The sequence below is a fragment of the Chionomys nivalis genome, chromosome 16, assembly GCF_950005125.1.
Source record: "Chionomys nivalis chromosome 16, mChiNiv1.1, whole genome shotgun sequence".
Lineage (NCBI taxonomy): Eukaryota > Metazoa > Chordata > Mammalia > Rodentia > Cricetidae > Chionomys > Chionomys nivalis.
Window position 1 is genome coordinate 53,406,133 of NC_080101.1, and position 72,089 is coordinate 53,478,221.

The window sequence follows — 72,089 nt, forward strand, 5'->3', positions numbered from 1 at the left end:
TAGGGCCTCAACAGCGTTCTGACAGAGGACTAAGGTGTTCCACATACCAGCAGGTCTCCTGAGGGAAAAGAAGCTAGTTCCAGCTCACTTATCCCCTCCCTGCCTGTCTGGAGTGATACAGCAACAGCCCTTCTGCTAATTTCCTTCTCTCTTCTTGTAGCTTCAAGAATCTCTCATCTTAGTTAGCTGACAGTTGGTACACTCAGAAAAGCATCCAGGAATTCTTTATATTGTGCCCTTATTAACCATAACACTTCTAAGTTAAGCAACGTTAGACACATGGCAACTCTAAGTGTCCAGGTCTCAATTTCTAATTCCCAAATCTTCCCCTCCCCTGGCACTGTTTTTGCCCCACCCCAAGACAAGAGTTTCACTATGTAGCCCTGGTTGTCCTGGAACTATTGTAGATCAGGCTAACCTCAAACTCAGAGATCCGCCTGCCTCTGCCTTCAAAGTGCTGGGGTAGAAGGCATGCGGCACCATCCCTGGTATGCCCTGTCACTCCTTAATAAGATTTACGCTTTGTCAGTTTCAAGATTAGGGGCTGAGGCTAGGCAGGAGACAGTGCTGAGCTACATCTCCAGTCCTTCTAAGTGTGGGGTAGAAGGGCTTAGTAAGTTACCAGGCTGTCCTGAATTATAGATGATATCCTCCCAGCACAGGCACAGCACCTGACCAGGACTGGCTTCACCGAAACACAGAGTACCATACTGAGTAACGACCCCTGTGAATAAGCACCTCTAGGGATGCCCTTCATGCCATGCACTTGTTCTGGATAGATGCTATTTCTTTCCACTGCCTTTTAAAAAACAGGCTTTCATATAGGAGAACCACTATACAAATTAAACTTTACATTATAAACTTTAAGGAACTCTATCTTATCCAATTTAGTATTCAAGTGTACAGGGGTAGGGAGAGCAAATGACAATGCCTTTATTATCAAAGGTTACTAAGTTCCATAAAGCACACAAAGTAACCTATGTTCAACAAAAGGTTGGTACATGTATTGAAAAATATATAACAAATCTGTCTGTCTTAATATTTACATTCTATTTAAAAGTAGTTACTTTGCATATTTTTGCAATTTGATTTACAAAATATATATACCCACCCTATTCAAATCCTCAAGCATGAGCTTCCATTCCTAATCAAATGCGCAATCTATATTGTGAACCAAACGTATTATGGCAGCAACAACATGAACAAATTCAATTTGACCTGAACATGACTTAATTCGTGGCTACTAGGTAATTAGTTCCACTCAAATAATTCTTTACTGTGTGCCTGACAATTTGCATGTATCTGGGTTTGCTGTTATTATGAAGAGACTTGCATCTTCATGGCATCTGGTAAAAATATCACAACGCCTTCAGAGTCCTCTTGCAAGCTTTAAGACAGTGGAGGTTTTCAGTCTTTCTACAGACAGGGACTGTGACAAGTTACACGTCACACAAAGTCCAGAAAGAGTTTTCAGTATGCTTTGTCTTTGAGAAAACAACCTACATGATTGCATCAGCTAATCCTGAAAATCCAGGCGGTGTGCTCGCCAAAGGAGCAAGAACTCAGTCTCTGTCACAGCCAGCTCTTCACACGCGCACTAGAGAGCCCAGGCGTGGGGAGACTTGAGTCTACTCAGGCCTTCCTTCCACACAATCAAAGCAGCGCAACGTGACTTAACTAACAGAAGTTTTTAGGACAATCTTATAATCACTCAGAGGTGAAAAACCAAATGTTAAGTATCAACAACTCTGAGAACAGGGATAACAACTATTACCTCACTGACCAGGTCAATGCACTAGCAGAGAGCTAAGTCTGAAAAATTCAGATTCTCTGTGCCTCTAGAGAGAATCATGTCTAAAATTCTGTCTTTGGAGTTAATAATTTATGCTGGGGGAAAAAAGTCACCCATAAATAATTTCAGGAAAATAACACCATATCTAAATGTAAAAACAACTCAACGTGAGAAACAGTAGACTCTGGGAGAGTCCCTATCTAAAAGGAAACAAGTAAAACCCTCCATGTCACTACTGAGAAATTCAACCATAGCTCACAGCTTATTTCTGTCAATTACCCAATATATTTAACAACCTGCTGATGAAATGAAGTTAGGTACCAAAAATAATAATGTTATTTATAGAAAGTAGTTTTTCTTAAAATTTCCAGATTTAATTTTAACAATATTCCATCCTAGATTCCCTAACTTAAAACAAAAAACAAAACCAAACTTCAAAGTCAGAAAAGTAAATTGTGGAAGACACTGAGCATCTGTGAGCAGAGGGGGTAAGAAGGTAGCAGAAAGGGAGCCCTGGGAAGGAAAACAAGGGCTGGAGCAGCTGCTGCAACAGACACCTTTGCAGATCGCAACTATGCCAAAGCCTTAGAGATCCTGGCACAACACGCAAAGGGGGGGGGGGGGGGGCTGACTGCCGGGCTCTGTCATGGTGCAAATGGAGCTCAGGGCCTCTCCAAGGCAACTGCCACTGAGTGACACTCTCAGCCCTGCAGACTGAAAATGAATCTTCAGAAAGGTACTTTTTGAAAACCAATTTACATGCATATTCAATTAAACATAATTATAAATGTTAAGTTTTCAACTAAGATATATAAAAAACTAATAAAAATGAAAAATATAAGCAGCAGTATGAAAGGTAAGACCTAGTGACACTCAATTTTTTATTTTTAAAAAAGAGAAAACCAACCTTTGAATACACAGTACCTCCTCTTCTACTTCTAGGAAGTTTTAACAAGTTTTAAATATTGCAGTTCTCAAAAACAATAGGGTTTTTTAAAATATTTATTTATTTATTACGTATACAATATTCTGTCTGTGTGTATGCCTGCAGGCCAGAAGAGGGCACCAGACCTCTTTACAGATGGTTGTGAGCCACCATGTGGTTGCTGGGAATTGAACTCAGGACCTTTGGAAGAACAGGCAATGCTCTTAACCTCTGAGCCATCTCTCCAGCCAAAAAACAATAGGGTTTTTAAAAAAGATTCCATTACCAGAAATAACTTACTTACATGCAATTGTTGTATCACTAATCATTTCTATTACTGTCAATTTATCTTTAATGGAACAAACCAGTCACTAGGTATCTGCTTTAGAATCTCAAAAACTTACTAACCATTGCAGGTAACTAATGATATGTGTGTGTGTTTGCATATATTTAAAGTCAGAAGGAGAAACACTAAACCACCCTAGCTACTCCTATACACCTACTCCAAGTAACAAGGATCACTGCCCTTCTCCTGCTGGACTGCTGACCGCATACAAGTGCCATCCCTTTCTCCCGGGGCTTGAAAAATGCTCTTTCCCGCTGGCTACACAAATATTTACACATTATATGTTTTTAGCAGTAAACACTGACTTCTGAAGAAAACAACAAAATGCATCTTTATAAAATTTTCCCACAAAACTGAAAATAACTTTTCTCCATAAAAACTATAGCATTTGTCTTTATTCATAAGGGCACCAAGTTCATAACTGCAGAAACAAGGAGCTGCGTGGGTCACATGTGTTTAAAACGTTGGCGGGAGAGAAAGACAGACACAGCCTTTAAGTGTAAAATATAATGTTGCAGGTTAGTACTCAATGGTGGAAATTCAGGAAGGAGGGAATGAGCTCAGGGCACCTCATATAAATTTCTTGTAATCCTGGTTCTCTTTCAATAATGTTACAGCAAAATATTTGTTTTATTGAAGCCACAATTTTCCCTCACCTGAACAATGACCCAGATACACATCTTACATCTTTAATAATGTCAAACAATTAAATGCAAGTGAAAAAGAATTTTCAATGACTCCTAAATTCAAGGGAGTAATGTTAATCTGATTATTATTTATTAATAGTTGATGTTCCTATATTTTAGATATATATTCCTCGCTTCTTCACTTGGAACCAAAAGTGAACTAAAATTGTCTGGTTTCCACTCTTTCTGCCCATCTCGTTGAATCTGTGTTCTAGATCTGTACATACAGAGGTATTAAAAACACTGAGTCTGTGTTCTAGATCTGTACATACAGAGGTATATTAACACTGAGTCTGTGTTCTAGATCTGTACATACAGAGGTATATTAAAACACTGAGTCTGTGTTCTAGATCTGTACATACAGAGGTATATTAACACTGAGTCTGTGTTCTAGATCTGTACATACAGAGGTATATTAAAACACTGAATCTGTGTTCTAGATCTGTACATACAGAGGTATATTAACACTGAATCTGTGTTCTAGATCTGTACATACAGAGGTATATTAACACTGAGTCTGTGTTCTAGATCTGTACATACAGAGGTATATTAACACTGAGTCTGTGTTCTAGATCTGTACATACAGAGGTATATTAAAACACTGAATCTGTGTTCTAGATCTGTACATACAGAGGTATATTAACACTGAGTCTGTGTTCTAGATCTGTACATACAGAGGTATATTAAAACACTGAGTCTGTGTTCTAGATCTGTACATACAGAGGTATTAAAACACTGAATCCATGTTCTAGATCTGTACATACAGAAGTATATTAAAACACTGTCGTAAAGACAACTGGAGCTGGCACCTGACGCTACTGCACTCACTGCTAATGCCTGGCCTGGTGTATCGATTCCTTTGGTGAATAAACATCACAGGTCACTTCCCATGGGAGGATTTTAGTAAGAGGACTATGAACACAGAGCTCCCCGTGTTGCCCCACCCTACCCTGAAAAAAAAATCAAGCTATTTAGTTTTAGAGCAGCGACATACAACATGGGAACACCTAATTTAGAGCTATAATTCCATGTTAAAAGCAGTGGAAAACTAAGAATTTAAGGATTTTTTTGTCTTAAATAGGCCAACTAATAAAACTAACAATGATCACTGTGAGAACTTATGCACATCCAGTCGAGACAGAAGAAAATGATTACAATCTTTAACAAATGACCATTACTACCTAGCAGTATAAACAGGCTCCACAATTTGGTGGCTGGCCATAATTTTAATTTTTTTTTCAAGTTATTTCTACAGCAGACATATTTTTGAAGTCTACCCACCCCTGAGTTCAGCAGTTATCTTTTAGAGTGTAAAATTATATGCCCTTAATTAACAACATGTACAAAGCTACAAAATGTCATCTACACAGAGATTAAAAACAATTTTTAAAATATTCTTTCCCAATCATCAGCTGGATGATCTTAGGGGGTACATATGTCAGACCTTTCGGCCAACTGGCTTTAGTTTTTAAGCCCCAATCGATGAATAGATTCACTGCAGGATATTCGAAGAGTGCAACAGTAAGGCATTAGTAAAAATGACATTGTCATAGAAACAGAGCTTGCATATGTGAAAAGGTAATTTATAAAATACATTAATTGCTTCTTAAAAAGACCTAGTTGTAGCATCATTAACTTACATGGTACATGGTACTTAGAATGGAATCTTTCCAACAACCGTCTTATAGATTAGATATAGATAGATAGACAGGTACAGACAGACAGATAGAAAAACGTCATCTAGCAGTAAGCAAAATCTTTTCAACAAATAAAACAAATTCTTCCAAGAAAACCTGTATGGTTGTGTGAGACAAATATGCAAACATAGCATTTTATGGTGTTCTTTTGTCAAAATCTTAAAATAAAAATGTCCACACTCTTTTGTTAAAACATTAAGCCTCTGTCAAAAATGTATTTCTCATTTTAGGGTACAGGATTGAAGGACAAGATGATACAAGTAAAGAAAATTTACAAGAAAAAAACTTGACAAAAGTCTTTCAATTAAAGTATTGTAACATTCAAACAACTTAAAAATGTAACAAAAGAAACAAGATTACAAACAAAAATGTTTATGGATTTCCAAACATAAATAAATGAAATAGTGTTTAGGCAGTAGGGCTCATGCTGATGGCTAGCAGGAAGTAACAGAGTGTAATATACTTGGGGGGAAAAAAACAGGCCCAAATGATGGGTGGCAGTAATTTAAGCATCACTGCCAATTTTTTTACTTCCAAAATAAAGCCTTGGTTAAACCATTCACACCCTATATTATTCACACCTTCACTTCAGAGATTGAGGACTATATACAACAAATGAATTTATTTTCACCATAGGGATAACATATTGTACCTCTCTGCCAATGTTCCTTGAAAACTTTCCATGTCAAAACAATTTGACAGCAGATATAAACAATTAAATAAATACACAATGATCTTTCTTACGGTCCTTTAAAGATGCATGTTATTTCATGCTGTTAGCCTTAGGATCACAGTGCATAGAATCCAAATATAAAGAGTTGGGGTGACTTTCAATGTAATGTTGGATCCCTCACTTCCTTTCTAATCCCACGATAACCGATAAATTCATTTCATAGGCCCTATCATGCATTAATCACCAAGTGGCAGGAGTTAAGAAAATTCTTCCTGTTACAACGTCCATTGCCGGCAATGAACGTCCCCAGACCACCAAGGAAGTCACTGTTATTGCACAATACATGAGGACCTGGAACTTTTCCAAAAGCTTAAAAAAATAAAAATAAAAAATGGAATTATATTTGACATTTCCTGACACCTGCATTAATACTGTATGACTAATAAAGCATGTCAGTTGCCTGGACTGAGCCAGCGATCAACATGCGCCCAGAATGCACACGAGTAAAAATGCAGTAAAAGGAAGTAGTCTTCATTGCCTATAGGTCACTTCCAGTCAAAGGTTAAAGTTCAAAGACTGAATGATCAAAGTGCTCATTTTCTCAGTAGGACTATCTTCTGCTACGAGGATGATAACAGTGGCATCAACAAGTATCATCTTTAAAAAAAGAAGAAAAAAGATAATTAAAAAGTTAAGCATGTGTAAGTAATCTATAAGTTAATCTCATGTAGAAATAAAATCAAGTAGTAAGAACATGGCTGATCTGACTTGCCTCTCTCAATCGTTACAAATAAAAATGTGCGTTTAATTATATATATAGTGACAAACAAACCAACCTTTATTCTTTCAAGGAATGAGAGTTTGCAAGAACTTTAAAATATTTGATTAGTATATCAGTTTAATTTAAAACAAGATATTGCTATGCTAACGCAGTATGTATTTCAACACATCTTAAGAGTCTGTCTATAAGCAATACTAAAACAGTCATGCCATTTTACTCAAAATAACGCATCACGTGTTTGCAGTCTATGAGGCAACTCTTCAACAAGAAGATACAAGTTTCAAATCAATCAACAGGTATTCAATGCTGTTAATGTCCCTTCAGGAAACTAATTTTAAGAAGTATATATGCATGTGCAAGGTCATTTAAAACCCCAAAGAATGGTTCTGTAATCCCTTCCGGTGGCCTCAGCATAATAAACTTAGTACATAACTGTAGTGTCCATGACTTATTTTACAAAACTGTATCTGAGGAATTTGAGAAGGAGTTCCTTTCAGAAAGAGGCTGCCAGCTAGTGACACTCTAAGAGCTGTGAAAGAGAACTCAGAAAACACTGGCCAAATGTTTCCCAAATAATTCCATGTCAAGGCTGATGTAGTGAAAATAAAATTTCCACGGATAAACACCAAAAAGACCGTTATGTTAGGGGAATTTATGGATTGTATTCATGGTAAAATAAAGTAGATTTTCAAAATAAATCATGACTTGGTGATATAGGTCAGTGGCACAGTACTTTCCTAACCTTGGGCATAGTTTAATAATTTAAAAATAAAAAATAAGCAAGTATATAGCCCTAGGCCCAAATCCTAGCAACAACAATAGACAAAGAGCCCAAGAGATTTTGAGTATGCAGCCAGTCTGGGCTACATGGGGAGACTTTTTATCAAACCAGGACAAACTGGTTGGAGGGGCGGCTTGGAGGCTGAGTGCTCCTGTAGAGCACCACAGTTCCAGCCGCAGTACCCATGCTGGGCAGCTCACAACTCACGTTATTCGAGCCCTTTCTTACCTTTTAGAGCATAAACAACACACACACACACACACCAAAATATAACATTTTTTGAGACAGGGTTCATACAGCCCAAGCTGGTCTCAACTTTGCTGAGTAGCCAGGGCAGGTTTTGAAATCACCATCCTGCATCCAGATTCTAAGTGCTAAGACGAAAGACATGTGCTAGCTGGCATGACTACACTCTTCAATGAAAAAGAATACACTGAAGACAAAAAACAAATGAAGAATTTATATATCTTGTATGTTTCATATCAAAGTACCTATTTCTGTAGATTTGGAAGAACATATGTTCGTAATGAATGTAAACCAAACAGAAATATGAAGATGTTTCTCAGATAAACAATGTTTTAATTTTGTGTGTGTGCGTTTGGATTTTGGGTTGTTTTGTTTCTTAGTATTGGGGTGGGAGCTGTACTTTATGTGTGTATGTGTGCATGTTTGGGATTTGTGTGTGTGCATGTATATATGTATATTTTTTTTTGTTTTGTTTTGTTGGTGTGTATGAATGAGTGGGGTTTTTTAGACGGGTTCTTACTGAACTGTCCAGGAGAGCCTTAAGCTGACAATCTGCCCACAATGGCCCCTGAAGTAAATAAGATTATAGGAATGCCAGCTCAATAAATAAAGTATTTTATTGTGACAAACACCACAACTCATCAAACTTAAAACTCTAAGTCACAGTGTGGCCCTAAATTCTACCTAATATACCACAGCACTGAGACAAACTTTAGATTGATACAAACAACAATATATACAGTAAGAAAGTAAACTGAATCAAGCATGCTTTTTATTACAGTAGAAACAAGCTTGTATCTCTCAAGACATACCACATGTTTTAGATGGCAGCACAAATTTACCTTTATTAAAGGTTGTTTGTTCTGGAAGGTTCTCAACATAGTAGACTTCTGTAGAATGGGCTACTAAAATGATTATAAAATCCCCAAAGCTATTCTCTATATCCGAATTCCCATCTTATATCAAATATTAAAATAATTTAGGTCTGATATGGTTCTACCTGCCTTTGTGGAAATGAACTAAGTTCTTAAGCTGGAACTGAATGATCTTCTAATAGCAGGACTCACAGGGACTTAAAAGGTTCTAATTCCCCAATAAATACTTGTAATAGGGTCTGCAAATAAACTGGCATCAACATGGGGATGAGTCAAAACTAACTCTGCTTTCCCTAACTAAGAGGTGAAACCAAACAAGAAAACAAAATACCTTCAAGGAATATAGCACATAATTTTTAATTATATGCAAAGATTATTGACAAGGTCTTAAGACAGACATACACATGGGAACAAAGGCATAAAACTTATTTTGGGTCAAGACAAATATAAAAAAATATAGAAAGTTGTGAAAAACCATTAACAGTCTTTAACCTCACAACTAAAATACCTGTGGCCATATAATACCTTCACAAAAGAAAAATCTCATAATGATGATTTCAGTCTTCTTTGGAAGGAACTACCAAAGCCTCTACTAAAATCCCATTCTCCAATACAACACAAACTGTTGGCTCCAGAGGTCCATAGCTGACTTCACTGGCTGATGGAGACGTGAGAACCAGAGAAGGGCATCCCATCCATCCCACAAGGATGAAAGCCACTACACTGGAAACTCATCTCCCCGAACAGCACTAAGGACACAAGACTTGGAAAAAAAAAAACCACATCAACACAGGCAAATAATATGAAGTAAAAGGCTAACAGCAAAACAGAAAAAATATTTAAGTTTTATCTCCTAAGAGTTTAAGGAATTAGTTTTCCTTTGACAAACGGATTCAAGAGAGATCTTAGCAGGTAACTGAACTGTCACCATGAGGAGGACTAGGGGACTGTTAAACCATTCAAGTTCTAGATTCTGGGGTTTAGTTATTTTGTAACCTTAAAAGGTAAAACAAAGGCTGGAGAAATGATTTAGTGGTTAAAGAGCACTGGCTGCTCTTCCAGAGGTCCTGAATTCAAGTCCCAGCAAGCATATGGTGGCTCACAACCAACTATAGTAGGACCTGATGCCCTCTTCTGAAATAAAGGTGTACATGCAGATAGAGTACTCATCTACAGAAAATAAATTTTAAAAAGGTAAAACAAAATTTTTAAAAAAGTTTACAATTAGTGTAAATTTGTGATCTATGGACAAAGGCTATAAAATAGAAAAAAAAAGAGGATTTTATTTTTTTGAGGCATGGTCTCAAAGTATTCCAAATCAGCTTTGAACTGGAGATGTAGAAGATAAAGAACTGATCTGCCTCCACTTCCTGAAGGCTGGATGACATGTGTGTGCCACCACTCCCACATACGGAATACTGCGGACGGACCTCAGCGCTTCTCACATGCTAGGCAAGCATTCTACTAAAAGAGCTACAGCCCCAGCCCCAGAGAGCTGAACACTAATAATTAAGACTTTATGTTCCCCTCTCCTAGAATCTTCACAGTGCTACAAGGAATGCTTCAGCTGGACAGAAGCAGAATGAAGCCCAGTTCTAAAGAAAACATTCTTCACCTTCCTATATTAGACCCACCCATTTGTTAAGTATGCTATCTAAATACTATGCTGACACACTCATTGACTGTAAACCTAGGCCTCTGATGTGAACACTCAAGTGTAAGCTTACCCTAATGCCTGAGCACATCATTGTATGAGGACTTCAACAATGAACGCTCTGTACTCCCTTGTAGAAAACTACTGCCTATGGAAGATGAATATTTTCAATACTGATTCCAGTAAACAAATCCTATTATTAATGGATTCTGGTTGCCTACTTCGTTTTAATTCTTTTATAGTATTGTAGGATTTTTATAGCACAAATTATACTCTGTACCTTTGCCATGGATAATGGGGTCTGGTTGGCAGTAGACTCTGGAGGCTACTGGTGCTGTCATGAGCGTACAACAGCTGTGGCTGTGGCTGTCTGCACATATCTGCACAAATCAAGTCAGCTACCGTTCTGCTCAGAAACTCTCACCCCTACCTAAGGAACTATTGACAACTGATAGTTTCTACGGGAGAGACTCTGTCTTTTTAATAGTGTGGCCCCTGACAGGTCTAGCAAGCTCCAGAAGCTAACCTCACCATGAGAATGTGGGTATCCCAAACTGGACTCAATAGAGTACCTTAAAAGGCGTGGGGGAGGCATGAAGTTGGGAGGGGTAAGATGAAGAAATGGGGGTGAATCTGGGAGGAGTCAGGGGGAGGAGTGGGATGTGAATGTGATCAAAATGGTCTGAGAATTAGACAACACTAATGTCCTGACTAGTCTTCTGTCAACCTGACACAAGTTAGGGTCATTTGAGAAGCAGGGACCTCAACTGAGAAAATGCTCCCTGAGACTGGCTTATGGGGGTTTCTTTGATTAATGATTGATGAGGGAGGGCCCAGCCCATTGTGGGCTGGGTCACCACTGAGCAAGTGGTCCTGAGTGTAAAAGGAAGCAGGCTAAGTAAGCCATGAGGATCAAGTCAGTAAGCAGTGTCCCTCTGGCTTCTGCTTCAGTTCCTGCCTTGAGCGCCTCCCTTCATTTCCCTCGGTAGTGAACTGTGATCTATGTGTAAAGCTGTGTAAAGCCCTTTCCTCCCCAGGCTGCCTTTGGTCATGGTATTTTATCACAGCAATGAAACCCCAAGGCAGCTAAGAAGTAACAGGAGTCTGTAGGGCAAGGTAGTATGCCCTACAGTTGCAGCTAAGGCGAGGAGGGGAGATTTCGTGAGATCAGTAGTGCAAGATTTCGTGAGATCAGTAGTGCAAGATGAGCCCAAAAAACACACATGTCTCCATCTCAGAGATAAAGAGAAAAATAAAAGCCATCAGCAAGACTACGTATTTCTTGAACCAGATGTGGTGGCACAGACCTGTAATCCTAGCACTCAGGAGGCAAGAGGACGACCATGAGTTCACAGCCATCCTGGCCTTCACAGGGAATTCCAGGCCGCCAGGGTAAGACAGTGAGAAGAAAGGGAGGGTGGGAGGACGAGCGAGAGGCAAAGAGCAGAGCGTTGATGCATACTTCCTGAGAGCATGTCCGTGAAGAGCTTCTGGAATTGAACCTACTAAGTAGGCAGAAGATAAACTGACATCTGAAATTTCCAACAAAGTTAACGGGGTATGCTTGCTGAGAACAATGATCTCTTTGGTAAGACAGCACCAATTCAACTATAATACTAATTTAAGGTGTTTGTTTGTACTGCCTGGAACTGCACAAAGGGAAAGATACTATGGTGGTCCAACTGTTGAAAGGTTTTAGCATCTCATAAACGATGAAGAATTCAAACAAGATGCTCTGCAGCTTCCTAGTTGGCTGACACAACACCTGCTCCACTATCTCGACAGCAACACTGCCCCTTTCTTGAGTACATATGGAACTTACATACGCAGTAAATCTGTCCCAAAGGGGAGTGGTACATGAAGATTATACAGGCATTCAGGGTTCCTTCAGGGAAAGAATACATACTAAAAAATAAAAAGATCTGCTGTAAATCAACAAATCAAGGCTAAAGAGAATTACATGTAAGTGAGAACAATGGATCATTGGGGAGAAGCGCTTGTGCAAACCTGACCTCCATACACAGACGAATAACAATAAAGTGCTGTTGTGTTGTACACATGCATTCAGTGTATGCGACAGTATGTGAAGACCTGGACAAGCTCAAGACAACCCCATGGCTGACAAGGGGTCTCAAAGTCTCACCCTCCCTGCTGAGGAAACAGCAGATTTTAAAGAGATGTAGCCCCTGAAAAGCTACCTAAACTCTAGTATGGTGATTTCCAACATCATACTATGTGTGATCCTTTCACAGGGGTTGCCTAAGACCATCAGAAAACACAAATATTTACATTATGATTCATAACAGTAGCAAAACTAGTTATGAAGTAGCAATAAAATACTTTTATGGTGGGGGTCACCACAACACGAAGGTTCTGTGTTAAGGGTCTGAACACCACGGCTCTAGTGGGCAGCCCTCACTCTACACACCCAGCAGCACTATGTGGACACGGTGGACTGAAAATCGCAAAGAGGCAGAGAGAGCACAAGAAGCTGGGAGAAGAAAGTGAGGAGCAGGGGAATAGCTGGACGAAAGGGGTGGGAGTGGATTGAACAAAACACATTATGTGCATGTGTGACATCTTAAAAAACACCACAAAGGAAGGAGACACTTGCACTACCGTGCCGTGTGTCATCAGCAGTGTGGAGAGCTGCACCACCCCTTACGGCCTCAGCCTACGGCGTTCCATTCATGTCACTTGCTAGTTCAGAACTAAGTCTAAGAAGCCTTAAGTCTGTAACTCCGCGCTATGCTGTTGTCTGTCATTTACTCTCCCGAGGTAGGCTGGGCTCAGACTCAGAGTCGCACAGATGGCAGCTAGGGCTCCAACACTGAACTACATTCCCGGTCTATAATTCATTCTCAAATAATTTCATAAATCACCTTTGCTTTTAATGTTTTAAATGTTCATATAGATAAATGTTTCATTTCTTCATATTTTTTTTCTTCTTCTCTATTTTGAGACAGAATCTCATCCTACAGCCCAGGCTCTCCCCAAACACGGCACATCTTATAAACATGGGGGCTACGGGCATGTGCTGCCACACACGGCTCTAGAACGCCTTCTAAATGAAGAAGAATCCTCTCTCCTTACTTAATATTCCATGTTTTTATAAAGCATTTTTAAAATATTTAATCCACAGGAAATATTTTATCAAATAAAAATGTAAATTTCTTATGTAAAGCATTTACCCATTTTCTGAGATGACACCTCCTGATGTATGATGCATTTTTTAAATCTTACATATGAGGGCCTAAGTAATTACAATCCCACTTTAATCACCTGTTCTGACATTAACAGATTAATATCCGTCTACCTTTTATAGTTCTAAACTCATATTTCCTCTTCTTAACCATACACTTTCGTCTGTGTGCTGAGACAGATCTGAGCACTCAACATGAACTAGCCTGGAATTCCCTGTCTCCTGCTGCAGCCTCCTGAGTGTGGAAACTGCAGTCGTGTAGCACACAATGCACCTCACTCAATCACACAAACCTACAGTTTACTCTGTCTTTACGGGGACTATTTGTGTAGCTCAAGCTGCTTCCCATCTGTTACGTAGCCAAGGATGATCTTGAACTCCTGATTACAAGTATGAGCCACACTTGATTACACAATAAAATCTAATTTCTCACGAGTAACTCCTTCACAGTCCTTCCACCTTTGACACTGCTGCTCTGGGTTTGTGGTAACTATTTCCCTTCCTATTACATGGGCACTCATATCTCTGTGGCCCTCCTTTCATTGAGCATAGTGCCACTCCATAGACTCCACTCATCTTAGGCGACTTCTTGGAAGTTTTAAATTTATAGTTTAGGTGAAAACACAGAAGACTTCTGTGATAAGGAAAAAAGATAAGGAGAAAAGGTCAAATTCTCATTAAGTTTTGCCAAGCTTGATTTCTTTAGGATAATAAAATACAAAAAAAAAATTTTAAAAGCCAAACTAGAAAAATAATTACTTTTATGGATATAAGTATCACAAGGAGTGACCTTTATTCACCTGCTTTAAGATGTATAGAAGGGGATATAGCTCAGTGGTAGAACTATCTAGAAGGAATGAGACTAAGGGATCCAGTCCCATTAAAGGAAAAAGAAGTCCACTGGGGAATATAAGCATTTGCTTTTTTAACTTAAATTATATCCTTGGAAAAGCAATAAGACTAGTTTAGAAATAATGCCAGCAAGCCAGGCAGTGGCAGTATAAGCCCTTAATCCCAGCACCCGGGAGGCAGAGGCAGGCGGATCTCTGTGAGTTTGAGTCTAGCCTGGTCCTTGTCTACAGAGCTAGTTCCAGGGCAGTCAAGAATGTTACACAGAGAAACTAAGTCTGAGAGAGAGAGGGTGGGGGCAGGGGGGAATACCAGCAATTCTGTATTTTAAACCTATATACTGCAGGTAATAGTAGTGCATAGACCTTTAATCCCAACACAAGAGGTAAAGGCAAGAGGATCTCTGTAAGTTTGAGGCCAGCTTGGTCTACAGAGAGAGTTCCAAGAGAGACAGGACTACACAGAGAAATCCTATTTTGAAAAAACAAAAGAGAAAACAACAACAACAAAAACAAATAATCAAAAAACCCTACATATTGCTCCCTGAACAAGAATGACGTGGGAGAGTCTTCTGTTTTGTGTTGATTTCATTGGTTAAATAAAGAAACTGCCTTGGCCCTTTGATAGAACAGAAAATTAGGTAGGCGGAGTAAACAGAACAGAATGCTGGGAAGAAGGCAGTGAAGGCAGTCGCCATGATTCTCCCACCCGACACAGACACAGGTTAGGATCTTACCGATAAGCTACCACCTTGTGATGGTACACAGATTATTAAAAATGGGTTAATCAAGATGTGAGAGCTAGCTAGTAAGAGGCTAGAGCTAATGGGCCAAGCAGTGTTTAAATGAATACTGTTTCCATGTAAATATTTCGGGTATAAAGGTAGCCGTGCGGGCGGCCGGGCACCAGGAACGTAGCCCGCTGTGTCTCACTACACAAGAAAAACAGAAATTTAAAATTATCAAGAATATTTTTTTTCATAAAGCTAAAATAATGGGCTTCAAACTTCAAATATTTAAAGGATGGCTGTGTGGGGGTTAGAAAGAGAATGACTCCACAGTTCAGAGATTTGGTCTCCAGGGAGTGGTGCTACTTGAAAGGATTGGGTGTGGTCTGGTGGGAGGAAGTGTGTCACTGGGGGTGGTCTTTGGCTTGGAGAGTTCAAAAGCCCATGTGGAAGTCTAGAGTCATCCTCTCTGTGCCTACGAATCCGGATGTAGGCCTCAGCCGCGGCCTCCATTGTACCGTGATGATGGACTAAACGTCGGAAACTGTAAGCAGGTTTTCTCTGACAAAGCAGTCATGTCATGGGGACTTCACAGCAACAGAACACTGTCTAAGGCAGGCCTTCTCTAATAGAGCACTTAGAATGGACTGTAACTGCCTCCAAATATGAAAAGGAGCAGAACCGAGTGTACAAGGCATCAGAACTTCTACTTCATAGGAAGGGCTCCCCACAGCTTTAAGATAAAGATTAATATGACTTTAGTCCACCACAGTTGCATAAACCTTTATTCCAGCACTTGGGAGGCAAGTGGGGAGAGAGCTGCAAGTTCAAGATCAGCCTGGCCTACAGAGCTAGTTTCAGGACAGGCAGACTAATATAAACAAAATCATCTCAACCCTCAAAACTGCAACAAACAAAAAAACCGTAAGACACTACACTTTTGTACCAAAATGGTATTATTAGAATTATTAAAGTAATACTGATTTTACTTATTATATGATGGATATGATTTTGTTTTAAAAATTTAGTCTAGCCGGGTGGTGGTGGCGCACGCCTTTAATCCCAGTACTCGGGAGGCAGAGGCAGGTGGATCTCTGGGAGTTTGAGGCCAGCCTGGTCTACAAGAGATAGCTCCAGGACAGGCACCAAAGCTACAGAGAAACCCTGTTTCGAAAAACCAAAAAAAAAAAAAAAAATTTAGTCTAATATCCACATTTTCTCAGATTTTCTAAAATGTAGTGTTAAAAAATGTTAACTCAATTACATCCTGCACTATTCTCCCAAGTCTTACAAATATCTTTCAAATATAAAAATATCAAAAATTTGTCATTACAAATAAAAACTACTCACCATGATACCACCATTTTGTTTTCTTTGGATTCTTGTTACATGTTCGCACATAAAAGGAATTATCTGGCGGTCGTCTCTGAAACAGAGTTTAAATAGTAAACAGGTAAGTTTGGAAAGAAAATGACTAAGAGAATTGAGTTTAGCAAAATTATTACAGAACAGATGAAAAACAATGGAAATACTAAAAGCATTACTCAAGAATGTACGCCTCAATTGTTTTAATGAGGCTGGGTGGTAGGAGAGGTTAGTTCCAGTACATAACATCCGAATTTCTCGTACTTATCTCTCCATCAAGTCATTTAATGACATCTATGAACCAGCTAAACAAAAGCCGACCTCACTAAGGTTATCAAAGAACTACAGCATGCTCCAAGTATTCACATAGGCTTATTATTTTATTGCAATGTACTAAGGACAGAGAGACGAATCCACTTCAAACAACACCTAAGAGAAAAGATGTTTTAGTGCTTGTGTGTGCCAGTGGCCTTGTTCCTCATCTGCCCCGACTGGAACAATCTGGAAAACCTGGCAGCTCTGCAAGACACCTTGGCCAAGAGTGATGCTAACCACACTGGAGGAAGACTGGAGAGAGCCTAATTTTTTGTCAAGAGTTCAAATGTCATGTTTACACTAATGCTATATTGAGAGGTGGCTTCTAATAGTGTGGGAGTCTCACCCTTGCTTTTGGCTAACTTTTACGACTCTGATAAAAGTCTTTCTTTCCCTATTAAATATCTGTTTCGGTGTTTAGACTTAACTGCTTAGAGTAATGAAGATGAGAGATTAAGAGACTACCTCTTCTACTGATGCTGGTCAAAAGCTACATCATTTAAGAAACGTCCAGCCAGAAAGCAGTAGTGTGAGGGACAATCTAGACTGCTGGGGAAAAAGCAGCCCATCCACTTGACGCTTCTGACGCTCACGTACTCAACTGTCAGCTGATGCTTAGGACACATTCATGAATTCATATAAACGGTGATTTCAACCAACAAGAACAAAAAGACTAGTTGGGTACAATTTGTTAAATACTCCAAGACTACCCTGATACAATCTGAGAAAATTTCTTTAAAATTTAGGATTACAAAATTAAGTTACTTAATTCCTTTTTTTGTCACCTAGTACTTCATAGGATAAAACCAGCAAGTAGCTAATAAATGTTTAATTTTATCAAAACTCACAGAAATTCTGACTCTTAAATAATCATGGTTAAACCTACCAAACAATTCTACTAAAAAGAGTTTATCAAAAATGTAAATTAAATGATTAGTTTTATCCTAAAGTATACAAAAAATACAAGCAGGAAACCAGAGGGTGAGCAGAACCATGATGGTTAGAAAAGGATGAGAGGCACCCAGAGCAACAGTCAGTCTCTGGCCTGTGGTGTAAGCATCCCTGTAGATGCACACAACAGCTAGTGATCATCAGGCCATGCAAGAGCAATGGGCAGAGAATCACCAGTGACCATCTCAATGGCAGTGCACATCAAACCCACTCATCACGCCGCTGGGAAGCATCAAGGAACACCGGAGTCGCTGTAAGAACAACCTGCTCTGTCTCCCAGATGGAAAGCTTAGAGTGTGTGTATTCGTGTGTGTGCGTGTGCTGGGGTGGAGGAGGAAAGATACTGAAGCAATAAACAAGAAGACTCATTTCTAACAACTGTTGATTAAATAAAGCTTGATTACAACCTGAAAATGCAGAAGAAACGGAAGTGAAAGCGATCCTAAGGAGGTTGGAGAGATGGCTCAGCAGTTAAGAGTACTGGCTGCTCAGTTCTTCCAGAGGACCCTGGTTCAATTCATAGCACTCACATGGTGCCTCACAATCATCTCTAACTCCAATTCCAGGGAATTCAATGCCCTCTTCTGGCCTCCAACGGGTACTAGACACACTCATGGTGTTCAGACATACATGTAGGTAAAACACACATACATATTAAAAAAGTATTTTTTTTTTTTGGTTTTGTTTTTCGAGATAGGGTTTCTCTGTGTAGTTTGAAGTCTATCCTGGAACTCACTCTGTAAACCAGATTGGTCTTGAACTCAGAGATCCGCCTGCCTCTGCTTCCAGAGTGCTGGGATTAAAGGCCTGTGCCACCACAGCCTGGCTAAAAATAATAAAAATAATTTTAAAAATGTTTTTAAGATGCATATATCATACTTCATCTAAAATAGGTTTCTTTGCACATTTTAGTGTTTTTGAATGAGGACAGGTCTTTTAATTAATAACAAACGTCATAATTTAATGATAGGATTTTTTTATATTGTACATAAGAACTGGATAAAGGGCTCTTCATCTTACAATTGAAAGGAAAAAAGCAAACACAATTTGGTTTATTATTCCCTGTACTTTTTAAAGTAACAACAACTAAAAAATTCAAAACTGAAACAAAACCAAAAAAACTCTTGTTTTTTAAAAAAAGAACACCAGGAAAATTCTTTAAAAAATATCTTATTATGTGTGCTATAGACACATGTGTGTACTACACTCTAAGTGGTGATCACAAAAAAACTCTCTGTTCTTGATTTCCAATGTAGGCTCCAAGGATCAACTGTCAGGCTTATATCGTGAGCACACTTAGCTGCCGAACCATCTCAATGCAACAGTAACTCCGGTGTTCCCGATTCTAAACAACCTACTGTTCAAAAACAAGTTACTATCCTAAAGAGTCTCTAAAGTCTAATTAATAAAAAAAAAAAAAAAAAAAAAAAAAGCAGTGGATCTAATCTGGAGAACAGAGAAGCAATCTGCTAAAGACACATGCACCCCCTCAGAGCTCCCTATTTTAAGGGCATCTGAATTACTACACATCATTTTTCATCTGGTCTTTCCCTCCACTTCCATTAGAGACAGCACCTGTGTGTAAATACAGGAGAACAAAAGTGAAGATTTCAAAATTTCCACTGGTAAATGACATCCTTCCATTAATTTCACCAGTGAGAGAGGAAAGCTCTGGATTGGGGAAACTCTGAGAAGTGCTGCTGTGGATAGGAGCTGGCAAAGGGGGCTAAGAAGCCAGGGGGTGTTCGTTTCTAACTTTTCCACTGTGAAATCTAGAAACAGAAATGTACTGTTCACTTTTACTGTGACTGTTCATGGAAATAAAATTCAGATTAAAACCTCATGCACAAATGTCCTGTTCAAAATGATTAAATGACAGCTATGGTCTAGTTACTGCCCATAGTGCCAGCATGCTGTACACTCAATAAACTAGACTTTAGAAATACAGATAGAACACTGAGCTTGACTTCTAGTCTATTAGAATCAACGATAACAAGATAGTTTCCAATTTATTACTAAAAATGTCATTCGCTGTAATTTAGAACCAAAAAACGTTGAATCCTCCTTCAACCACAAATAACTATATACTGAAACTGTAAGCCTACCTATGCTGAGAGAGGAGACATTACCTGGAGTAATTGGAAAATCCTACCTTTTCTTTGCAGCTGGAAAGCATGCTAATAATGCTAAGACAGACTGACTGGACTGAGAGCGCTGGGGACCAGTCTTCTGTTAGAATGGATAAACAGATATGACCATTGCTATACACATGAGGATGGACAGGAATATTCTCACCAGTAAACATGACCTAAGAAGAAATAAAATTCCATTAACGCTCAATACTTTCTACTATTAAAAACTAAAATATTCTGCACATTTAACAAGTAATAATTTTTAAGACATAAAATAAAAACAAATAGATGTCAGTAGCAAATGTCCACTCATCACCAACAATTCAGTAACAACCTCACTGCATAGATGACCATACAGCAATACAAAACCCTAAACTATTTTCTAAATTCACTGAAATTTTCTAAATTTGCATTTTTTTTCACTAGGAAAGGTAAACTACATTCAATAGAATGTTGTTTTTTCAGATTCTACTCATTATGCACACCTGGAATCCCAGCACTTGGGAGGTAGAGGCAGGTGGATCCTGGTGAATGGGAGGCAGCGTGAACCTCCACACAGTAGTTCCAGGCTAGCCAGGGCTACACGCTGAAAGCATGTTTGAACACAAAATACAACAAAACAAACCCAAATGCACTAAAATTCCAAAAGTATTCAATGTTAAAACTGCAATAGAAACCAAACAAAGCCAAAGGCCCGATTAGGATAAAAGATAAATGAAGTTGAGTCCTAATTGCTGCTGGCCTCCGCTCTGCCTTTACTCACTGAAGCTGTTCCTTTATCTTGCCTTGGCACAACTGCAAACGCCTTCCTCTGCCCTAACACTTCAAGTAAACCACCTGAGCACCCAAACAGGAGAGAGAACAAATCCACATACCCTGCATATTCTAACACAATTCAAAGGCAGGAGATGGATTTAAGATCAATTATGTAGGTGTTCCTCTTTATCTTGCAGTGCTGCGCAAAGAACGCAGGTCCTTGTGCGTGCCCCACAACCGCGCCACTCCAAGCTACAGCTCTAAGAGGAATTATTTGCTTTTATATAAAACTCAAATTAAGTTAACTCACCAATCTTCAAGTACATTTTACAAGGTGCCGTATTAATTCTGTAGTTTAGCAGTCATTTCTTAATTGGTGATCTTACCATAATAAGAAAAACATTAGTATCACTAGGATGAAGACCTGGTTTGAATTCACGACCAGGCTGGGTGTGGCAGCACACCACTGCAGGAGCAACTTCTAGCCTGACATAAGGAATTCTACTCGAGCCTAGAGGCCCACGGCCGGCCTTGGGAATGGTATAAACTTTCTCTCCAACGAACAGCAACAACCACCGTTAGGACAAACTCAGAGACGCCACTCAAGATCCGTGAGTTCCCACTCATCCACAGCCTCCGCACAGACTTTACAGAATCGCTCAGCCTGTGCAGCAAAAGGAGGAGGAGGAGAAATCAAACTTTAAATTCTGACAGAAACCGATGAAACATTTGTTGCTCTGCATGTATCTGGGAGTGGGGAGTGGTTTCTCCTTAAATGAAGAAGACGGCCAATGAAATCAGTTTGGCTAGAGTGAAGTTATACCCACATTTAATACAGAATAGATATTGTGAAACTAAAGTCAGTTAAGGTTTTGGTAGATATCTTAAATATCTAGCCACAAATCTGACTTTATTAAGATTCTTACAGGTCGGGCAGTGGTGGTGCACTCAGGAGGCAAGATAGGTGGATCTGGATCTATGTGAGTTCAAGGCCAGTCTGGTATTTAGAGCTAGTTCCAGGGCAGCCAGGACTACACAGAGAACCCCTGTCTCTAAATGCCAAAAACGAAATAAAAGATTCTTAGAAATATGCACATTAACAAGCTGACTGTCCAAACGAGTAGGCCTCAGACTGTTAAGCTGAGTTTAACATGATAAATCTCTCCAAACTTTCAGCAAGTGCTTTCCTTAGCCTTTAAGACCTGGCCGCCCACCTCTACTCTCTCATAATGAGAGAAATCAATTATTTGTCCTCCATACTTGCAGAAGGTTCATTCTTTACCTTTAAGGCTGCTCTGAGAAATGGCATTTGTGCAGCTCATGTCACTGCTCTTGTCCTGCTCTGAGCAGTCTTGAATGTGACACTTTCTGTGTCCACCCACAACTGCTTTTAGAAGTATGAGCCACAGCTTACGTCAACATATTTATTTGTAGATTTGCTACATGTCTAGAACAGGAATTTATAAATGTCACAGAATATAGATCTGTCCTGATGGTTCATTTATCCTAAAGAGTCATTTGACCAGCAGAGTGTTTTCACTGAGAATTTATTCCCTGGTCACAGTTATTTTTAAAGCATATTCTACCCACCCCCAATAAGGTCTATTTGTTAAGACGTCTATGAGAATAGTGACAGTGTCACACAACACACAGACACAAAAGTTAAGTTGTTACCACGACTGTTAGAAAACACGCGACAGCCAGACAGATACAAAGGTCATCAGGACACTGCCTAGGCACTCACAGAGCACGCGGAAGGCAGTATCCTCCTTGGAGAGAAATCGTTACCAATGTCGATGAGCCGGGAACTAACAAGAAACCCAGGCATAAGATAGAGTGGTAAACAGCAAGCAATGGCACTTACAAAAAGTAGCAGACAGTCTACAAGCAGAACAGAGGACAAAATTTAACAGCTCTAACACCAGCGGCCAAAACAAAAACCAAGTCAAGTCCCCCGCTGGGCACTCAGGAGGCTGAGGCTGAGTGGGATGCTGGGTGGGCAGTCAACTAGCACCACTAAGAGGGCGCTGTCCTCAGAGCCCGTCTTAAGACGCCAACCAAGACAAAACCAACCAATCTCAATTACTAACGTATTCCATGACAGCAAATGCAGCCAGTGTGAACCTGAGGCAATCAGACACAGGATAACTACTTGCACATATTAAGCAGCCATTACAGCCTAGACACTTTAGAAGCTTGTCTAAGCAGGAAAAGGATGCTTGAATTCCTGAAACAAAACATTTTTTACAACAGTTTGTTGATGCTAAGGCATTACCAGTCTTTTCCATTTCCACAGAGTTTCATTATCATCTCTGTCACTATGGCTCTCCGCCCATTGGGAAGAGTAACCAGGGCTAACTTTAAGCACGTACCATTTTCCATCTTGTTTAATATCCTGTATGAGTCAAAGGAGAAAAACTGACATTTCTGCTGTTTTACTTCAAGTGAGCAGGTTCTGAACTCAAAATGTTGTTAATTCTGGAGTTTTTTTTTTTTAAAAAAAAGTGGTGCAGTTCCATGTAGCTTATAAAACTATCTAGGACTGATACAGCCAGACCACTGAATACAAGTGATTTCAAACTACAACTCAATTTACTTGGTCTCAGGTCAAAATTAGTTATACAATCACATTGTTAAAAGTTAACTGAGGGCCGGGTGGTGGTGGCAAACGCCTTTAACCCCAGCAGTTGGGAGGCAGAGGCAGGCAGATCTCTGTGAGTTCGAGACCAGCCTGACCTATGAGAGCTAGTTTCAGGACAGGCTCCAAAGCTACAGAGAAACCCTGTCTCGAAAAACCAACCAAACAAACAAACAAACACCTTGACTGGAAACTAGCCACGTTCCTTGCTGCAGAATTTCAGAGGGAAGTAAAAGTACAACTCTAGGACTTGAATCAGAACTTAAGAGTCCCAAAGCTGCATAAGAAGCCATCCTCAAACAACTACATTTTTACTCACCTCCTTACTACTGCAACTCATTTCCAAAAGTAGAAGAGCTAAGATATAACAACTGCAGGACAATGTTGAAAGTATACATACCTAGTCCATATCCAGTCTAAAAATTTAACCAAACCAATATTGGAATAACTTGAGTATCATGAAAGTAGTATCTATTAAAATACAACCCAAAAGACATCAGAGTAATGGAAGCCTACCCAGACTATGAAGAACCACAACTAAGTTAGGAGAGGAGAGGAGGGACAAGGCATCTCCTACTGCCTAGGCTGTCAACCCTGCCCCGCCCCCAGGGGCTTAAGCATTTCTCCTACAGCATCTTCAAAAGTACCTGGGGCTATAGGCATGAGCTACTCAAGCCTGACCCACTACTCAAATTTGATATATTCTAACAATAGTTCAATCTGATAGCTGTCAATATCTACAATAATATAGTATAAAACAACAATTACTCTAGGCATTTAACTATATATTCCAGTATGTTTATGCAGTTTACAATAGTCTAGGCATTATTACTAAGAAGAAAACAAGGAATGGAGTTCAGGTAACTTTCATAAGCAAAATGCAAGAATTTCTCAACATCAAGCCTAATAATGAAAGACCTTACGATACCTATTTACAAAGATACAGTACATGTTTCATGAGCAGTCTGGAGACAGAAAGTTACCTAATATGCATCAAGCTGGGTCCAAACTGTAAACATACAATGGACACAACAAAATAGGATACACACAGGTAGGAGTGCAAGTCAGTGGTCGTTCACCGGGAATGCACGAGCCCTAGGTTAGCAATCAATTTCTAGCATAGGGATGGAGAGGAGGCAGCCAGAAAGACAACGAAACACCAGGCTAGAATTATAAGACAAAGTCCGCCATATAGGTACCAAGGCTTCCTGTGAGGACAACATGAGGCAAGGTTTTCTCTTGTGATCGTCAGAGACAGGCTGGGGGCCCACCCCTGCAATCCAGTACTCGGGATGTGAACACAGGAAGAGCAGATGTTTCAGATCATCCCTTACTACAGAGCAAGTTTAAGGCCAGCCCAGCACACATGACAGCATGTCTCAACAATAAATAAGTAAATAAAAGTTAAAAGTGTAATAAAAGCTACAGATAACATACAATTCATACTAACTGACAAAAGAGGCTAGGGAGCTCATCTACCTATAGGTATATTATGCAGGCAGATTAGGCTGTCTTTAGGAATGAGGGGGGAAAGGTTGAAAACTTGAGAGAAAGAATGGAGGGGTGCATGGAGAGACAGAGAGAAAAAAGGAGGGGACATGTGATATAATTTCAAACAAATTACTGAAAATGACTAGGGATTGAAGTTTTTGAATTTTCGATGCAGACTTCTCCTTCTAGCACACAAGCCCAGATCATTAGCATCTATAGGAATAATTTTCCTACTTGATCATCATACCATGTAGCTTTAAATGTACTTAAAGACAAAGTTTTTTTAATTTCATCGTTATTTTGTACGGCTTTAGAATCGAAGGGATAGTGACCTTCCTTGAAAGAAATCATTGTCCTTATTATTTCTAGAGAAATTACGTGCTAAAACAACTTTTCAGCAAAAATCAAATTGGAAAAGTTAAAGTCAGTATACTGAAACATTGACAAAGTCCTGTAAGTAGCTCATGTTTCTTTGAAATAGAATTCTCTGACATAGGGCTATACAGGAAGTGGGTATCAGAAGAATCAAAGAAGAGGCAGGATGAAAAGTACCGAGGAGTTAGAGCACTAAGCTTTGGAAACTTTAGAATTTCCAGAGTCTGACCACATCTCCTAAAGCAGAGGAAGTAACACCCAGTTCCTCCATCCCAAAGAGCCTACTTTAATCAGACCCTAGACCCTCCACTCACACCTGCGGCCCTTCGGTGTCTCTCAACACAGACACACGGGAGCGTATGATGCCAGGCCTAAAAGGCCAAGCCGTTCGTGCCCTGCTCTGTACTTTCCCCTAAGTTCTCTCAAGACCAGTCCTACCATTCAAGAAGGTTCTTCTCTGCCTCTCTGGTCTACTCTACACCAGCTACTGCCTCCCATTTTGTTTCAAAGCAATTCACTGCCCTCCGTGGAGTTTTGATGCCTTTATTCAAACACCTATCAATCTAGCAGCCCCTCCTGTCTGCTGATCTACCCTCTAAACCAGGTGCAAACTGTGTTCTCCACACCCTCCACGAGGAGCTGCTGCTGCAGGTCAGTACCACCGCTGGCCTGACGCACTCAACAGTCTCTCTGGTCTCCCATTTGCCACCTGTTGCACTGCCTTCTAATTTTAGCTATGACTCCAGAACCCTACTCAAAACCTCCCATCTCAGAGCAAAAGTCTGAGTTCTCACAATGGGCTACAACATAAAGGTTCTCTCCTGTCCACATCCTCACAAGTATCTGTTATTTGTTTCCTTTTTTTTTTTTTTTTTTTAAAAAAGATTTATTTATTAATTATGTATACAGCATTTTCCCTACATATATGGTGCAGACCAGTAGAGGGCACCAGATCTCATTACAGATGGTTGTGAGCCACCATGTGGTTGCTGGGAATCGAACTCAGGACCTCCGGAAGAGCAGGCAATGCTCCCAACCTCTGAGCCATCTCTCCAGCCCTGTTATTTGTTTCCTTGACGAACGACAACTGACTGGGTGAGATGGAATCTCAATGTAGTTCTGATTTGCATTTCTCTAAGGGTTGGAAGAATTGATCACTTTTTCCAATCTTTACTGGTCATTTGTATTTCATCTGATTGAACGCTCTAACTTCTTAGTGTATAACTTGAGTTCTTCCTATATCTCTATTATATTCTGCCAAAGGTACAGTGTACAAGCATCTTCTCCCAGTCTGGTGAGCTGTCTCTTCATGAACTGTGTGCTCTGCTGTAAAGATGCTTTTTAGGTTCCCGAGACCCAGATGTCAATTGTTAGCCTTATTTCTTAGGCAACTGGAGTTCTACTACTGAGCATGCCCTTGCCCCACTCCTCTCCTGCACTATTTTATTATGTGTCTTTTCGCAAAAGAATGTAAACTCTACATAAAAAAAGCTTTTTTGTTACTCTCATGAAATTCTTATGTTTTTTTTTCCTTTTTCTAAATTAAAAAACTGTGTTTGTATACATGTGTTTATGTGTATGTATAGATATGTGTTTTCCTCAATCACTCTCAACTTTTATTTATCTGTTTGTTAAGAAAGGGTATCTCACTGAACTTGGCACTCCCTGATTCAGCAAAACAATGTGGTCAGCAGTCACAGGACTGTCCTGCCTCTGCCTCCCCAGTGCTATGACCGCAGCGGGCACTGCCACTCCTGGCTTTCACCTGGTGCTGGGGACTAAAATCAGGTCCTTGTATCTGCACAGCAACACTCTACTTACAAAACCACCTTCCCAACTTTTTGTTTTGCTTTTTTGATACATAGTCTTGTTTTGTTGCCCAGGTTCGTCTAGAACTTTTTGCTCAAGTAGTATTCGACCTCCTGAGTGCTAGTGTTACAGGCATACACCACCCCACGGAAACTGCGATCTGAGCCAAACAGGTCTGATTTCATGTTACATACTCAGTCCTAACAGACAAGTAAATGCCGACCTATTCAACTAATGAGCAGATTGAAGCCCTTTAAAGGCAACCTATTGTCCTTCTAGTCTCTATATTCTCTTCTATTTCTCAGTGTAAAGGTAAGCGTTGGCACAGACTGACTGCTGTTGCTCAAGACAGACTGAACTGCGCAGCCATCTCCCTGGAACGTAGCATAGACAAACAGTGTTTACACAGAAAGGCATTGCCTACACGACTGTCATTAACTGCACATTAGTGTAGGGATGATGGAATGGGGCCTCATGTCTGTTCCTGAAGTAACTGAAAATACACTGACTGGTTTTTGTTTTTGTTTTTAAGCTTTAAAACAAATGTTCAAGCCAAACACCACTATTTAGGCAGGTGGATTTTTCACAGTAAATGGCATATAATGTGCGAAACTAATCAGCAACAAGAGGAAGCAGACAGAAGCTGCTCAGGCATGAGTGATCTGGATGTGTCACAGATGTGGTAGAGGTCATTTCATCACAATGCTGGTCTACTTCAGGACACTCATCAAATTCTATTTTTCTTAGAAGTCACACATTCAGTATTGTTTATTCCGTAGGAAGATTAAAAACTGTTATCTAACAACTGTCAATGTTGCTGTTTCCTCAAAATGCCTGGTAATTGGGTGTTGGCGGGGACTGCTTGTTTGTTCCCGACCACCCAAACCCAAAATAAGCACACAGAAACTGTATTAATTAAAATACTGCTTGGCCCATTACCTTAGGCAAACTCCTGGATAACTCTTATATCTTAAATTAACCCATTTCAATTAATCTGTGTATCACCAGGTGATTGTGGTCTACTGGTAAGTTTCCGTCCAGCATCTGTCTCCTGCATCAGCTACATGGCATCTCTCTGACTCCGCCTACTCTCTCTACATATCTTTTCCAGCCTGGCTATATTCTGTTAAGCCATTGGCTGAAAGCAGCTTCTTTATTAACCAACGGCAATAAAATATATTCACAGCATACAGGGGGAATCCCACATCAATTGGGGAACTGAATTCAAAGGAACGTTTCTACCACTTTCCCAGAACAATAAGATATCTAAAAAGGTTCAGTTATTGAAAAACCCTGTAATTTATATGTACACAAATCTGTATTATTGAATCTACTGCACTTGCTTCAAAGCCATAAAAAAGATTAATAAAATAATTTTAATAATTAAAAAAATTCTTGCCCTTGGAGGAGTTGTCATTTTCCTAATCAATATAAATTAAAATATACAACTTCTACAACATGGATGCATTACAAAATAAGTTGTTAAAAAGGAATACTAGCATTCCAAAAGAATGGGAATAACCGTCCTAAGGCCTTTCAGATTCCACATACAGCATGGCAGAGGGAGAGAAATAACTTGGTTTTCACTCCTGATTGTTCTAACTAGTAATCAAACCATTAATAAGATCTTTCCTAAAAGCTTCAATTTCTTCACTTAAAAAAAAAAAAACAAAAACAAAAAAAAACTGAGGGCTGAAGAGATGGCTCAGCGGTTAGGAGCATTGCCTGCTCTTCCAAAGGTCCTGAGTTCAATTCCCAGGAACCACATCATGGCTCACAACCATCTGTAATGAGATCTGGTGCCCTCTTCTGGCCTGCAGACATACACACAGACAGAATATTGTATACATAATAAATAAATAAATAAATATTTTAAGAAAATGAATCTATATCATAACCACTATATTAAGAGTTATTAGATGATAAAATCAGGATAAAAATTAATTTATAAAATATGATATACAAACATTATCATACAATAGAATGCAGGGAGATAATCTGCAAAAAATGGTTAAGTTTTAACAAGTCTATAAAGGAACTTGATAGCCAAGGAAATAATCTTCCACAGATTTTACTAAGGAAGGGAAAAATACAGGTGGGTGTTGTACTCGTGTGTGTGTCTGTATGTAGAGTAGGGGTAGAAGAAATGTAGCCAAGTGCAAGGTTTGATCCCCAGCACTGCAAAAGAGAATTGTTAAACATTCAGTGAGATCATGAATATGCCTACAGAAAAATCCAACAGTGCTGAGGAAAGGTATATAGTACAAGAAGCAGAAACTATTAAAACAATAACCTATTGAAACAATCCAGCTGAAAGATAAGACCTTGTGCTACAGTCTACATAGCAAGGTAAGAAAGAAATGGGAAGACTCACAGACTGCCAAAGGCTTTGAAAAGCTATACAGGAATGAGTGAAAGGACACAAACAAAGCAGAAGGAAAACAGAATCCCAAAATAAAGAAAAGCTTATTATAAATGTTGAACTAGGCATGATAGTGCACGCCTTTAATCCCAGAACTCGGGAGGCAGAGGCAGGCAGATCTATGTGAGTTCCAGACCTGTTTGATTTAGTAAGCAAGTTCAAAGACAGCTAAGGCTCTGTGTGTGTGTGTGTTTGTGTGTGTGTGCCTTTTAGAGTCTCCCCCGAGTTGAATGCATCTGAGTGCCATACTAGATATTTGGAAGTACAGCAGAAACAGCTGAAGGCACTAAGACAAAGAATACCACAACTTAAAGACAAATTCCTGGTGAGAAGGGAGATGTTTGTGCTGCTGATTAATCAGCGGATGCTTACCAGAATGCTTAGAGGTTTTAACAGCAGAATCCCTTCCCCTCAAGTTACATAAAAAGGGTAAAAGGAGCCTCAAGTCTTAACAGCTTCCTGACCACATGCCAACTTCATAATTCAAGGGGTCAACATCTAGCTAACCCTACTTCTTTAAACAATTCTCTTTATAGCACAATGCAATAACTAATTCCCTATTATCTCTTATGGCCAGAAAAAGATTTAATCTACTATATTCAGAATATTATGTTCAAAGGAACAATGAAATATGACTTTTCTCAAAATAGCACATTTTAATCACATACCATAGAATTTAGGTACTGGGTTCATTTTCCAGAAATCCTCAGTAGCAGGAGCAGAGGCCTGCAGTGCTACCTTAGCAACACATCTCAAACGTCAAGCTTAAACTGTGAAATCCTGTGCTTAATTCTGTGAGTAAGAAGTAATTCTAGTAACTCATCATCTTACAAGTCAGAATCCTGGAAATCATCCCAGAATTTCTTTGCTCTAACCTCCAATTAATTATTTACTAGTTAAATGCCTCTTCCAAACAGTCCATGGGCTGGAGAGAGCGAAGCTGTTAAGAGTACTCACTCTTGCGGAGAATCCAAGTTTACTTCTTAGCACCCACATGGCTGATCACAGCCACCTGTAACTCCAGTTCTAGGAATCCAACACCCTCTTCTGACCTCCAAGGGCATCAGACATGGAGTGCACAGACACACATACAAGCAAAACACTAATACACATATCCCCTCCCCAAAGTTGTTCTTGTTTTGTTTTTTTAAATACCACTACCACCATTATTCCTTGTCTCAGTATTTTTCTCTGTGAAGTCCTGGCTGTCCTGGAACTCAAGCTGCAGACCAGGGCGGACTCAAACACACAGATATCTGCTTGCCTCTCCCTCCCGAGTGCTAGGATAAAAGGCGTGCACCACCACCGCCCAGCCCTTAACTAAACTGTGTTTGCCTCAAACTCTGATGATCAGATTTCAAATTGACTTCATGTATTCAGCCTTCTGGAAGGCTACAAAAAGAACACATCAGTGGAAACCCAAAGACACAGGCCTTCTCAAAGAGCCTCTGTATCTTCAGCAGCATCACGCCCATGAGAAAGTGCCTGCGGTGCCTAAAAATGCTAGTCTGTCCCCACTGCTCCTGAAACCTGTGCATGATAAACAGCATCAAGTTCCTAGAAGCAGAACAACAGCGAAGCCTCTGCCCCAAGACCCCTCACAAAACCCTGCCTTCAAATAAAACAATACAAAACAAATTTATCTACATATTTACATTGAGTTTCTGATACAGGCTTTCAGGAGGCAAAAATAACCAATTTAGCGTTTTTGCTATAATCTAAAAGTACAATAAAATGTTACATGCAAGGCAGTTACCTGAGGAGAGTCAAAAGGATATCGACTACTAAACTTAAACAGAAGTTGAAACTTTTCTCCTTCATATAAGGTACCTGGTGCACCTTCCATGTCTACGATCCACCTAGGACAGGAAAAGACAAACAGAAAGGGAATAAATTTAAAACTTAAAAAGGATTAGGGTAAAGGGAAAACTAGAGGTCACTGGGATGCCAGGAAATAGGCCAGAGTGTGTATGGTGCACTTCACCCAACAACTCTTACACTGCATTTCTTTCTTAATTCATTATTGTTATGTATATTATGTGTTAAAATAAATTTATTACTGTATGGGGACATGCACAACCACAGCATACATGTAGAAGTCAGAAGACAGCTCTGTGGAACTGATCCTTTCCTTCCACCTCTACGTGGGCTCCAGGGTTTGAATCTGTAGTAGCTGATGACTCCCTTCTGCTTCACCACCTAGGCTAGCTCTCGCTCTGGCTGGCCCGTGTGGGTATGCTCCACGTGCGCTAGTGCCCTGGAGCCCAGGGCAACGGATGCCCTTGAGAGTCCCCAGTGACAGGAGTGCTACGACATAGACGGGGGAACTCAGAGCACCAACCCTCTTACTGCTGAGCTCTCTCCCCAACTCCAGAGTAGGTTTCCAACACTCTTCCCTAGCCTTCTGTGACACTTGGGATTAAAGAAATTAGGTCAAGGTTGGAGCTTGTAACCCAGGTCTGAAGCAAACTAGAAATAAACCCCCACTTCCATGGGCTAATACCAGAGTCTATATTGTGTTCTTCCTTTTAGACCACACCATCTTGTTTTCTTTCAAAAGACTACTTTCTACAGTAACTGAACTGTTCTGGACAACATCAAGCTCGTTAACTACCTTCCCGATTAGTGTTAGAAGAATGGTAGCTGACAAACAGACCCCTGATCAGTAGGCTAAAGACTCAATGGAAGCTAAACTGATCCCCATCCATCTACTCTGAAGGTTACAAGCAATGCTCTCTGCTGCCGTTCCTTACTCGCTCACTTTCAATGTCTTAATGAAGCACATACAGATTTCTGTGACATCTATTGTAAGCTTGTTTTTCATGTGTAACCATCAAGAACATAAATGTTTGTACTGATATGCTGTAACTATCGCTAGTCTTTAAAAGAGAAAATAGAAGATAAAAACAGCAAAGACAATAGGGGAGCAGTTAGACTTGAACCAAAGTAAGAAAGAGCGAGTCTTTGATTATAGCTGTCACGTGTAATTGTAGTTGGCCAAATTCTTTAACCTCATGCTTCTCAGGCACAAAAATGTTATCTTAAATATAGGAAAACTGAGTTGAGGATACATCTCAGCAGTAAAGCACTTGTGTATCATGATCAAGTGATACTGGGTTTGATGCCCAGTACTGCCAGCCAATATCACCCACCCACCCACCCATCTGTCCAGAAAAACAGGGAATACTGTCGTAAGGGTCTACTCATGTCTTATGTAGTGTGGAACTAGGAATGTATAAAATAACAGCATGGTCTGGGCTTAGTCTGTGACAGAAATCTACTAAAGTATAGAAACCCTTAAAATATGAAAATTCATTTTCAGGATGCATGCTGAGTACTATAGAAGGAGAGTGAAACGACCATACATAAGTAGAAAACCTAGTGCATTTCTACGCTAGAGCTAGTCCACAGTAAATTCAATACAACACAAAGCTGTACCTGTGGGGGTACACAGTTCACTGGCAGAGTCCTTACAAAGCACGTTAAATAGACCTGGGTTCAATACCCTGTCCCTCCCTCCTTTTTTCCTCTCATTAAAAACAAAAACAAAACCAAAAAGAATACATCATTCTCAGCTTCAAAATTCATTTTCTCCCACCTACCCACATCTCCCTAAAGTGATAATTCAAACAGAGAGAGCTGCCTGTGCACCTTCATTTTCTTTATGTAACAAATCTGAGGACTGACAAACACAACCAATTTACACACCACACGCAGAGCAGAGTCTTTAACTGCAAAGCAAACATCATTAGTCACGCAACACCTGCATCAAATAGGTCAATGACATGATTTCTAATATTGTGTGCGATACATTTTTAATTTTTACTATTTAAAAAAAGTAATATATGGTTACTAAATTTAAAAAATAATGCTGGGCAATGGTTGCTCACACCTTTAATCCCAGCACTTGAGAGGCAGAGACAGAGGATCTCTGTGAGTTTGAGGCCAGCCTGGTATACAGAGTGAGTTCCAGGGCAGCAGGACTGTTTCACAGAGAAACCCTGACTCAAAAAGCCAAAATAACAACAACAACAATATAAAAATTCAGGAATAAGCCACTGTTACGTTTTGGGGGAATATTTTATTCTTATTATTTTGCAGTTTACTACATCACTGATGATAAGAAACAGCAATTTAGTGCATTTTAAAAAGATTTATTTTTTATTATTTATACAGTGTTCTGCCCGCACACAAGAAGGCACCAGATCTCATTTATAGATGGTTATGAGCCAACATGTGGTTACTGGGAATTGAACTCAGGACCTTTGGAAGAGCAGCCAGAGCTCTTGACCACTGAGCCATCTCTCTATCCTTATTATAGGCACATTTAAGTTACACATTTTCCGCTGTAGTAGTCATTACTGTGCATGTGCACTGTGTGGTTATGGGTTCAGCCATGGCATGGGGTGATGGTCAGGGACAACTGTGGACCTGCTTCTCACCTTTCGCCTTCACATGACTTCCAGAGATCAAACTCAGACACCAGGCTTGTACAGCAAACACCTTTCGCATCTGAACCAGCTCACCAATCATAATACTGAACCATCAGCTAGTATCAAATCATGAGCAAGAGGTCTCAGAGTAAGGATGTAATGCAGAAGTAAACAGGCCTTTCTTGAATTTCTGTAACTATTACTCTTTAAAAATGAATGGTTTGAATTTGATATTTTATACATATTCTGGCTTCTAATAAAAGAAACTGCTATCTATTCCATTCCAGAGGAAGCTGGGTTTTGTGGACAAAGACAAGCAGCATACAAATGTTGTTTATCTTTGGGGCATGACTTATTCTTTAGGCAGAGATCTCACCAGGTTGTCCAGAGTGGTCCTGAACTCATGGGCTGATCGTCCTACCTCAGCCTCCTGAGGACTATAGGTACCACTGCACCCAGCCAAAATTTTCAAAGATAATTATGAACTATGACTATACAAAATTACTACCTTACAAACTAACTATAAACAATAAAGTAATAGCATTTTAATGTGTCATCCTTCTCTAATGCTGACATGTACAGTTTTCAACTCAGTCTTACAACCAGAGATACTTTAAAAAAAAAAAAAAAAAAGAGTATGTGTCCTAGGAAGCCCTCTTTGTATCTTTGTTCTGCAGCAGCACAGCAGGGGTGTCTTACTGACTATGTCTGAAGCATGGTGTGCTGCAGTCTGAAGGGAGAGCTCAGGCTCAGCACATACAAAGTGGCTCACACCTACCTATAAGACCAGCAGTCCAGAGACTACGGCTAGCCTGAGCCACAGCAGAAATAATAAATAGATAGATAGATAATAAGGAACATGAAAAACACACAAGGATTCTTTTAAGAAAAAAGAAAGCTTGAAAGCCTTACAAATTACACAACAGTAAGCCTATGATGACACAGTAAGGTTAAAAATGAATATTTATATAAATACATGGAATAAGATCTCTTTATTATATTTACTTAGTGGCATAACACAATACAATAAAATATGAAAATAAGTTTTTAAAAAATGAGTACATAGTTATACAGTGTAAGTAAGAAGACCTTTGAACCTCAAATACTCACTGTGTGATTGAGTTCTGAACACTCTTTTCATTTAGCGTCATCCCAGGAGGTGGGTCATTCTGCAAAGCCAACAGTTCTTTTTGTAGTCGTTTCTAGAAAATATCAATAGTATTTTATACTTTTATCATCTTTCCTCTCCACAGTCTAAAACTGATTATTAAATTTCCTTCCAGTGCTTGAATCTCTACATACCATCTATACTTAATTCTTACACTATGGTCTGCCCTACCATTCACAGCCAGTGTCGCAGTCCCAATCCCACAATGCTGCTGTAAGTAGTTCTGAAGGGCAGCGGGTACCAGTGATACAGCCCTTTCTTCAGTTTCTCACCGGGGCTACAGAGCTTTAGCAGTGGGCTAAAGAGCCACTACTCAGAATGCTTCCTTTGCCGCTTTCAAATAACCCCAGTGCCCTTTAACTATGACGGAAGAGGAGCTTTCCTGGGAAATTATGAAAGTACACAAAAGCCTTCTCAAAAACAATTTAAAGTCAACTCCTAACCTAATTCTGTAATCATCTTCTAAGCAGGGTCACCTGAACACGAGTCACTCTTTTAATGGCTGGGTCACAGTTTTCACTGTACATCAGAGTAACATTTTGTAGACCAAACTCTAAATGGCTTTACGTTTTGCACTTTTTGCGTGTACAACCTCACTGCTTCCCCTTGTCATCAACAGACATCCCTTTCTGGTGTACAAAGACTGAACAGAGCACAGAACTGTCAGTGTATGGAGAGTACTCAACGGCCTATGCAAGGCTCTGTGCTTAATCCTCAGCACTACAAAAAACCCAACTAATGCTATTAAAATTGTATGCAAGATTATAAAGATCTTTTAAATCCACGTTTTATTATTATTTTATTTGAGCTAGAACCCTAACTCTGGTCCTCTGGAAGATCAGCAAGCACTCTTAAACTACTGACCCATCTCTCCACCCACATCGCTTATTTCACTTAAGTGTATGTGTGAGTGCACGTCAGAGGACAACTTGAGGGAGTCATTTCTCCTACCATATGGGTTCCAGAGATGGAACTCAGGTTGTCAAGGCTTTGTGATTTACTCAATGAGCCATCTCATCAGCTTCTTAATTTCTAATTCTTTTATTTTTGTTTTTATTGTTTTATTTTATGTGTATAAATTTTTGCCTACATATATGTATGTATACCATATCATTGTGCATGCCCAGTACCCTCGGAAGTTAGAAGAGGGCATCCAGTACCCTGGCCCTGTAGTCAGAGATGCTTGTGAACCACCATGTTGGTACTGGGAACCGAAACAGGTCCTCTCCAAGAGCAACAAATGCTCTTCCCAGCTGAGCCATTCCTCCAACCCCTAATAGCTAATTCTTTGAGGGGAAAAAAAGAATATTTGTTTATAACTCCAATGAATTTTCTGCTTTAAAAATGTAGTGACACACTCCATTTCAGAGCTCAGGAGCCTGAGGCAGGGTTACAAATTTGCAGTCAGCCTGGATGACGTAGAGGAATACTACCTTAAAGGGGGAAGAGGGCGCCAAAGAGGGACAGAGGGAAGGTTAGAGGGAATGGGAGAGGGAGAGAAAGAAAGCTCCAAATAAGGGAACCCTCCCTGGAGCATCTCAGAGAAGCCTTACTTCAGTGACCACATTCTGAGAAGCAATACTGTAGAAGTCCTCCACATCTGGAGGGCTTTACTAACAGAAAAGATGCTATGGCCTAACCAGCCCTGCCCATGCCCATTCAAACATAAACTCACAGGGATAACACAAATCTGAAAACACTAAGTGCAGCCCTAGTATAACCAGTCAAGTCGACTAACTGATGAATATAAAGAATAAGATTTTCAAGTATTGGCTGTCAAAAATAAAGGCAGAACTCTTTCTGAAGCCTAACACTGTGCCCCCTCAACATGCTTACTAGGTGTACCTGGATCTATCAATAATCACTGCTGTGGTCTTGGTGAGGTTCATAGACCCATCTGAGTCACTCTAACAGCCTAACGTTCTTATTTTTCTTTGTGTTTGAAATCGCCATGTTTATTGTTATTGATTTGTGAACTCTGGAGAAATTACAAACACTCCATTTTCAGCAAACTAAAAGCATAGGCAGGTCTATGTCTACCACATTTTGTTTAACAGTGTTAAAAGACTACATTTTTATCGCAGTAGCGCATCTTTGCTCTCTAGTTCCTGATCACTTTTCTCGATGTATGTGCTTAAGCACTAGCTTGAGATTTTTGCTGTTTCACATATCAGATGACGGGTCTTTCAATAACCTATAGCTATTTAACATGAAAAGTACTCCTTGGAAAACTGAAGACTACATCAAGAAAAAATATTCCCAGTTTCAAACCATGCAGTTTATATCACAATCTAAAAAGATCTTTCATTTCTAAAGGGGCTCCACTTTTACATTAATTCAGGTTTCTAAAGATTCACTTGTTATTAATGTTTACATCTGTCTGTTGTGTGTACCCCTGTAGGAATCCCTGAAGCTGCAGTTACAAGCCCCTATGAGTGGGTACTGGATCTAATCTCTGGGCCTCGGAAAGATCAGCTCTTTTTTCTTAAAGCGAACCTTTACACTTCTTAAAGATTTATTTATGTATTTCATACATATAGATCCTTTGTCTGCATGCACATCTGTATACCAGAAGAGGGTATCAGACAGTTGTGAGTTGCCATGTGGGTTCTGAGAATTGAACTCAGAACCTTTGGAAGAGCAGTGAGTGCTCTTAACCACCAAGCCATCTCTCCAACCCCACATTAATTCATTTTTGTATGTACCAACATATAAATCTAAAGCACAAAACCAGAACAGAGTAGTAAGTCCTTAGTTGACACTGGCAACAATACAATAAAATTGACAAAACCCCTTTGCTTACTTTCAAAAGAGGAAACTGACAATAAGTATATAATAAAACAAAGTGTTCTATATAAAAATGGAATAAATTAAAGGAATAGGTAGGCTTTATGTCTTACAAACTTTTATCTCAAATTGAAACCTTAAAAAGATGTTTTTTGTTATTATAGTTTTGTTATTATAGTTGGGAAACTATTTTAAAGAGTAGAAATTCTCACTGAAGGTAAAGAGAAATACAAACAAGAAAAAGGAAGACATTCAAAATGAAGGACTAGCTGGGTGTGGTGGCCTATGCCTTTAATCTCAGCAACTGGGAGGCAGATCTCTGTGAGTCTAAAGCCAGTTTGGTCTACACTGCTAGTTCCAATCCAGCCAAGGGCTGAAGGGATGGCTCAATGGATAAGAGCCTAGCTGCTCTTCCAGAGATCCTGAGTTCAATTCCCAGCAACCACATGGCAGCTCATAACTGGCTATAACTCCAGGAGATCCTATGGCCTTTCTGGCCTCTTCCAGCACCAGACACGCATATGGTACACAGACAAACATGCAATCAAACATCCGTACAAATAATATAATAAATAAAAGGAAAATATGTTTTTAAAAAGAACTGATTTTAAATACTAAAAAATTATTTTTGGCAAAAGCCTAGCAATGAAATAATTTTATCTTATTTTAGCATAAAGCAAATGAACCAACTTCTCTCCACTAAATTCTGAGTACACCTTCTACAGACCTTAATTTTTAAGTTATTGTTATGTTTTCCTCTTTGAGAGGGAGAGACTGCACCAACGGTTTCCATTCTTAAAACTAGCACTTCCTACATTAAAATGAGAAGTCTGCCGACTGCAGCTCTCCAAAAGCAGAGCATGGTGTTGACCGGTCAATCCAACACTGACTTTCACTAAAGCAGGAGGACCAGCCTATGCTACGACTCTATTCAAAGACAGGGGTGAGGTTAAATGCTTCTCCATGCCCAAAAGGGACAGCAGAAAACTGCTATACACTGAAAGCCAAAGGCAGAAATGTGTCAAAGGATAAACTGGCTTCCATTTCCAGTACCCTGGGTAAAAACATAATGCATTATTAAAAAATAACTTATGGCCAGGCATGGTAGTACACACTTATGGTTCCAGCCCTTGGGATACCTCCCAAGTGCAAGAGGATCAGGGGTTCAACCATATAGTGAGTTCTAGGCTAGCCTGAGCTACATGAGATAAAAACTGTCTTCCAGCTGGAGCTGGAGACATGGCTTAGCCGTTAGTATTGGTTACTTCTCCAGAGGACCAAAGTTTGGTCCCTAGCATTCCTGTTGGGCAGCTCACAACCACCTTTAACTCCAGCTCCAAGGGTTCTGAAGTCTCTTCTGGCCTCCCCAGGCACCTGCATACACATAGCAGACACAAACATATATACATGAATTTTTAAAAAAAGGACCCAAATTAAAATAAATACCTTATATAGGTGACGGTGCACACCTTTAATCCAGCACTCTGAGGAGGCAGAGGCAAGCAGATCTCTGAGTTTGAAGCCAGCCTGGTCTACAGATCATGTTCCAGGACAGCCAGGGCTACATAGAAAGACCCTGCCTCAAACAAACAGGAGTTGGAGAGGTGGCTCAGAGGTTAAAAGCACTGGCTGCTCTTTCAGAGGACCAGGAGTTCCATTCCCAGCATCCATGTGACAGCTGACAACTGTCTGTGACTCCAGTTCCAAGGGACCCAATGCCCTCTTCTGGACTTCTCAGGCAATGGACACAATTGGGGCACAGACGTACAAGCAGGCAAAACACCAAGACAGAAAATAAATAAGTCTTTTTAAAAAGAAGAAAAAAAAATTACCTAAGGAGTCAAGAGCAACTCCAAAGCAAATGCCAGGGCAACTGAATCATAATCTGGGGACTTGTAAATTTCCCAGCTGACTTAAAATGAGGCCAAAGTTGAAAACAGCTGGTTTGAATTGTGTGGGCCAACTTGGAAAACAAAACCAAACCCAGCAAACACCAAACAGAGAAAGTCACTGAACTACTAGAGAAAGTAGAAACAAGGAACTTGGATGTAGCAGCACAGATCTTACCAGTTTCAATCGGGCTTACACTGCCTACTCAAAGATGGACTGAAACCTAAAGAACAGTCAATTTGCAGTATTCGCGGTACTCGGTATCTTAGCAAACACTGAATCCATGAATACAAAACTCAGGATAGAGGGAACAGTTTCCTGTATGATTCTCATCACATTCTCATCAGTTAACCAATAGTAAACCTCACTTTTGTGTGTTTCTCTTTAAAGATCCCTTATTGGACTGAAAATACAATTCATCAGTAGGGCACTTGCCTAGCATGCATGAGGCCCTACCCTCAATCCCCAGCACCACACACAATAAACACATCAATGTCGCTATTTACTACACATCGTTAACTCAGCAGCGCATCACTCCAATTCCTGCTTCAGAGAACCTTATCTGACACAAGCGGTTTCTCTAACGCCCATGACAGCACCATGAACTCAGGACCCCAAACAGCACTTCAGTACCATGCTTGCAGCTAATTTTAAACAAAGAAATCATCAACAAAAAACACAAAAATGCAAAACACAGGGCACCAAATGGACCCCAGAAAGGATACTTGCCTGCAGTCAGCAGAACACTGCCTCGTCTGACCTTCAGTGTGTGCTCAGGGGAACACACACCATTTTGCAAATGAATTTGCAAAATAATTGATTTAGGGTTTCAGACAAATTTAAACAAGTAAGTAAATTCAAATACAGAATCTGCAATAATGAGGACCCAGCACCATTCCATCTTCCAAAGTCCAGTACCTAACTTCCTAACAAATCTTCCTTAATTTAGTACAAAGTAAACTTAATTTCTGTATTTTATCTCCACAACTAAAAAAATTCTTATGGAGTCATTCATAAAATGTAGGTACAATTTAAAGAAAAGATAGATTTATGCCCGGGACAATCGACTATAAGATGTTTGTCCCATGGCATTTTAAGTTTAATGCCAGTGTACCTTTTAATTTACTAAAGACTGACAGAGAACCACATGAAGTCTCAATAATCGCTTGCTAGGATTAAATGTTTTAGTGGGGCTATGATATAAATTCTCATCTGCGGTCAGCTGCCCTCTTACCAACTTGATACTATCAAACCCAATGGGCTTCCAATTGGCACATATTCCATTTCAAAAGGAAAAGAAGCTGGCACTAAACACTACATATATCATACACCATATTCAAAAGGAGTTTTAAATTAATCACAGACTAATGTATGAGTTACAATTCTAGTGCTTAGAAAATCCAGATGTAGCCAGGGGTGGTGGCACTCTCTCTAGTCCCAGAACTTGTGAGGCAGAGGCAGGCTGACCTGTGAGTTTAAGGCCAGCCTGGTCTACATGTGTTCCAGGACAGGCTCCAAAGCCACATGCACAAACTCTTACAGGGCTGGAGTGCGGCTCAGTGGCTAAGAGTGCTTGTTGAAGACCCTGGTTTGGGTTCTAAGTACCAAGTGACTCACAAGGCCTGTAACTCCAGCTCCAATGAATCCAACATGCCTTCTTCAGGCCTCCAGCACGCACATACACACACACACACACACACACACACACACACACACACACACCATTAAAAATAAAGTTCAGGATGGTGGCCCATGCCTTTTATCCTGGTAGTTCTACTTTTTGGTTTTTCGAGACAGAATTTCTCTGTGTATCCTTGACTCCTTGACTGGCCTGAACTCACTCTGTAGACCAGACTAGCCTCAAACTGCCTGGTTTTAATCAACCAGCACTTCTTTATATTTTTCTTCCTTTTTTTTTTCTTTTTTTCCAAGATAGAGTTTCTCTGTGGCTTTGGAGCCTGTCCTGGAACTAGCTCTTGTAGATCAGACTGGTCTCAAACTCACAGAGATCTGCCTGCCTCTGCCTCCCAAGTGCTGGGATTAAAGGCGTGCGCCACCATCGCCCGGCTACCAGCACTTCTAAAAGGAGGAAGGTAGATCTCTGTGAGTGCTAGGCAAGCTTGGTCTACACAGAAAGTTCCAGTCAGCCAGGGCTACAGAGAAAGACCCTGTCTCAAAAAAATAAGTAAATAAATTATTTAATAAATCCTCTTATGACTTGACAATAGAGACAATTTCTTAAATGGAAAATGGATTTGAACAGATACTTCTTCAAATAAATCATCCAAATGAGCAATAAATATAAGATGTTCTGTCTAGAGGGCATTGTTTCCTTGGCATCTTCCATCCCTTCTGACTCTTACCGTAGTTCTGCCTCCTCTTCAACTGAATTCTCTGAGCCCTAAGGGGAGGGGTTTATTGAAGACGTCTCCTTAGTGGAAACACTAAGTCCTATTCTTTGCCCACTGTGCAGTTGTGGATCTCTGTTATTTTCCATCTACTACAAGAGGAAGGCAGCTTCTCTGATAATGGCTGAGTGAGACATTAATCTGTAAGTATAGATAGCAGAATTGCACTAGGAGTCATTTTATTGCTTTGTTCCTTTAGCAAAGCAATAGTATTTGGTTTTCTCCTAGGCACATGGCCTATCTAGTACTAAGTTCTTTGCCACCCAAGTAGTACCAGGTATAGGTTCCATCTTGGGGAGTGAGCCTTAAAACCCAATCAGAGAGTGATTACTTCTCCCACATCTGTGCCACTACTGCACCAGTACATCCTGCAGGCAGGTCACCATTGTAGATCACTGGATTTCTAGCCGGATTGGTGACTACCTTTCTCCTCTGGTAGCATGCAGAGTACTTTCTAATACTACAAACACTCATTAGTAGGGATGAACACAACTGATGTACATATGAACTCACAGAGACCACGGCGGCATGCACAGGGCCAATTGGGGTCCCAGCACTAAGGAGAGGAGGTGGATGTGAGCTTCCCTCCCTAAGCAAGAAATTATCTCCAATTGACAACCACTTGTAAAGGAAAAATTGTTTTCTCCAATGGAGTCTCACTGAACCCACAATTAAGAGTAGCCCCGCAATGATATTTTTGTAGATATTTTTTTGTCTCATGTCACTTTGATTTGGCATTTTTTTTTTACCTTACTGACCTTTTGCTTGTATATTATGGTGTCCACATTTGTGTTTTTATGGAGTGTGTGTTTTCTGCTTTTTATTTTTTATTATGGTTTATTTTCTTTGCCTGTTTATTTCCTATAGAGAGGGAGAATGCAGGCATGGAGTTGTGCAAATAGGGAGGTAGAGAGTATATGGGAAGAGTTGGGGGGGAGAATAAACCATGATCAGAATATATTTTATAAAAAATATTTTCAATAAAAAAGATTTTCTAAAAACTTCAAAAAAAATAAATAAATAAATATAAGATGTTCAACATCATTAATCATTGTTAATTTAAATTATCAATATATAAATTTAAAGATCATAATGAAAGCTGGGTGATGCTGACATACACCTTTAAATTCCAGCACTCAGGAGGCAGAGACAGGTGAGTCTCTGTGAGTTCAAGGACAGCCTGGTCTAAAAAGTGAGTTCCAAGACAGCTAGGGCTGTTACACAAAGAAATCCTGTCTTAACCTACTCCCCCCCCCGAAAAAAAAACAAAAACCAAAACTATACATATGTATGTATATATAATCTTTCAGTATCCAAGGATTCCATATTAGAAGGTTCCACATCTTCAGATTTAGTCAGCTTTGGATCTAAAACATCTGGGGGAAGCCAGGTGTGAGGAGGAGGTGAAAGAAGAGCCAGGAGAGCCGGCTGCCCTGGGTTACATAGCAAGTTCAAAGCCAGTCTGGGCTAGAGTGAGACTCAGGGAAGGTCAGGGGCTAAAACTGTACTGAACATATTTCTGTAATTATTCAAGAAAAAACATAGTATATTGTCATATCCCATTATATTATATTAAGCTGAAATAATCAAAAGATGATTTTAAGTATACAGAGATAGGTCTCAGCAGCTGGGAAGCTGAGTCAGGGAGAAAGTTTGAAGCCAGTTTAAGTTTTCATGTTCATAAAACACTCACACATGTACACACACACAAAACTGCACACAGTATATAAAAATGTTATTTCAATTTACATAAGGATTTGATCAACCAAGAATTCTGGTAGCCTGAATCGAGGACCTATCCCCACAGACACCGAGGGACAGCTGTATTAGGTCATCTTACAATTGTGTGGCACACAATTCCTAAAACCCTTGGAATCTCTGAAGTATCTTCTTATATGTTAATGGTATAAAGAGTTAGCTGGAGGTACGAGCTATCCTGAGAAGGAAGACAAATTAACAAAGAATCCAACTGAGGAAATTACAGGGTTGGAACTTTGAGGGACCTTCATCCCAAACTATAGGAAGAGGCTTAAAGGGGGAGGCGATAATCATCAGGACCAATGACTACATCAATCGCGCCCCCCTAACAAAACCTCCAAAGTCCACAAGAGGATAGGTATGTAGCCCAGTTGCTAACTGCTTGCCCAGCAAACATGAAAACCTGCATCCAAACCCCACACTATACAAAGAGGAGCATCCCTGCAAACTCAGCTACACTCAGGAGACAGAGACAGGAGGATCTGAAGGTCAGGTTCATGCTCAACTACACAGAAAGTTGACACTCTGCTGGTATGCATGAGACTCTGTCTCAAGGGGGAAAAGTCTCGAAGAACTGGGTTTGGAGAGCTTCTGGATTGAGCAAGAACTCATCTGCATTCCAACTCCAAGGAACAGACTCCAAAGCTCAGAACCCTTAGGAATCTCATTGTGCATCAACTCATCTGGCTCTTCATTTGTATCCTTTGAAAATACCATCATTGCTGAGTGTGGGGCCAATGAATGCCTTTGCTCACAGCACCCTGGAGACAGAAGCTGTGAGCGTTCTGTGAGTTCAAGTCCAGCCTGGCCTATGTAGAGTTCCAGAACGGCCAGACTACATAGAGATCCTGTCTGAAAACAACAACGACAACAACAACAACAAAAAAAAGAAAGAAAGAAAGAAAGAAAGAAAGAAAGAAAGAAAGAAAGAAAGAAAGAAAGAAAAAGTAAAAAAGAAAGGAAAAAGTTAAGAAAAAAATAAAAATACCTTCATAGTCAGGTGTGATGCCTCATGTCTGTAATATTAGTACCCAAAATGCTAAGACAGAACTGCCAACAATAAAGTCAAAAATTCCTTATACTACACAACAATTGTGTACCCTGTTTTGGCGTACTATGAGCCAATGCAGGAATATTACAGAAAGTGTGGGGAGTGGTTTAGCTGAGACTCTTCAGTTTGGAGGCTTGTCAGACAGAATTTGGGAGTAACCTGAGACTATGCTCATAACTAGTATCTAAATAGGGCATCTTAAAGGACCCGGACTAACTCTGGTCAGTATATGAACTAGACTGAACTGTAGAGCATCCAGCTGGTATAAGATAAATGATTTATGGAAGAAAATGAAGTCAGAAATATCAAGTGTTATGAGTACAGAGCATCAAGAAAAGTTTTCTCTATAGACTAGAAAGTTAAACTAGAACTTTACTCCTCAATACACATCTGAAACAAATTAAAATATGAAAGAACACAAAAAAATGCCGTACTGTTTTCACAATATGGAAATAATCTGAATTATCAACTGATGAATGGAAACAGGAATCAAAATCAACTTGACAAATAGATAAACAAAATGCCTTAAAACCATAAAATAAGAGTATTATTTGCCCCACTCCCAGTAAGAATACTACTAAGATCTTCACCACAGATAAACTCAAAGCTTGCAAAGCTTAGGGAGTCAGCCAGAACCCTAAGACCTGCAAAGAGAGCAGGGGGACTAGAAACCGGGAGTCACTGCGAAAAGCAGGCTTCTTTTGGGGTTGATGAAAGCATGAGAAACTATTCATGGCGGTAAGTATATCAGAAGCCTTGCAATATACACTTTATAACAATTGAATTATTTTAAAATTAACTAATTTTGGAGAGGGCAGAGCTACAAATAGAATAAGCATCTTGTGCTAGGCAGAAGCTGACCACTGACCTAGCACCCAGCCCATTACTTCAACTTAAAGGAAGAAGTTGGCTTTTACAACTGGCATAGAAGGCTTGTAATCTTACTTGGCCAAATCTCAAATTATGAAGACAATTGGCCGAGAATACACACTAACTGGAATCCATACTTCTGCCCTCCTTCCTGTGATGTGGAAATAAAGAGTCCTCATGAGACTCTGTTGCTGTGCTGTGCTGTGCTGGGGACGCAGCCCCGCCGCTCGTATTACAACAAGACACAATCTGTTTTTCCCTACTGTAGTCAACTCAAAGACCAGAAATCAAAAGGACGAACAAAACAAAACTCTTGCAAGAGAGTGTAAATCTGGAGGCCTACTGTATCATAGTTAAAACTCCCAAGCAACTCAAAAAGTTTATGACATGCGATAATCTTCAATTTTATCAAATATGACTATTTATCATCCCTATTTTATGCTTAGTGGAAAAAATGTTATATAACTATTAAAATGCAAAACTAGAATCAAATCAAGCCTACTGGATTCTAGAAGATGTGGTTATTATTCACTCAACATTTTCAGAGTGCATCCTGTACACCAGCCATCGAAATGCCTGAAGAAGAAATGAGCTACTTAGTCTCCAATAAAATCATAATTCTGAAGGACTTAGCAATGTGGGAATTACTAGTGTGGGGGAGAACTGCTATCTGTTCTGGGTAGTCAGGGAAAGTCTCGCTGAGAAAATCCATCTAAAAGCCGGGCGGTGGTGGCGCACGCCTTTAATCCCAGCACTCGGGAGGCAGAGGCAGGCGGGTCTCTGTGAGTTCGAGACCAGCCTGGTCTACAAGAGCTAGTTCCAGGACAGGCTCCAAAACCACAGAGAAACCCTGTCTCGAAAAACCAAACAAAACAAACAAAAAAAAAGGAAAATCCATCTAAAGATCTAATGGGGACAGGGAGCAAAGGCCTGAAGTGGGCACAGCAGGAACCAATACATAATAGGAACCCGAGTATCTGGGAAAGGTTATGGGATGCTTCTCAGCCTCCCTAATGCTGCAACCTGGTAATACAGTTCTTGGTGTTGTGGAACCAACCATAAGATTATTTTGCTGCTACTTCATAACCGTAATTTTGCTACTGTTATGAATCGTAATGTAAATATCTGATATGCAGAATGCCTGATATGCGATGGGCTGAGAGTCACCGCCTTAGTCCTGTCAGTCTGAACAAGGTAAGGAAACCACAGTCAGGCTGTGACTGAAGTGGCCATCTGTCTTTTGCTGAGTGTCCTAATGGGTGGGAAAGAAGGCTGTAAGGGTCCAAGGATGAAGCAGGAAAATCAGTGAAACTGCTAATCCAGAAAGGAATGGTGCTGGTGTAATGTACAGACAGTTCCATTTCTGGATCTCTTTTGCAGGTAGAACTGACAGAATCTGCAGATGGTCTGACGATGGAGTAGGACGAATCTAAAGTTCCTAGTTCAGAAGTAAAGAAAAACTATGGTTGGGGAAGAGAATCCAAAAAGGCAACTTTACAGCTGGATGTCAGGGTACATGCCTGTAATCCCAGCACTTGGAGGATAACAAAATTACAGCCGCTCTGGGCTACGTGATCAGGAGACTGTTTCAAAACCAAATAAAACAAAAGCACTTTTACATATGTTCATCTCTGCTGCTCTTCTGTCTTACACACGACACTGCATGCTGCTATTTGTAGAACATGGGTTCTCAGGTAACAAGACAACACCTCATTCTGGAGCCTCAGGTTCCAGAGCCCATGTTCGTCATTCCTAACATCTCAGAGGCACGCAGTATTTCTTCGTGATCAAAAACCTATACTCAAAAACTATCAAGTGAGGAAACTTTTAAAATGCCCCAAAACACAAGTCTTTTGCTGATATTAATCATGAGCAGATACCAATTGGAGTGTAAATGAAGGTTTCTCTCCCACCTGCCAGTTCCCAAATAATCACTCAGAGGTTTAATATTAACTATAAACGCTTGGTCGATGGCTCAGGCTTATTACTAGCTAGCTCTTACATTTACATTAACCCATTTCTATTCATCTATGAAATGCCATGTGGCCATGGCATTATCTCATTTTCTACATGTCTTGCTTCCTAGGCAGCCGGCTGGCATCTCCCAAATTCCGCCCTTCTTCTCCTGTATCTCTGCTAGGATTTCCCATCTGGCTCTCTCCTGCCTTGCCATAGACCAAAGAAGTTTTATTTATTAACCAATGAGAACAACATACATTCACAGAGTAATCCCTCAGTAACAGAACGATGCAATAGATGTCATCAAACAAGCGATGTTTAGGTAAATATAAACAAAAGTGCGTCATCTGAAAGATGCAAGATCACACTTTTATTGTCCTTGATAAAGAGGAGTGTCTTTAAAGAGTAAAGCCATTACAATTTTCTTAGTACGCAGCTAATATGCATGTAATTTGAGCCATAAAGTACTTTTATTAAGAATGTTAAGGAATATTTCTCCCCCCACCCACTCCCTTTTTAGACAGGGTCTCACTATGAAGCCCTCCCTGACTGTCCTCAAACTGGCTATGTAGACCAGAACTCACAGAGATCTGCCTGTCCCTGTCTCCTGGGTGCTGGGGATTAAAAGTGTGTACTACCACACCAGTTTCCTTTCAATTTCTTAACAATAGAGGTTATAAATCAATGTACTGTTAGTACTTGTTCCTTCTCTTTGTGAATGTGGAGGATGGAACTCGGAGCCTCAAGTACACTAGGCAAAAGTGCTACTGCTGGCCGCGAATCCCTAGTCATCTGCTTAATTCTTGACTGAAAAGCTAACTAACCATGCCAATAACTTCTCAGCAATGCCAAACTTCATGAAATCTCCATTACCTTCAGATGTACAGCGTCGCTACAATCCAGAACTTGGTTTCCGATCTTTTCCACTACTTAGTTATTACTATAAAATTTTGAAGAGGTCACTTCCCCAAATAAGTAGCTTATAAAAACTGCTAAGTCATAATAAAAGTTATCTGACTTTTACAAAACTGCAGTTAACTGCAGTTAAGATTTCAGAAGAAAAAACATAGAAGTACTTAGAATAAATTTTACAAACACATAGAAGACAACGAACAACTTTTTAGACTATATAATGTTCATCTAAAATTTAAAGAGTTCCTGTGTAGCTGCTATTCAACCTTGCCACTAAAAAACTGTTCAACAGATTTTCCCAAAGTAGAATTAACTAAAGCAGAATATGCTATTCATGAATGCTTCTTGAAGCAGCAAGTGATGGACAAAACTTTATTATACTTACAAGTTTATCCACATTTAAAAGACAAAAGTACTTTTGCCTGCATTCATGGGAATCATTTGGGAAGGTAACTTCAAGGGTTAAAATTCTACATACTTCCAAGACAAATATACAAGAGATCCCTTAAAGCCTAAGTGATAGAAATGAACTAAAAAGGAGAGGATTAGCATCGTTTTATTCTTTTAATCATTTATGTTCATCATCTACATGGCACCCTCAGCTCTACACTATGCAGACTTAGTCCCCTGGCACTTGCACTGACACCTCTGGCTACCGTATAACTAAGAACCCAGAGAACCTCAGACAGCAGAATTCAAGTTCCCTGGTAGTCAATAAGCTTCAGAAACCAAGATGACAATTTTCCAATTTCTGATGCTAAAACCTTAATCATGACATCGACAAATAGCAAGGTAGCATCTAATTGTCAAAGCAACCAGACTACGACAGCAATACTGTAGGAGGCCATACGCTACCTCTCCCAATCACTATAGCCAATAACTTGAACAAAGTGCTGTGAAAAATCTAAGGTAAGATCCAGCTCAGAGACAGAGGATGAAAAACGCTGGGCTGCCGGTGCTGGTGCACACCCTTCATTCCAGCACTTGGGAAGCAGAGACAGAAAGATCTGTGAGCTCTGCTCTATATAACCAGTCCTAAGACAGCCACGGCTACATGGTAAGACCCTGTCACAGAAAGAAAAGGTGGGGGGGGGGGAGAAGAAAGGAGGGAGAGGGAGACAGAGAGAAAAGAAGGGGGTCCACAAAGAATAACCACCCTTGCGATTACATTATTTAGAGTTGACAAACATCAGCTATTATGCGCTAAATTCCTCAGACTATAGACTTTATGAAAGGGGTCAAATCAGGAAAACATACCAGATAAATTTTAGCAACTTGCCTTTCCTACTCGGTCACCTTGCCCCAATAAGGTTAAAAAAAAAAAATGTTGTTGAGACAAGGTCTCACTATGTAAGTCTGCCTGTCCTGGAACTAGCTCTGTAGACCAGACTGGCCTCTAACTCAGAGATCCGCCTGACTCTGCCTCTCAAGTGCTGAGGTTAAAGGTTTGCTCCACCACAGCCAGCTTCAATCAGGTCAAGTTTAAAACATCTATTTTAAAAGGAATCTGAACAAAATGGCTAAATTCTAAATTTGTAAACATGTCTCAAAGTCTAAGTATTTCACCAGGCAGTGGTGATATACACCTTTAATCCCAGCATTTGGGAGGCGGAGGCAGAGGCAGGTGGATTTCTGTGAGTTAGAGGTCAGCATGGTCTACAGAGTGAGCTTCAGTACAGTACAGTCAAAGCTGTTACACAGAGAAGCCCTGTCTCAAGAGTTCGTAGGCCTGGAGAAGCTCCACAGTTGAGCACTTGTTGCTCTTCCAGACAACCGGGAGCCAGACCCAGCATCCACATTATGGCTCACAATTGTAACTCCAATTCCAGAGGATCTAATGCCCTCTTCTGGCTTCTTCAGGCACCAGGTACACAGATATACATGTTAGGCAAAACACATATATGCATAAGAATTAATACATCTAAAAATTTTTTTTTGAAAAGAAGTTCTTAAAATATTATCTTGCAATCTCCCATGGTGACTGCTGACTTTATTTTTAAAAGAACTAGGCGGGAAGCACAATGGGAAGACTGCACCGAGGTGTGAAAGACGCCGAGCTGGGCCCTGACCAACGCTAGCAACAGCAGCCTCCCACAGGACATGGCTCCACAACGAAGAGCTTGCCTCCCTGATGGTTCAAGCACAGCTCCCTGGCGAGCTTGACTCCAACACCGGCTACCTTAGTGTACTAAAACAACCTGTGTGGAGGAACAAAGCGGACAAGCACGGACAGAACACTGTCAGCCGTGGCAGGCAGAGGGGAACACGCCTGTAGTCCTAGCACTCGGGAGACCCACGCAGGAAGATCTCCAACCTGATGTCAGCCTGGGCTACATATCAAAAATGAAGATAAAACACATAAAAGCAAGCTGGGCAGTGGTGGTGCACACCTTTAATCCCAGCACTTGTGGAGCAGAGGCAGGAGGATCTCTGTGAGTTCAAGGCCAGCCTGATCTACAGAGTGAGTTTCAGGACAGCCAAACCAAAATAAAAAATAAATAAATAAAAATAAAAGCAATTATAACATCAGCTTTAAATCTGATATCCTCTAGTAAGAAATTGAAAGACTGCCTTAAGTTGATTTTATAGTAAATAAAAATTATTTCATTGATATCAAGTGATCAAATCCCACATTACGTGTGCACAGTGTGGCATGTTTTTAAAGTAGAGCTCTGATTACAATTTAAGTAATCTCTTCAGCAATAATAACCCCCCTTTAGTAAGATATGGAAATCTAATCTTAGATAAAAATATTTGCCGAGTTAATGAACACATTTGATCATTTAGTTATGTTATGTTTAAATTACATTATTTTGAAAAGACCTAACTTCTGTTGCGACAACAGTCAGGAAATAAACTTTGTACAAAGATACAGAAAGCCGGGCGGTGGTGGCGCACGCCTTTAATCCCAACACTAGGGAGGCAGAGGCAGGCGGATCTCTGTGAGTTCGAGACCAGCCTGGTCTACAGAGCTAGTTCCAGGACAGGCTCCAAAGCCACAGAGAAACCCTGTCTCGAAAAACAAAACAAAACAAAACAAAACAAAGATACAGAAATAAAAACCACAGCAAAGTGTCCTTCAAAGAGTCTGCTGTGGGGCAGAGAGATGGCTCACTCAGGGGTTAAGAGCGAGAGCTACTCTTGCAGAGGATCCTGGTTTGGTTCCCAGCACCCTCATCAGGCAACTCACAAGCACCTATTATAATTCCAGCTCCAGTCGATCAGAAAGGTCCTAACAGGCACCTGCGCTCACAGGCACACACCCACACACAGACACACAGCACACACAATAAAATTATCAGATACTCTGAAATACATACAAAAGGTCAAGATTTAACAGTGATGAAAATCTGAAAGGACCAGCTCCCCATGCTAATCAGAAAACAAAGGAATGAAAGCCTTGTGCTAGAGTCTAAGGTGGTGGCTGAGGCTCAGAACCACATAAAAAGCACATCCCCACTGCTGAAGACACAGAGTAAATACCAAAAATATCAACTCCTCTTAGAAACAAGTCTGCTTTTTTCCAAATACTTTACGTGTAAGAGCTAACCAGCTCTCCTGCCAAAGCCAAATACAATCCCAAGTGTGGTGGATTTTAATCTTTATTTTTAGTCTTAAATCAGCTCATCTTTGAGAGGTCATAACAAACAATGTCTTAATACAGATAAAAATGTGAAAGCAATCATATAGCCCATCCGCCGTCCAACTGGTACGCCACAGTTCCTTTTTTGGCCTCAAATGACGAAACTTCTCTAACGTCTCTGGGGAGAGTGTCAAGTATAACGTTTCCTGAAATTGTTCTTGTTTTTGCTGCACGATTTCGTGACATCTCTTCAACTAGAAATGTTACTTGCAGTTTTATTGTTCTGCAGGAGAGGCCAAAGACACGCAAAGGCACAGAGTACTGTAGGAAAGCAGGTTGAAAGATACCGTGAAAGGCGGAAAATGCTCAAGAACGAAAAACATTTCCAGCACAGAGAAGTGCCAACAACGAGATCTTGCTTATTCTTCTAGAAACAAAAGCCAAGAATTCTTCTAAGGAGAATGTGGTTTCTCTCTTTACTCTAGCGGATGTTAAAACTCCAAAGGGCGTTTCGCCAACACTCTGCAAGAGTTCTGCCCTCTTCTTACTGCTTTAACACCTCCAGCCCTGGCTGTAAATTAAACGCCAGCTATAGATAATGCAATCTCTAGAAACTACAATTGTGGTTGCCATCTTTGCCTGAAAAAAAAAAATCTTTCCTTGGATCTGGAAGGGGGGGAAAGGAGTATATTAAGTTGGAAGGCAAGAAAACCGCCATCGAGTCAGATTGATCGGACCTGGGTTAACAGGCACCTTCTACCAAACTAAGGTTTTAAAGGTCTGGGGAAGAAGGGCAAAGGAGCCAAGGCCTTACCGAGTCCGCAAGGGTGGGGCATCCTAAGGGGGGGAAATATATATATTAAGAGAGCGAATTTCTCCCGAGGCCGAGGAGCAGGCCCTCGAGCTCACACCCAGGGTGGCACAGGACGCCGGGGACACGGGCGAAGGGCGGCTTCGAAGGAGACGTGGGCTGCCGGGGAATGCCCCGGAGTGCGGGCTGACAGGAGGAGGCACCCACGGGGCACGGGATGAAGATCGAAGAAGAGCAGGCGGGAGCCGGGCGATCCGAGGCTGCGCGTGGGAGGCCGGGCAGAGGCCGCGGAGCGCCGTGGGCAAGCGGCCGTCCTCGGCGAGGCGCTCGCCGGCTGCCCCACGCTCTGCCCCTCTCGGGCCGCCTGGACTTCCGCGGGCGACGGCGGCGGGCACAGCTGTTTCCACCCCGCCGGGGGAGCGCAGGGGGAGGGGGGTGGAAAGCATCTCCCCGGCGGCCGGGGAGCCAAGCGCGGCCGTCCTCGCGCGAGGGCGCGGAGCGGAGCCCCGACCGCGGAGCGCACGCCGAACTTCGCCCTTTCTTCCCCGCAGCCGCCTTTATGCCACAACTTCGCGGCCGCGACTGTCCGCGGCTACCGACCGACACCCCCGCTCCGCTCGCCGACCAGTGATCCCCGACGCCCCCGGGGTCAGGGAAGGCCGCCCGGAGCCGGCCCCGAAGCCTCGGACGCCGCCCCCGCGTCGACGCTCGCCCAGTCTCGGCGGCCCCCAAGCCCGCCCCGCTGCAGCAGCTCCGCTCACCTGCATTGACGCCATGATGAAACCATCCCCCCAAGGCCAGCGAGGCCAGAGACGCAGGGGGCGGAGCCGCCGTGCTCGCGTCACGCCGCGGGGGCCCAACATCCCGGGCACGGGGGTGGAGTCGCCGATGGGAAGGGGTCCGCGCGTCCCATTGGCTGGCGCGCGGGCGCCCGGGGGCGGGGAGGGGCGTGGCGGGGCAGGGCGTGGCGGGCGCCTTGGGTACCTCGCATCCCAGCCAGTTTACACGATGTCCGGCTGGCTCTAGGGGCTGGCGAGTCGCAGCTCGGGGTCTACCCGCAGCAGTAAGTCGAGGTCACGAAGCTGTCAGTGTCCGCGGGGTTTTGGGTCCCTTTTTCATTTGGTCTCATTCTGTTTTCCCAGATAGAGGTGTAGGATTTATAGTTGGTTTTGTTTTTTTAATCCCCCTTTGTACGTCTTTTCTATACCTACTGCGTTTTCACTCCTTCCGAGCCAGATAAAACTTCGCCTGGGGATGCTTGTCTTTGCGTCTTTGCAGACCCGGGAGACTTTTCCTAATTTGGGGGGTGAGGGGTGGGGAAAGGGGAGCGGAGAGTCACAGGTTTCTTTATGGGACGGAATGAAAACTGAGAGTTGAGCAACTGGATTTTTAGTGTTGGAATGTGCTGGGAAGGGAAGGAGAAAGAATGTTTTCTTTTGTGTGAGATTGTCTATCTCCCTGACCCATCCTTCTAAATTGTAAACTCCATGTGTATCATAGTATTCGTTGTTACTTCAGCCTAACTTTGATTAGCGATTTGACTCTAGTCACGGATTGCTCACCTTATAATGCCCTTAAACCTTGTGTCCTGCCTCCATTTCTCTTCAGCCTGTTCTGGGTGGGCAGGTTCATGATCTGCCAGCCTATGAATGAGTTTGGGCAGGAAACGCTGAGCATACAGAATTTATTCTAGGAATGCACCAGTTCTGCCAATATTTATCAGAAGTCACATTTTTAAAGCTCTTCCGCAACCGAAGATGTCATTGGACTTATAAGGGGAAAATGGAAGGCAAAAGCTTGCACCTCGCGTCCTATCTCTGAAAGAATCAAGGAGACTGACATGTTGAGTAGATAACTTTTGCTTTACCCGAATGAAAGTTTAAATCTTTATTTTTATTGACTTGTCTTCTTTTTTAGACATTTCTCTATGATATAAATATGACACTGTAAAATATCTCTCTTCACACTTAAGATAGATCACGATGTTCTCTGGGAACATCCGTAAGGAAGTATGTTCAAAAAAGGAAAAGATCTTTAAAATATGCCAGTTATTCTATGGCATAATATTCAACACAGTTTATCTTCACCACAGAGGAACCTTTTTTGGTATTCTTCCCTCTCTAACACTTGACTCTATTACCAGAAATGGGCTTTTTCCTTTGCTATGAGAAATGTGATTGTGAGGGAGTTTGCGTGACTTGGAAATCAAGAGTCAGCCAAGCACTGGGCATCTGTTGAGGTGTGCTGTCACAATTACAACATGGAATAAAGCTTACAAGGCCCAGGGGAAGGGGTAAGCTTATAGGAAAGGTTGAGCCTTCCAGAGATCTTTGTCCCCATGATCTCAGGTTGTAAATTACCAGCTAACCTTCATTTTGTTTAAAAGCTGATTTCTTCCTAAAGGTGTAAGTGACAAAAGATGATTCCACAGCTGGGTGGTGGTGCACGCCTGTAACCCTAGCACTTGGGAGACAGAGGCAGGAGGATCTCTGAATTTAAAGCCAGCCTGGTCTACCGAGTGAGTTCCTGGACAGCCAGGGCTACATAGAGAAACCCTGTCTGGAAAAACCAAAAGGAAAAAAAAAAAAGACTCCACAAACAAAGCATTATGACCTCATCAGAGCAAATAGCCTGTTAGGTAAGATACTCGGAAGGGAGAAAGGTGGTCACAGGAATTTTAGCGTTGCTTACAGTAGAACTAACATCCAGTCTCAGCTCCATGTGTGTTCAAAGGACCTTCAAAGCAGGCAAAAAAAAAAAGTCAGTATTAGTCACATGCTAGGATCTTCTAAGCGGTTTATGATTATCTGTAGTCTTTATACTTTCATAAATGCATAATAGAGGGCTGGGATGGATAGTTTGTTGGGAAAGCCTTGTTTAACATGCAGGAGACCTGGATTTGATCTACCAGCACTGAAAGCAAAAGAGCCAAAAGTATGCAATAGGATGTTCCTGACATACTTGGTAGCCAAGAATGTGACTTTCAGGTGGCGTAGAGGCATAGTTTATCTTCAGTGAGTATAAAGTGTTTTCTGAAACCCTTGACTGCCCATTATTTGATGAAGATGCTCATATTCTCAGACTGTGGCTTAGTAGTAGATAGGCAATAAATTGCCTGATAATACCAAAAGGGGAAGAGGAAGTGAATTTCTAACTCTAGAATTGGAATTGACACAACCACCTTGGAAAATGGCTCAGCAATAATGAAGGCAAAGTTACAGAATTTTTTAAAAAGCAGTATTTACAATAAAACGTACTAAATGCAATATGTTAATTCCACTTGAATGGTGAGTCAAACAAATTGTAAAATGCATCTTTGAGACAATTGAAGCAAAGAAAAATAGAGTAGATATTAAGGAATTGTTATTTACCAGCACAAGGTGGCATATGCCTTTAATTCCAGCACTCAAGAGGCAGAGGCAGGTGGATCTTGGTGAGTTTGAGGTCAACCTGGTCTACAGAGCAAGTTCTAAGACAGCCAGGTCTACACAAAGAAAGCCTGTCTTTAAAAAACAAAAAACAAAAGAAAAAGAAAAACAGGAATTGTTATTTATATGAGATTTAATAATGGTATTCAGTTTTTAATTTCCCCATCAAGTAGAAATGACTACCAGGTGGCAATTAGGGGCAGATCGACAATTCTTCCTCATCTCCTGAACCACTCCCACTCCCATCTCTAGTAAGAAACAGGAGATTATAATGGGTGTCTAAAGTCTCTCCTTCCAAGGGCAGGGGGAAACCTGAGGCAATGGGGACTGAGCTAGCTGATGCACAACCTCAGCTGTCGGGAGCAAATATGAAGCCCACAAACGACTGTGTCATTGCTTTAAAATGTACAATGCAGTGCAGTTTATGGATGGTTTGGGTCTAGTGATTCACGAGGTCGGAATGTCGGGTCTGCTGAGGAATTGCTTACTGGAGGATGAGGGGTTCTCTAGCTCTAGTCTGTCTCCAAGGAGCTCTTCATGGTTGATCTCACCAGAGAAATGGAGACATTCAACAACGAACAGCTTTCTTATTAGAGGTTAGAAAAGGCATTAAAGGAGAATTCGAGGTTTGCATTCTCACCCTAGCCTGCCATTAGCAATCACAGAGAAGGCTTGTAGTCTAGTCTGTTTCTTTATCAATAGGCCACAGTGTGAAAACTTCATGGTTTTGTTTGGATGTCAAATTTCATAGAGCTAATAAAGAAAACTGTTATTTTATTGCTTTCGGTTTTTTGAGATAGGGTTTCTCTGTTGTAGCCCCAGCTCTCCTGGAACTCGCTCTGTAAACCAAGTTGGCCTCAAACTCAGAAATCTGCCAACCTCTGTCTCGTGAGTGATGGGATTAAAGGTGTGTGACACCACACCTGACTTTTGAAAATTGAAATTTTTAAAATAATTTATTCTAACTTTATTTTATGTGCATTGGTGTAAAGGTGTCAGATCCTGGGGAACTGGAGTGACAGTTGTGAGCTGCCATGTGGGTGCTGGGAATTGAACCTGTGTCCTCTGGAAGAACAACCAGTGCTCTTAACCATTGAGCCATCTCTCCAGCCCCGAAAACTGAATGATTTTAAATACCATTCTAAGGGGCAAGGAGCACAGAGTTCAGTGACGGGGTAGTCTTGCCTGGAATCCTCAAGACCTGGGGCTCGATCCTCTCAACACTCTAATAAACAATAACCAAAACCTCTAAGATAAAATTGGAACGTCATTTTCAGCCTTAAATCACATTTGTAAATACACTAAGGAATTAATTTGACTTCCTTGTAATCGCTGTGGAAATTAGACGCCTAGAGTTTTGGAGGCACACTACGACTCCCAGCACCACCACAGCTAAGTATGTTAACAGCCAGCTCTAGTTCAAAAATGGTCACAATTCAGACTTCAGTTTCTGCTTCATATGAATTACTTTCATGGTGTCATAAAATACAAAAATTAGTAGTTGATACAAAACATGGACTCTCTGAACTTCATTCTTTTCCCTGAGCCTGAGACAGCCCAGGTCTGGAGCCCTCGTGAATAATCCTTTCTTATTTCTCTCCTAGATTTTTTTCAGATATTCCCTTATGATTGTTTGAAAAGGATGTGGTTCCTCTTTTTTTCCCCCTACAACCCTCTTTAAAAACCAAATGCAGTGCTTTCCATCAGATTGCTGCCATCGTGGGCACAAGTCTCATGAAGTCCGTCAAGCTAGCTAGGGTACCAAAGGGCCGCTTCACAGGGACACTGCCCGCAGGTGAACATGGAGTCTATGAATAACGCCAGCCCCTGCGATTAACACCACGAGAGGCCATGTGTGAGAGGAGAGGGTGATGTGCTCACCCTATTTTATGACAGCTGTGCTGAGTCCTGGATACCCAACACTTGGCCCATGGGTTGACCTGCAGCTGTTAAATAAAACATTTATATTGCATGTTTAAAAAAAATCAAATGAGGTAAATATATATCTCATATCCAAAGATAAGAGAATTCCCCACCCATCATCAAGGAAACTAACAATCTTTGTAACAGACAAAGACCATTACAGAAAAGCACAACCAATCAAAAAGCAGAATCACGTAGCCTATCCCCAGCTGAAACAACCAGACCAGAACTTTCTCACCTAAGAGATCCAGGGATCTTTGCTGAAGAGGGTGAACAGATGATCAGGAAATTTGCAGTGAGACTGTGTCTCCTTGTCAGAGGAGCTGCAACTATGAGGTCTCATTAATAAGACTTCCTAAATATGACCATCATAGGTAAGACACCAGTAGACATGCTCACGAGTGGGGAAGGAGAACAGGCCTCAACCCTAGACAAAGAACTTCAGCAACTAAGGAATGCTGAAAGTGGAGAAACAGTCTTCCTCAGGGAAGAGCACACCAATTGGTATCTAATACCAAATGGTCTCTCCTGAAAACATACAAGTAACATACATAGACTGAGCAGGTTGTTTTCATAGATTCCTAAATATAAACAGACACCACAAAAAGAAACAAGGCATGAATTTGAATGATGGGGGGAAAGGGTACATAGGAGGGATGGTAGGAAGGAAAGAGAAGAGGAAAAATAATGTAGTTATAATCTAAATAATATTAAATACTAGAGAAATTTTAAAGACTCTTCTGAGAGCAAGTGAAATGGCTAGTGGGGATGAGAGGGGGTAAAGGCACTTGCTGCCAATCCTGATGCCCTATGTTAGACCCACATAGTGGAAGGGAAAAACTGGCTCTACGCTGGCGCCCACAAACATACATAGATTACACAAAGACATCATGCATACACATCATACATGCAGCAAATATTTGACATTTTAAAAAAGAATAATCAGTCAGGTGGTGGTGGCCCGTACCCTTAATCCCAGCACTCAGGAGGCGGGGCAAGTGGGTCTCTGAGTTTGAGGCCAGCCTTGTCTACACAGTGAGTTCCAGGAGAGCCAGGACCACACAGAGAAATCCTGTTTCTGTTTTTTCAGTTGTTAGACAGGGTTTCTTTGTGTAACAGACCTAGGAGTCCTGGAACTAGTTCTTGTAGACCAGGCTGCCCTCGATCTCACACACAGAGAGAAACCCTGTCTTAACAAAACTAAAAATAGCAGGGCAGTGGTGGCACAGACCTTTAATCCCAGCATGTGGCAAGCAGAGGCAGGTAGATCTCTTGAGTTTGAGGCCACCCTGCTCTACACAGTGAGTTCCAGGATGGTCAGGGCTACTTAGAAAAACCCTGTCTCAAAACACCAAACCAGGCAAACAAACAAACCAATAAATAAATAAATAAATACATAAATACATAAATAAACAATAAAATGGAAACCATGGACTCACTACACAGAAAAAATACACATACGTGTAAAAGTCTCATTATCTGATGATATATGTTCATGGGCAAAGCTGTGTAAAAGCTCAAGATCACAACACTTTGACTTGAGCTGGCCGTGTTGACCTACACCTGTAATCTGAACACTTTCAAACCTGATGTAAGATAGAGACAGAGCGAGATGATAGATGATAGAGATGATAGACAGAGAGATGATAAAAGATAGATGACAGAGATGATAGACAGATGAGAGATGATAGATAGATAGATAGATAGATAGATAGATAGATAGACAGACAGACAGATGATAGATAGATAGATGATAGATAGATGATAGATAGATAGATAGATAGATAGATAGATAGATAGATAGACAGATGATAGATAGATAGATAGATGATAGATAGATGATAGATGATAGATAGATAGATAGATAGATAGATAGATAGATAGATAGATGATAGATAGATAGATAGACAGATGATAGATAGATAGAGCCCATCACAAAAATAAATAAGTAAATTTTAAAAAATAAACACCAAAAATGGGTTCTTTTTTTTGAAGATTCATTCTATTTCAACCTCTTACCCATCAATGATTTATGTGTGAAAAACTGTGGGTTGGTACCCAAAAATGAGTTCTTGCCTGGATTCTATCCAAGAGTAATCCTAAGCTAATGGTGCTAACTATTGGTGGCAGGTACTGCTCACTGCTGGGACAGAGTCCCGGGATGCTCTGAGCGGACCAGATGCTCTAAGATTGCAGGGAGTCTAGGAGTGTTCAGAGATGGTGGTAGCAAGTGCCTCTGGGGATTGTAGGACGATGGCTACTTACACAATGTAGAGCTCTTCTAGAGTATATGGGAACATATATATAGGTCTTATGTAATAATAAATCATCGTATACAGGGCATAGAACATCTGCAGATTCTGTTATTTGCAGGACAGTCCTGGACGCATGCTGTGCCTTCTGCAGATGCCGAGGGACAACTGCGATGAGTGAATCATGCTGATACACGCGGACATTCTGATCTGTGTCACATCAGTCAAAGCGAGACAGCCAGATATTGTGTGCCTTCTGCAGACAGTACAAGAGGAGGTAGACAGGATGTGTTATAGCTGTAGGAATCTAATCAAGACTGTATGTCTCATGATCAGTGTTTGTATTGAAAATACAGGATGAGAAAGGTGCATAATAGAGGGACTTATTAAATCACAGCAAGAGGTTGCCAACATCCAAAGTCAGATTATAGCAAATTCATCAAGACAAATGAGTCAGTTTCTTCCATAAATGTCATAAAAGGGAGGAGGATGGAAAAATATCTCATGAATTAAAGGATACTTAAAAGGCATAGAAAACAGATACAAATTGTTAAAACTTTGCTTGGATCTAATTTTAAATAAAAAAGCAAAAGTATTTTTGAAGCAATAGAGATTTCAACAGACTGAATAGTGTTCTAAAAAAATCAGCTTAAAAACTCATTAGTAAGGAAATAATGGAGACAGGAGTCATAAGTGCATATATATATATATGATGGTTTGTGAAAATTTCAACAATGTGTCACCAAAGGAGAAATGCAGCTGCTATAGGACTGATTTGTGACAGGACCATGTCTCAATCACCCCAACGTAAGCTGAATATAGCTACTGTTGTTGTTGTCCTGACAAAATGCCTGAGGGAAAACACAGCTGGGGACAGGAAGAGCTCATGGTTGAGCTAGAGTCTATCATTAAAGGAGTCGCAGGGACTCTAGAGGTGGAAGCATATGATGACATATGGAGGGACGTAGGCCACGCCCCAAGCACTGCTGCTAAGTCCCAACTCCTCAAGGGTCCAGTCTCTCAAAACAATGCCACCAACTGGTGATCAAGTGCTTAACCTCATGAGCCCCGGGGTAGATTTCACATGCAAACCATGTCATCTATATCATGGTTTCCAAAAAGACATATGACCTTGGCTTGGAGACAATGCCCATGGAGTCTGCTATAGAGGGAATGTAGAATCTCACAGATGTAACCAAGCACATCATTCTATTTTTTAGTTTTTGCAAGAAATATTTGAACCAAAACTAATTAGGTTTTCAAGAGTTCTATACGGGTGGTGGTGGCACATGCGTTTAATCCCAGCACTCAGGAGGCAGAGGCAGGTTGATCTCTGTGAGTTCGAGGCCAGCCTGGTCTACAAGAATGAGTTTCAGAACAGGCTCCCAAAGCTACAGAAAAACCCTGTCTTGAAAACCGAGAGAGAGAGAGAGAGAGAGAGAGAGAGAGAGAGAGAGAGAGAAATATCTATAGAAACATGTCTAACCTTGTTGTGTCTTTGGGCGCAATTCAGACAGATATTCCAAGTCTACATCATTATTGGTAAAAAAAAAAAAAAAAAGAAAGAAAAAGAAAAGAAATTGGGACCGTGTAGCAATTGCAAAGTCAGAGGTGAGCATAGTGGCATGCTTCTGTAATCCCAGCACTCAGGAGGTAGACTGTAAGAAGATCAAGAGTTCAAAATCATCCTTGGCTACAGAATGAGTTCAAGACTTGCTTGGAATATGCTAAATACTGTCTCAAAAACAAGAGAAAAAAGTCAGACCAATCATGAATGGAATCAGAACTTGGGATTTACTTGAGTCATAGATAACTTGCCTGACATGTGCAAGACCTTCAATCTGATCCCCAGAATAATGAATGAATGAATGAATGAATGAATGAATAAACAGCATGGAATCATGCCTGGAACAAGCTGTAATTATATATATATATATATTTACATTTATGTTTATATATACATTTATCTTTTTTTGTGTGTGTATACACACACCAGACACTCTAGAGCAAAAAGAATCAACTCACTCAGGAGGAATAGAAGTTATGAAATAATCAAATTGAGAGCTGAAATCAACAAAGTAGAAACAAAGAAAACAATACTAAGAATCAATGAAGCAAAGAGTTGGTTCTTCGAGAAAATCAACATAATAGACAAACTTTTATCCAAACTAACCAAAAGGCAGAGAGAGAATATCCAAATTAACAAAATCAGAAATGAAAAGGGGGACATAAAAACAGACATGAAGAAAATCCAGAGAATCATCAGGTCATACTTCGAAAACCTGTACTCCACAAAATTGGAAAACTTCAAGGAAATAGACAATTTTCTGGATAAATATCACCAAAATTAAATCAAGATCAGATAAGCAAATTAAATAGACCTATAATTGCTAAAGAAATAGAAACAGTCATCAAAAGTCTCCCCCCCCCCAAAAAAAAGCCCAGGGACAGGTGGTTTTAGCACAGAATTCTACAAGATTTTCAAAGAAGAACTAATGCCAATACTCATCAAATTGTTCCACATAATAAAAACAGAAGGAGCATTGTCAAACTCTTTTTATTAAGCTACAATTACCCTGATATCCAAACCACACAAAGACATTACTAAGAAAGGGAATTACAGACCAATATCTCTCATGAACATTGATGTAAAAATACTCATGATATTGGTAAAACAAATCCAAGAACATATCAGAGAAATCATCTACCGTGACCAAGTAGGCTTCATCCCAGAGATGCAGGGATGATTTACCATACGGAAATCTGTCAATGTAACCTGCTACATAAATAAACTGAAAAAAAAAAAACCACAAGATCATCTCACTATATGCTGAAAAAGCCTTCAACAAAATATAACATCTCTTCATGATAAAGGTCTTGGAGAGCAGGGATACAAGGAACACACCTAAACATAATAAAGGCAATATACAGCAAGCAATAGCCAACAAAAAAAATAATAAATGAAGAAAAGCTCACAGCAATCCCACTGAAATCAGAAACAAGACAAGGTTGTCCACTCTCTCCATATCTATCCAATATAGTACTTAAGGTTCTTGCTAGAGCAATACGACAATAAAAGGAGATCAAGGGGATACAAATTGGAAAAGAAGTCAAACTCTCATTATTTGTTGATGATATGATAGTTTACATAAGTGACCCCAAAAAGTCTACCAAGCAACTTCTATAGCTCATAAACACCTTCAGTAATGTATCAGGATACAAGATTAACTCAAAAAAAAAATAGTAGCCCTCCTGTACACAGACGATAAATGGACTGAGAAAGAAATAAGAGAAACATTGCCTTTCACGATAGTCACAAATAACAAAATATCTTGGAGTAACTCTAACCAAACAAATGAAAGACATGTATGACAAGAATTTTAAATCTTTCAAGAAAGAAACTGAAGAAAACACCAGAAAATGGAAAGATCTCCCACGCTCTTGGGTAGGTAGAATTAACATAGTAAAAATGGCAATCGAACCAAAAGCAATCTACAGATTGAATGCAGTAACTCTCAAAATTCCAGCAAAATTCCTCACAGACCTCCAAAGAGCATTTCTCAACTTCATATGGAAAAGCAAAAAACCCAGGATAGCCAAAACAATGCTGTAAAAAAAGGAAACTTCTGGAGGCATCACAATCCCTGACTTCAAACTCTACTACAGAGCTACAGTACTGAAAACACCCTGGTATTGGCACAAAAACAAACAGGAGGACCAATGGAAACAAATCAAAGACCTTGATATCAATCCACACACCTATAAACACCTGATTTTTTTAACAAAAAGCAAAAAATATAAAATGAAAAAAGAAAGCATATTCAATGAATGGTGCTGGCATAACTGGATATCAACATGTAGAAGAATGAAAATAGATCCTTATCTATTGCCATGCACAAAACTCAAGTCCAAATTGATCAAAAACCTCAACATAAAACCAGCCACACAGAACCTCATAGAAGAGAAAATGGGAAGTTCACTTGAACGCATTGACACAGGAAACCACTTCCTAAATATAACCCCAGTAGCACAGACTCTGAGAGAAATAATTAATAAATGGGACCTCCTGACACTGAGAAGCTTCTATAAAGCAAAGGACACTGTCAACAAGACAAAACGACAGCCTATAGAATGGAAAAAGATCTTCACCAACCCCACATCAGACTGAGAGCTCAAGAAATTGGTCATCAAAAGAACAAACAATCTAATAAAAAAAAGTGAAGTATAGACCTAAACAGAGAACTCTCAACAGATGAATCTAAAATGTCTGAAAGACACTGAAGGAAATGCTCAACATCCTTAGCCATCAAAGAAATGCAAATCAAAACAACTCTGAGATTCCATCTTACACCTGTAAGAATGGCCAAGATTAAAAGCACTGATGACAGCTTATGCTGGAGAGGTTGTGGGGTAAAGGGAACATTCCTCCATTGCTGGTGGGAGTACAAACTTGTACAGCTGCTTTGGAAATCAGTATGGTGTTTTCTCAGAAAATTAGGAAACGACCTACCTCAAAACCCAGCAATACCACTTTTGGGTATATACCCAAAGGACGCTCAATTGTACCACAAGGACATGTGCTCAACTATGTTCATAGTAACATTGTTTGTCATAGCCAAAACCTGGAAACAACCTAAATGCCCCTTGACCAAAGAATGGGTAAAGAATAGGTGGTACATTTATACAATGAAGTACACATTGGAAAAAAATTAATGACATCTTGAAATCTGCAGGCAAATGGATGGATCTAGAAAACATCATTTTAGACATGAAACAAAGAAAAACCAGTCTACAATTCACAACCTCAGAGAACCTAGACAACAAGGAGGACACTAAGAGAAACATACATAGATCTAATCTCCATGGGAAGTAGAAAAAGACGCCATCTCCTGAGAAAATTGGGAACATGGGGATCATGGGAGACGATAGAAGGGGAGGGGAGAGGAAGGGAGGGGAGCGGAGAAAAAATATATATCAATAAAAACACTTTATAAATGTTAAACAAAATTTAGAAAAAAAGAAATTATCTGCGGGTCTGTCAAGATCCAGCAGAGGCTCTCTGCTCCTCCCTGTTCTAGAGACAGCCGCTTCTTTTTGTGCAGTGCCAGCCTCATTCCAGAGACACGATGGTGAAGGTCGGAGTGAACAGATTTGGCCGTATTGGACGCCTGGTTACCAGGGCTGCCTTCACTTCTGGCAAAGTGGAGGTTGTTGCCATCAATGACCCTTTCATCGACCTCAACTACATGGTCTACATGTTCCAGTATGACTCCACCCATGGCAAGTTCAAAGGCACAGTTAAGGCTGAGAATGGGAAGCTTGTCATCAACGGGAAGGCCATCACCATCTTCCAGGAACGAGATCCCGCCAACATCAAATGGGGGGATGCTGGCACCAAGTATGTTGTAGAGTCGACCGGTGTCTTCACCACCATGGAGAAGGCTGGGGCCCACTTGAAGGGTGGGGTCAAAAGGGTCATCATCTCTGCCCCTTCTGCCGATGCCCCCATGTTTGTGATGGGTGTGAACCATGACAAGTATGACAATTCCCTCAAGATTAACAGCAATGCTTCCTGCACCACCAACTGCTTAGCCCCCTTGGCCAAGGTCATCCATGACAACATTGGCATCGTGGAAGGACTCATGACCACAGTCCATGCCATCACGGCCACCCAGAAGACTGTGGATGGCCCCTCTGGGAAGCTGTGGCGAGACGGCCGTGGCGCTGCCCAGAACATCATCCCTGCATCCACTGGCGCTGCCAAGGCTGTGGGCAAAGTCATCCCAGAGCTGAATGGGAAGCTAACGGGCATGGCCTTCCGTGTTCCTACCCCCAATGTGTCCGTCGTCGATCTGACATGCCGCCTGGAGAAAGCTGCCAAGTATGACAACATCAAGAAGGTGGTGAAGCAGGCATCCGAGGGCCCACTAAAGGGCATCCTGGGCTACACTGAGGACCAGGTTGTCTCCTGTGACTTTAACAGTGACTCCCACTCTTCCACCTTCGATGCTGGGGCTGGCATTGCTCTCAATGACAACTTTGTAAAGCTCATTTCCTGGTACGACAATGAATTTGGCTACAGCAACAGAGTGGTGGACCTCATGGCCTACATGGCCTCCAAGGAGTAAGAAGCCCACCCTGGACCACCCATCCCAGCAAGGACACAGCAAGAGAGAGGCCCTCGGCTGCTGAGCAGTCCCTGTCCTAACTCAACCCTTGACACTGAGCATCTCCCTCACAGTTTCCATCCCAGACCCCCAGAATAGCAGGAGGGGCTTAGGGAGCCCTACTCTCTTGAATACCATCAATAAAGTTTATTGCACCCCCCAAAAAAAAGAAAAGATAAAAAGATCCAGCAGAATTAGGAGACTTGGTCTATAGTGTGGTTTTATTGGGAAGTGATGAAATCTTTGGTAAGTGGGGTCCTGGTGAAGAAGATCTTAGGTCGCCAGGGCATGTCCTCCAAGTGCATTGTGGGACTGCTGTCTTCTCCACTCAGTTTATGTGCTCTGGCTCAGGTGACTACTTAAACTTTTGTTTTCAAATTTCATTTAATCTTCCCCCCACCCAACAAAGTCTCATTCTGTAGTTCATCTGTCCTGGCATTTGCTATATAACCCAGAATGCCTCAACCTTCTGGAAATCCTCCTACCCTAGCCAGCTTAAAAACTGACTATTTGAGCAGCAAATTTCAGCTATCCTAGACTCTCTCACAAACAAAAGGTCACTCACCATGAAAATTCCCAAATAAAATTTGGAGATAAAAACCAAAGGATGTGTCAATCACAGCTCAGAAACACAAAGGGGCCAGGGAAATGGTTCAAAGGGTAAAGGGAGGTCTGAGCATGGCAAACGTGGTACTGGCAAGCCTTGCCTATATTAGGATGAGTTGTTTTGTTTTGATTGGGCATGTTTATAGGGTAGCCAAAAGAGAGCTTTTGATTGCTGAACTTCAATACTTTGATGGCTGGACCTTGGTCGACAGCCTCAGGGGAAGGAAGTGGCCAAATAAGGGGAATGGACATTGGCGACTAGCTTTAAGAATGTAGTGTATGGTTTAGCAAGGAAGAGGGAAGGGAGAAGGGCAAGGCCTACCAGCACCGTGTTTGCCATGCTTGGGTCTGCCAGAGACCTTCAAAGGCACTAGCCTCCCAAGCCTCAGAAGAGTTCTCAAAAAGGGGACTGGAAAGATAGTTCAGTTGTCAAAAGCAGTGGCTGTTCTTCCAGAGGACCTGGATTTAATCCCCAACACCCACACGGAAGCTCACCAGAGGATCTCAAACTCCCGTTCTAGGGGGTCTGATGCCCTCTGCTGGCCTTTGTGAGCAGTACAGTCACACAGTGCACAGACATTCATGCAGGCAAGACACCAACACACATCAAACAAAAATAAATAAGCCTTTAAAAAAAAAATCCCAAAGAACTCAGGATAGGAGGAATGTGTCTCAACATGAGAATGGCTATATATGTCTGGAGAGATGTCTCAGTGTTTCAGAGCACTGGCTGCTCTTCCAAGAGGTCCAGGTTCAATTTCCAGCACCCACATGGCAGCTCATAATTGTCTGTAACTCCAAGATCTGACGCTCTCAAAAAGATATACAAAATATACAAAATACAGATATACAAAATGTAGGCAAAATAAGAATGCACATAAAATAAAATAAATCATTTTTTAAAAGAAAGATGTTTCTATAAAGAAAGAAAGGAAGGAAGAAGGTTATATATGGGCGGAGTGCACACCTTTAATCCTAGCACTTGGGAGGCAGAAGCAGGAAGATCTCTGTGAGTTCAAGGCCAACCTAGTCCATGTAGTGTGTTCCAGGATAGCCAAAACTACATAGAGACAAACAAAACAAAATAAAAACAAAAAAGAAAGAAGATTCAGAAAAGGAAGAAAGGCTAAATATGACAAATGAATAATCAGAATTATATTAAATAAGAAAAAACTCAAAATCAGAAGTAGATATGATTGTCCACTTTCCCCATTCTCATCCAACATAATACTAGAAGTCTTAGTTAGAGCAATGGACAAGAGAAGAAAATACAATGGATATAAACAGTAAAGGAAGAAGCTACAGGATTGTATGTAGAGGGTATGATTCTACACGTAAGAGATTCTAAATATACACAAGAACTCTCTTGGAAAGGACAAACACTTTCAGAGAAGTAGCAGTTAATTGCAACAAAACCACCACAGAAAATCATTTGTCTTCATGTATACCAATGACAGACTGAGAAGGAAGTAAAGGAAACAAGAAGCCTCAAGAACAAACAATAAAACCTTGGAATACTCCTAAAAATGATGCGAAAAGTCTCTAGAAGGAAAAATTTAAGATACAAAAGAAATAAATTAAGAATGACATCTTTTGGTCATGGGTTAGAAAAATAAATATTGCAAGATGGCTGTCTTACTGAAAGCAATCTACAATTCAGTGCAATTAAAAACAAAAAAATCTAGGGATGCTCTTCACAAAAACAGGAAAAAAATGAATTCATATTGAAGTATAAGTAATCCCAGATAACCAAAGCAATCCTGGGCAAAAAGAATCCCTCTGGATGTATCACCACAATGGATGGAAAGCTATTCCATAGATATTACTCTGTAAGAACAGCAGCACGGAACTGGCACACACACAGATCAGTGGAATAGAAAAGAGGACCCGTGCTGGGCGGAGGTGATGCACACCTTCAATCCCACACTTGGGAAGTAGAGTGAGGTGGACACCTGTGACTTCAAGGCCAGCCTGGTCTACAGAGTGAGTTCCAGGACAGCTAGAACTACAGAGAGAAACTCTGTCTCAAAAAACAAACAAGTGTAAGAAAAGAGAACCCAGGCCCATGCAACTATGCAACTACAGTCACCTGATTTTTGACAAAGGTACCAAAAAGATGCATTGAAGAAAAGACAACTTCTTTAACAAATGGTGCTGGCAAGCCTGGTTACCGGCATGAGGAAGAATGAAACTAAATCTGTATCTCTCACCCTGCACAAACATGAGTTTGTTCCGTTCCTAACACCCAAACGGAGCTCATGGCCATCTGGAACTCTTGTGCCAGGGCATCCAAAGCCTTCTTCTGTCCCCAGAGGGCAGGATGCATGCTTGTGGCGCAGACATGTTCACGGGCAAAACACTCAAAGATATAAAATCAAATAAATTAATTTTAAAAAGTGGATCATGGAACTAAACAGAGAGTTCTCAAAAGAAGAAATACAAATGGCTAATAAGCACTTTAAAAATACCCAATAGCCTAAGCCATCAGGGAAATATAAGTTAAAACCACTTTGAGATTCCATTCCACCCCAGTCAGAATTGTTATCAAAGCAACCCAGTCAGAATAGATAACATCAAGAAGACAAATGACATAGCCGGGCAGTGGTGGCGCACACCTCTAATCCCAGCACTAGGGAGGCAGAGGCAGGTGGATCTCTGTGAGTTCTAGGCCAGCCTGGTCTACAGAATAGCAGAATAGCCAGGACTGTTTCACAGAGAAACCATGCCTTGAAATACCAAAAATAGATACATAAATAAAAAGAAAGAAAGAAAGAAAGAAAGAAAAAAAGAAAGAGAGAGAGAGAGAGAGAGAGAGAGAGAGAGAGAGAAAGAAAGAAAGAAAGAAAGAAAGAAAGAAAGAAAGAAAGAAAGAAAGAGAAAAGCAAATGACAGCAAGTGCTTGGGAGGTGTGTGGAAATGGGAATGCTTCTCCGAGGTTGGTGGGAGTGTAAATTGGTGCAGTCACTATGGAAATCAGTGTGGAGATTCTTCAAAACACTAAAAATAGATCTAGCATATGACTCAGCTGTACCTCTCCTGGGCAGATACCCAAAGGATTCTATATGCTCCCACAGAGACACTTGCACAACCAGGTTCACTGCGGCTTTATTCATGAGAGGTGGAAATAGCATCAGCCTAATGTCCACCAGCTGAGCAGTGGGTAACAAAAGTGTCACACACACACACACACAGAGAGAGAGAGAGAGAGAGAGAGAGAGAGAGAGAGAGAGAGAGAGAGAGAGAGAGAGGGGGATTTTTATCTAGTTGTAAAGAGCAATGAAACAATTTGCAGGAAAACAGATGAAAATGTAAAATACTAACTCTTACATTCTGCAAGGTTAGGTGTCATGTTCTCACCCAGATGTGGATGGATCCTAGCTTCGAATTTCAGAGTTTGTATGTTTAGTCTGGCATGTCTATAGAGGTCAGGAAGCTAGAGAGAAGCCATGACGGGGGAGATGAGGCACTACTGAGGTGAGGAGAGATTAGAACACACAAGAGTTTGTATGTTTAGTCTGGAGTGTCTATAGAGGTCAGGAAGCTAGAGAGAGGCCATTGAGGTACTACTGAGGTGAGGAGAGATTAAAACACACAATGGGAAAGCAGAGGGGGAGGTACTGAGAATTAAAGCTTTAGCAGATAAAGACAAGAAGTGGGGGGCAGAACAGAGGAAGAGGTGGAACTGGGCTAGCCAAAGCCAAGGATGTAAGAGAAACCCTTCTGGAAACTCACTCATATGTAAACTAATTTAAAACTATAATTTTAAAAATTATACAGTACAGGTATTCAGCATGGATAGACAATATTTCCCATAAAAAGCACAGGCTATGAAGTGAAAATCTCAGTGACAGGCTTTGGTCAAGGAGTCCCCAAAGTCCCCCAAATAACACTGACACCGTTGCTCCTGGTTGCCCTTCCTAACTAGATGGTAAAACCATTTTGCTGAAAACACCACACATTGTGGTTATGGGACATAGAGAAATCCAGTTGGAACTGACCTGAAAACTTCCCCCTGGGAGGCTAGCTGTCATGGGGATTGGAAGGTGTTCTGCAGGCTGCTGAACAAATGGCTCGGTAGTTAAGAGCATGTAATACTCTTGCTAAGAATGCTGGTCCAGTTTCCAGAACCCGCTTCAGGCAGCCCAGTCACCTGTAATTCCGGCATCTTCATCTGGACCTCTGTAGGCCACTGGATTCCTATCTACATCCCTTCACACATCCTTTAAAAGCTAAAAAAGGCCAGGTGGGGCGCACGCCTTAAATCTCAGCACTCAGGAGGCAGCAGCAGGAGATCTCTGTGGGTTTGAGGCCAGCCTGGTAAACAGAGCTAGTCCAGAACAGCCAGAGCTACACAAAGAAACCCTGTCTCGAAAAACAACAACAAAAAAGCCCAAACAAACAAACAAACCTAAAAACAAATTAAAAAGAGGAAGAGCTCCCTGCCGCCAGGCTGGCCTGGAACTCTCTGGAGCCAGCCCCAGTTGACCTGAAATACACAGCTGCTCTCCTCCCTAAGTGTTGGTGTTATAGGCGCTAGTTACCACAGCAGCCACAATTTTAAGAATTTCAATTTTTATGTATCCTGAACATTGTTA

The 72,089-nt window shown here is 40.9% G+C and overlaps 1 protein-coding gene across 1 annotated transcript; it reads right to left on the bottom strand.

The window, feature by feature from the left end:
• Positions 1 to 4,689: 4,689 nt before the first annotated feature.
• Positions 4,690 to 53,955, bottom strand: Ube2w (ubiquitin conjugating enzyme E2 W). Its single transcript, XM_057790594.1, has 6 exons — positions 53,880 to 53,955; positions 35,032 to 35,123; positions 31,245 to 31,347; positions 20,018 to 20,173; positions 16,585 to 16,660; positions 4,690 to 6,776 (listed from the first exon to the last, which is right to left on the bottom strand). The coding sequence occupies exons 1-6, from the start codon at positions 53,892 to 53,894 to the stop codon at positions 6,763 to 6,765; spliced, it is 456 nt and encodes a 151-aa protein (XP_057646577.1). The 5' UTR covers positions 53,895 to 53,955; the 3' UTR covers positions 4,690 to 6,762.
• Between the last annotated feature and the right edge of the window lie 18,134 nt (positions 53,956 to 72,089).

What these genes read in the sequence shown, in the direction of transcription:
- Ube2w (XM_057790594.1), bottom strand. An exon ending in GTTCAGAACTCAATCACACA is followed by an intron (nt 31,348 to 35,031) that starts GTGAGTATTTGA and finishes TTCCTGTCCTAG; the next exon opens with GTGGATCGTAGACATGGAAG. An exon ending in ATCCTTTTGACTCTCCTCAG is followed by an intron (nt 20,174 to 31,244) that starts GTAACTGCCTTG and finishes ATTTCTTCTTAG; the next exon opens with GTCATGTTTACTGGTGAGAA.